At 36.1% G+C, this 69924-nt stretch overlaps 9 protein-coding genes and 2 long non-coding RNA genes across 21 annotated transcripts in view; 5 read left to right on the plus strand and 6 right to left on the minus strand.

Moving 5' to 3' along the window:
* The window catches only part of LOC18597587 (BAHD acyltransferase DCR), a 2587-nt gene extending 886 nt beyond the window's left edge, over nt 1-1701 (minus strand). The window contains exon 1 of the mRNA XM_007026713.2: nt 1-1701. This exon is cut by the window's left edge and continues 886 nt beyond it. Coding sequence (XP_007026775.2) covers nt 1-840 — 840 coding nt within the window. The 5' untranslated portion in view covers nt 841-1701.
* LOC18597588 lies at nt 1967-3516 on the plus strand. The gene is made up of 2 exons (XR_001927779.1): nt 1967-2299; nt 2467-3516. It is a non-coding gene; the product is annotated as an uncharacterized LOC18597588 (long non-coding RNA).
* On the plus strand, nt 12339-13088 carry LOC108662093. Its single transcript, XR_001927875.1, has 2 exons — nt 12339-12493; nt 12600-13088. It is a non-coding gene; the product is annotated as an uncharacterized LOC108662093 (long non-coding RNA).
* On the minus strand, nt 18445-21127 carry LOC18597591 (transcription factor DIVARICATA). Of its 2 annotated transcripts, XM_018121913.1 has the most exons (3): nt 20181-21125; nt 19829-20087; nt 18445-19439 (listed from the first exon to the last, which is right to left on the minus strand). In XM_018121913.1, the coding sequence occupies exons 1-3, from the start codon at nt 20257-20259 to the stop codon at nt 18941-18943; spliced, it is 837 nt and encodes a 278-aa protein (XP_017977402.1). In that variant the 5' UTR covers nt 20260-21125; the 3' UTR covers nt 18445-18940. The 2 variants fall into 2 exon arrangements, with proteins under 2 accessions (XP_017977402.1, XP_017977401.1); XM_018121912.1 differs by having other exon boundaries at nt 19829-21127.
* LOC18597593 (laccase-4) lies at nt 27817-30677 on the minus strand. Its single transcript, XM_018122272.1, has 6 exons — nt 30482-30677; nt 29906-30057; nt 29572-29816; nt 29315-29443; nt 28312-29238; nt 27817-28204 (listed from the first exon to the last, which is right to left on the minus strand). The coding sequence occupies exons 1-6, from the start codon at nt 30566-30568 to the stop codon at nt 28074-28076; spliced, it is 1671 nt and encodes a 556-aa protein (XP_017977761.1). The 5' UTR covers nt 30569-30677; the 3' UTR covers nt 27817-28073.
* LOC18597596 (protein NRT1/ PTR FAMILY 8.1) lies at nt 35277-42747 on the plus strand. Its single transcript, XM_018122145.1, is given in 7 exon segments — nt 35277-35671; nt 35674-35848; nt 35945-36703; nt 40266-40417; nt 40534-40751; nt 40927-41477; nt 41662-42747. Coding segments are annotated over 7 exon segments (3081 nt in total). The 5' UTR covers nt 35277; the 3' UTR covers nt 42494-42747.
* Nucleotides 43396-44541, plus strand: LOC18597598. The gene is made up of 2 exons (XM_007026727.2): nt 43396-43894; nt 43990-44541. The coding sequence occupies exons 1-2, from the start codon at nt 43463-43465 to the stop codon at nt 44422-44424; spliced, it is 867 nt and encodes a 288-aa protein (XP_007026789.2). The 5' UTR covers nt 43396-43462; the 3' UTR covers nt 44425-44541.
* On the minus strand, nt 44263-47308 carry LOC18597597 (pentatricopeptide repeat-containing protein At3g09060). Of its 5 annotated transcripts, none has more exons than XR_001928266.1 (3): nt 44905-47308; nt 44709-44775; nt 44263-44360 (listed from the first exon to the last, which is right to left on the minus strand). XR_001928266.1 is itself a non-coding variant. In XM_018122396.1 (1 exon), exon 1 carries the CDS (start codon nt 47201-47203, stop codon nt 45146-45148), a length of 2058 nt encoding a protein of 685 aa, XP_017977885.1. In that variant the 5' UTR covers nt 47204-47308; the 3' UTR covers nt 44794-45145. The 5 variants fall into 5 exon arrangements, 1 of the variants encoding a protein (XP_017977885.1); XR_001928267.1 differs by having other exon boundaries at nt 44881-47308; XR_001928269.1 differs by lacking the exon at nt 44263-44360 and adding an exon at nt 44524-44594.
* On the minus strand, nt 49004-52209 carry LOC18597599 (UPF0503 protein At3g09070, chloroplastic). The gene has a single exon (XM_018122094.1). The coding sequence runs from the start codon at nt 51205-51207 to the stop codon at nt 49198-49200; it is 2010 nt and encodes a 669-aa protein (XP_017977583.1). The 5' UTR covers nt 51208-52209; the 3' UTR covers nt 49004-49197.
* On the minus strand, nt 56374-66886 carry LOC18597601 (mitogen-activated protein kinase-binding protein 1). 6 transcript variants are annotated; one of them, XM_018120643.1, is made up of 24 exons: nt 66769-66886; nt 66457-66675; nt 66052-66160; nt 65572-65937; nt 65426-65481; nt 64692-64932; nt 64543-64598; nt 64188-64437; nt 63801-63931; nt 63519-63661; nt 63318-63419; nt 62901-63039; nt 62590-62676; nt 62344-62505; nt 61840-62196; nt 61197-61390; nt 60990-61108; nt 60706-60777; nt 60468-60562; nt 59931-60137; nt 59279-59751; nt 58983-59174; nt 58340-58391; nt 56374-56763 (listed from the first exon to the last, which is right to left on the minus strand). In XM_018120643.1, the coding sequence occupies exons 1-21, from the start codon at nt 66814-66816 to the stop codon at nt 59281-59283; spliced, it is 3624 nt and encodes a 1207-aa protein (XP_017976132.1). In that variant the 5' UTR covers nt 66817-66886; the 3' UTR covers nt 56374-56763; nt 58340-58391; nt 58983-59174; nt 59279-59280. The 6 variants fall into 6 exon arrangements, with proteins under 6 accessions (XP_017976132.1, XP_017976131.1, XP_017976130.1 ...); XM_018120642.1 differs by having other exon boundaries at nt 61197-61384; nt 63801-63964; XM_018120641.1 differs by having other exon boundaries at nt 60990-61105; nt 63801-63964.
* LOC18597602 (probable anion transporter 3, chloroplastic) overlaps nt 69517-69924 on the plus strand; it is a 3623-nt gene continuing 3215 nt past the window's right edge. Inside the window, exon 1 of the mRNA XM_018120710.1 lies at nt 69517-69924. This exon is cut by the window's right edge and continues 144 nt beyond it. Within this exon, the coding sequence (XP_017976199.1) occupies nt 69631-69924 (294 nt within the window). The 5' untranslated portion in view covers nt 69517-69630.

A 69924-nucleotide genomic window follows, 5' to 3' on the forward strand; every position in this document is an offset into this window, starting at 1 on the left:
GTTACTATTTTTCACCTTGCCGTTGGACAAACCGTTGGTTTCTCCGTTAACGGATTTCCAACTGTCGTTGCAGAGCTTGCCCAAAACTTCGGAATTCGTTTGTTTAGTTAAAAAGCGACCGTAATTAGCTCTGTATTTAAGTTTCAAAATGGCTTCTCTGGTGAAATGGAAAATCCTTTCCCTCAACGGCTCGTTGCCGGCAAAAGTAACTGTGGGTCCGCCGGGAGGGAATTTAAGCACGGCTTGAGAATTGAACACGGTGTTGCGGCTAAAATCAGGGGTTTTCGATATTTTTGAAGCTCCTTTGGTCATCTCAGCGAACGTGTTGAAAAAGTGCCAGAACGAAGTCCCATCGGTCACAGCGTGGTTCACCGTGCTCCCGATAAAAACCCCGTCGACTAACTCGGTCATCTGAACCGCAGCTAACGGCTTGAAATGGCCGGAGTAACTAAGCGTCTTATCGAAAGTGAAAAACTCCTTGACACAATTGGGGACATCGCCGGGGCACAAAATGTCGTGGATGGAAACTTTAGGAGATTTCACCACGAGGAACTCTATGCCGGCGTCGTTGCACGTGATGTGCACGTGCCCGTCGGGGTCGGTCATGAGACGACCGGCCAAAGGAGGGAAGTGAGAGAGAGTAGTTGAAATAGATTGTTTAAGGAAGACCACGAGGTCGTCAAAGGAGATAGGAGGAGCCGTCAGCAAAACTCCTTTCTGAATGTACTGACAGGAGAGCATGGGGATGTCCGAAACTGAGAGCTTTAAGGTTTTGACATTGGATTTCTGGTCTGGGAAAATCGTGCATTTGGAAATGAGAGTAGCTGAAGAAGAAGGCATGATGATTCTCGAAAAAGGGTATTCTTGGTTTCTATCTTTTTTTCCTTTGTCTTAAGCTCTCACTGGAGAAACAAGAGGGGTGTGGGAGTGAGGGACGAAGGAAGAGGGAAAGGGGGTTTATATAGAAGAAGGAAAGGTATTGGGTTCGTGAACTTAAAAGGAGCTTGGTAGTTTCGTGGTGGTTGTTTCTTGGCCTTCTTTCTTATTTGTCTGTCTTCTCATTATATCCATTTGTTTATGTTATGGATTTTTTATCAACAGTGTGAGAACGAGAGAGCTTGACGTGGCAAGGGAAGGTGGAACTTTGTAACAGTAAAGGGAATCATTTTCCTTTATTTTTTCTTTTATTTTGGGAAGTTAATGTTGAAGTTTGAGCTTCTACTGCTGAATCTGCATTCTTTTTCTGGTTTTCTTGTATGCCAGATTGTCAGGTAACTAAATGCGGAAGCTTTTTTCTAGGGAGGATTAGAAAATCATGGAAGCTATCAGTTCTGGGATGCCTAGGAATCCAACAAGTTCCATGCTTTTCCTGCGAAAAAATAGATTCAGATCCTGTTACAACAGCTGCTGATTCTCGTGACTTGCTGCAATTTCTTGCAAGATCCTAGCCATGTGCCCCAGATCTTTAGGATTCAGAGCAATTCTTTTGTTTATGTTTTTGGGGAGATCTTTGTATCGCAACCAGTTTACTAGGATGTACTTTCACAAAGATGATAATGTCTGCTGTCTTCCCTCAGTTGTCTAGTTGGTGCGTCAAAGCTGGCTAATGGCTTCAAACTCAATCTCTTAGATTCCTAATGTCTATGTAGTTTTCATCATAGTCTTAGCTTAGTTTATCCTCAATTAGCCTATATCTCTGGATTTAGATTGTCTTTGATCCCAACTTGTTGGATTTATAACTATAATATTATCTTATGTTTATTCTTACAAGTATATTAATTATATATTTTATTGACCGAAAGTATTTTAAACATATAAATATAATAAAGATTTCTCTATTTATTGTCAATTGACTTTAAATTAAGTATTTTTCTTAAAAATTCCATATGATATCAAAACAAACATTATTTTCATTCATTAACCCATTTTCTTGAAATTCATGCCATGTAATCAACAATAAATTTGTGAATCTTGATTTTATAACTCAAAAGATCCCGTTCGCGGTTCTGATTTCATCTTACTGTTAAAAAGAGAACATAAATGGGAAAACTTGGTTCTCTTGTCTAGCTGTTTTTCGTCATCTAAATTGTTTGAATAATTGACAAGAGCAATGAAAGAGATGGGAGGGACTAATGTGCTAATCCTGACATTTCTCTTTGTTGTCTGTGCAGCCACCCTGGTTTGGCAAATCATCATCTGTAAGTTGTAAGAAGAAAACATGTTTTATTAGTCTCAACAATGCATTCATTTTGTCCAAATCCAACCCATAATTGCCCAAGGATGGCATTTTTTCCACATGGTACGTGGAATACCAAACCTACTATTTTCTTTCCACAAAATGATTATGATTTCTTGCTGTCATCTTAACCCATCAAAACCAAATAATTGAAAATTTTTTTTCCTGTTTTTTTTTTTTACCATAACCCGTATCTGTCAAAAGCCTAACAATCTGGTCTCTCTGTTCAGATTAATCGAAACAAACTTGGGATTCTGCAAAAGATGTTGACATGCTGATTATGATAAAAGGAAAAGAGGGTCATCATTAAAGCAAAGACAAGTACAGAAAAAATGAGGTCATCCATGGAAATCATGAATCAGGAAAACAAAAATGTTACCGCTGAGGACCACAGAAAAAAGAAAATCGTTTTCCCCATGTGCTACAATTGCCGTTTTGCTTCTGGGAAAGCTCGAAATAAACCAGACAGATCCACGAAGCTGATGAGCTACAGAGCTTAGAATGCATGTTACTCTTTGCCAAGGAAATGCTCTCAGGCCTACTTGCTTTGACCAAAAAGAACAATTAACCACAGGATCATTTTAAACGTGAAGCAAATGTTAATTTGTAACTCACCATGAATTGACAACCTCGACTTTGTCCTGGCTCACCAAAGTTTTAACAGGAAGGTTCTTTGGACGGTGTAAGCTCAACTTGTAGCCGACCCTGTTCAGGTTTTCTTGCCTTCTTTGCTTCCTGTTTGATGGTTTCATCTGCCAGGCCGGCACATAGCTCCCCAAGTCTATCGGTTCAAGCTTCCTGCTGCAACCAACAGATAAAGGGGAAGACAAGTGGAAATTAATTTAGCTTGAGCATCCTTTTGCTGGTGGACTTGGCATGGACCCTGTTGAGAAATGGTGTGCTACTTGCTGAAAGTGGCACCAAGGCAGAGAGTCAATAAGGTGTCGTTTTGTATTTAAGACTTATGTTGTCCTTTGATGTTGTTCTGCTATCGTTTTGATCTCGAGTTTATTTACGTAGTGTTGTATTTCCTTTACTATTGAAATTTATTGTTTTTCCAATTGTTAGGGATTTTACTTTCCGTTCCTCCTTCAAAATATGTTGTTATGCTTGGTGTCTATTGTCTGTTATGTGGCAGGGTATCTATCACAGATCCCTATGCTTCTAGAATATAGGATATCAGCTCAAGTGGGTGTGTTCAACTGGTGCTGGTAAATTTGGTTATCCTCCATTGTATATATTGCTCTGTTACTTAATGAAAAATGAGCTTTTCTCTTCCAGATATTTTTTCTTCTGTTCTTTATTCATTGGAACCTTTGCTTATCTTCATTTTTCTTTCAAAAATGTTTAAGTTTCCAACATGGTATCAGAGCCTCACAACAGGTCTTAAGGGTCTATTTTTCATGTTATCATCTTCATTTAGCTTCTTGTTCATTCTTTTGCGTAGGTTTTTTTTTTCATAGCTATAGTCGAGTTCAACACATCAGCTCCACTAGTCTTTACTAGTGAAAACTATGCCACTTGGTCCTTGAAAATGAAATCTTACCTCAAAGCATACTATATCTAAGAGGTAGTGGAGACTAGAGAGGACCCTGTTCAACGACATGCTAACCCCACTTTTACTCAGATTCGATAGTTTGAAGAGGACAAAGCAAAAAGGTATAAGGCTCTGTCCTGTTTGTAGTCTATTGTTTATGATGAAATTTTCTTTAAGATTATGCATCTAAATAGTCCTAAAGAGGTATGAGATCACTTGAAAGATGAATTTTTTGGTAGTGATAGGACTAGATAGATTCAGTCTTTGAATTTGTTTAGACAGTTTAAGATGTTAAGGATGGAACATGATGAAACCATTAAGGAATTTTTTGGAAATATGATGGCCTTAGTGAATCAATTGAGATTGTTAGGAAAGGTCATGACAAAGAAAAGGTTAGTGCATAAGATGCTAGTGAGCCTTTCAGAGAAATATGAGTCCCAGGTTTCTTCATTAAAGAATTCCAAGGATATTGGACAGCTAAACAGGGAAGAGCATTTAGGCAAAAAAGTGTGGTGGATAGTGCTTTGGTTGCTCAAACTAGGAATCTTAAAGTTAGTGGTAATAGCACAACGAAGAATGAAGGTGAAAAGAAGGAGAAGGATAAGAAAACAGCAAATGGAAATTTTGGTAAATTGAAGTAGAAGTATCAGCCCTACCCTCATTGCAAGAAAACCACATATTTTGCAAAATTTTGTTGGTACAAACCCCATGTAAAATGTAAAGCTTGTAACCAACTAGGTCATGTTGGAAAGGTGTGTAAAACCAAAGGTTCCAAGTCTAATGAGAAGGCTACAGTAATTGAGCAAGTTGAGGAATTTGATGAAGTCTTATTTATGGCTCGAGAAATAGGTGAATTTATCAAGAAGAATTTATGGTTAATTGACAGTGCTTGCTCAAATCACCTAACTAGTGATAAGAGTTAGTTCGTTGCACTAGATAAGAGTTATAGGTCTAGAGTAGAGATAGGTAATGGAGCATTTTTGAAGATACTTGGTATAGGGATTGTCATGGTTGAAACTTAGTCAGGTAACAAGTATATCTCCAATGTCTTTTTTGTTTTTGAGGCTAACCAAAATCTGCTCAGTGTTGGACAACTTAGTCAAAGTCACTATGCTCTCTTATTCAAGGACAGGAGTTGCATTATATTTAATCCTAAGGGAGAGGAAGTTTTAACTGTTAAAATGAGAAACAAATGCTTTCCAATAGACTGTAAGCATGCTGAGCATAAAGCTTATTTCAATGCTATTAATGAATCAGAACTGTGGCATAGGAGGTTAAGCTATGTTGATAACAACTCTTTGCAAAATATGGCTTCTCATCAGCTGGTTGAAGGTTTACCAAAGATAACAAAGCCTAAATAGATATGTGGAACTTGTCAGTTTGGCAAGCAGAATAGGACTTCATTTCAAAAAAAAAAAGGAGGTGGAAAGCTACTGACAAGTTGCAGCTCATTCATTCTGACCTGGGAAAACCTATGAAGACTAAATCACTTCGCGGCAATAGGTACTACTTGTTGTTTATTGATGAAGTTACAAGATTTTGTTGGCTATTTTTTTGAATCCAAATCTGACACTTTTAAGAATTTTGTGAAGTTCAGAAAGTTGGTTGAGAATCAAGCATACACTTCTATAAAAACCCTTAGAACTAATAATGGAAAGAACTTATTATTGTTGAGTTCGAAGATTATCTAGTTCAGCTAGGGATTACTCATCAGTTAACTACTACCTACAACCCTCAACAAAATGGGGTATCCGATAGGAAAAATAGAACACTTATGGAGATGGCTAAGTGTCTTTTATTTTAGAAAAAGTTACCAAAAACATTTTGGGCAGAAGCTGTTAACACAGCTAACTACTTGTTAAATTTAAGCCCTACAATGCTTGTATCAAGTAAGACTCCTTATGAGAGTTGGTTTGGTTATAAACCATCAATTAATCATTTGAACATTTTTGGTAACATATGCTATGCAAAAGTCTCGAGTGGCAAAAGAACTAAACTAGATAAGAAGAGTATCGTAGCCATTCACATTGGATACAGTGAAATTACTAACGGTTACAAGTTATATAATGTAGAGACAAAAAAGATTTTTGTAAGTAGGGACACAAAGTTTGATGAAAGCTCAATGTGGGACTGGGAAAACTCTAGTGTTGTGAGTGCTGACAGATACAATGTTAGTCCTAATGATGTTCAGAATGAAGATGATTTAGAAGAGGATTTAGAAGATGAAAAACTAGCAGTGAAAGGTACAAAGTCCTGACAAGATATCTATGTTAAGTGTAATGTTGAGGTATGTGAACCTACTAATTATGCAAAAGCTGCAAAAGACAATAAGTGGGTGCAAGCTATGAAAAATTAAATGCTAATGATTGAGAAGAATAATACTTGGTTATTAGTAGACAAGCCAACTGATCAGCATGTAATTGGGACAAAGTGGATCTACAGGACAAAGTTTAATAATGATGGAACAATGAACAAGTTTAAAGCAAGGCTTGTAGTGAAAGGATATTCTCATAGTTATGGTGTGGATTACTGAGAGACTTTTGCTCTAGTAGCAAGACATGATACTATAAGGTTGTTAGCTACTTTAGCTGTTCGAGAAGGTTGGAAGATCTGGCATCTTGATGTGAAATTTGCTTTTTTGAATGGCTATCTTATTGAAGATATTTATGTTCATCAACCTAAAGGGTTCATCAAACCAGGGAGTGAAGTTAAAGTTTGTAAACTAATGAAAGCTTTGTATGGGTTAAAACAAGCTCCAAGGGCCTGGTATAACAGAATTGACTCATTTCTCATTGTTGAAGGTTTTCAAAAGAGTCAAAATGAGCCTACACTATATTTGTGCAATCATGCAAATTCTATTAAGGTAATCATCTCCTTGTATGTTGTTGATTTATTGCTTACTGGTTTAAATGTTAGCTTCTTAACTGATTTTAAGATCAAGTTAATGAAAGAGTTTGAAATGACTAATTTAGGAGAGATGCACTATTTTTTGGGGTTACAATTTATTTAAAACTCAACTTATATTTGTATTCATCAAAGTAAATATGCATATGAGCTATTAAGGAAATTTCAAATGAACAATTGTAAAGCTATTGAAACTCCAATTACCTCAAACTGTAAATTGAGTAAAAAAGATGGAGCCCTAGTAGTTGTTGGTTCAAGTTATAGAAGTATCATTGGAAGCTTATTGTACTTAACAACTTCCAAACCAGATTTGATGTATCCAGCAAGTTTACTTTCTAGATTTATGCAGAAACTTTCCCAGGATCATTATACTACTACAAAAAAGGTTCTAAGATACTTAAAAGGAATAGTGAATTATGGTCCCTTGTTTGAAAAGGAGAAGAGTGGTGACTTGGTTGGTTATTATGACAGCAACTAGGATGGTAACTTAGATGATGCCAAGAGTACATATGGTTATTGCCTTTTATTTAGAAATGCTACCTTTTTTTGGAGCTCCAAGAAATAGAAAGTGGTAGCCCAATCCTTTGCTGAAGCTGAATACATTTCAACTACAGTTGCTGCCAATCAGGTAATTTGGATCAAGAAAATTCTTGGAGATTTGGGATTCAAGCAAGAAGTAGGCATTCCTTTAGTGATTGATAATAAATTTGCAATCTCCATTGCCAAGAATCCTGTTCATCATGTTAGAACTAAGCATATGAAGGTAAAGTTTCATTTCATCCGAGAAGCAGTTAGAGATGGTGAGATCTTGGTACTTCATTGTGGAACTCATGAACAAATTACTAATATTTTCACTAAATGTTTGAACAAGGAAAAATTTTAATATCTGAGGATGCTATTGGGGTCAACAAGATGAACACCAAGGAGGTGTGTTGAAAAATGGTGTGTTACTTGCTAAAAGTGGCACTAAGGCAGAGAGTCAACAAGGTGTCATTTTATATTGAAACTTATGTTGTCATTTGATGTTGTTCTACTGTCATTTTGGTCTTAAGTTTATTTACATAGTGTTATATTTCCTTTACTGTTGAAATTTTTAGTTTTCATAATTGTTAGGGATTTTACTTTCCTTTCCTTCTTCAAGATATGTTGTTATGCTTGGTGTCTACTGTTTGTTATGTGGCAGGGTATCTATCACAGATCCCTATGCTCCTAGATGTAGGATATCAGCTCAGGTGGGTGTGTACAATTGGTGTTGGTAAATTTGGTTATCCTCCATTGTTTATATTGCTATGTTACTTAATGAAAAATGAGCTTTTCTCTTCTAGATATTTTTTCTTCTATTCTTTATTCATTGAAACCTTTGCTTATCTTCATTTTTCTTTCTGAAATTTCTGAGTTTCCAACAGACCCCTGGTCCATTTTATTTTTGATTAATAAATGTAAAGCAAGTGAGGGAAAAAAATATTGATCACATTTTAAGCTCCTCTTTTATGAAAAATTCCAAAGACTGTTGTATAGTCCAAAGTACAATAATTAAGGTCTTACCCACTCTTTATTTTTTAAATAAAGAAAATGGTATCCTTTTTCTTCAAAGTATATAGTTTTCAATTTTAAAGTGTTAATTATTCAAAAAATTGAAGAAAATATTTTATTCGAGGGTCAAAGGAAGAGGGTGTCGAGAGATAAGTCAAGGAAGGAAAGATGAAGGATCTGATTTTTCGAAATTGTCTTGTGCTTTAAAAATGTGTACGATAATTTTTCTAGATCATCAAAGTTTTTTACGTCTTTATCTTTTCACACATGAAGAAATATTGAAAAATTTTTACCCAAAGTGTTTTCATGTTTTCCAAACAAAGCGAGAGGAGAGTAACGAAAGATGTATAGACTTTTGAGCTTAAATTTTCAAAGATATTTGATCAAATTCAGATAGACTAACTGTTTGTTTAGCTTGATTTTTTTTTCAACTTTCCTATCTCTTAAAAGTAAAAGTCAAGCCAAATAGTTTTTTTTAAGAACAAAATTAAAAAAAAATCTTAAAAAAAAGCTCTAGAAAGAAGTTTTCTCTTTTATTTTTTAAAAAATACGTCATCTTTTCAGTAAATACTCCTCTCTTTCAATCTTTCTCCCTCCTTTTGTTAATCACCATTCTTCAACGCAAAATCTTGATCTCGCTTTCCTCTACCTCTCTCTAAAAATATTATTAAAAAAAAAACAAAAGACCTAGTAACAAAATAACAAAATCTAAAATTTTTTGTTCTTACAAAAATTAAGAGAAAAGAAGACTAAAAATTCAAAACTACATTCATATACTATTTAAAGGTTTTTTTTCTTTTTCACAAAAAAAAATCTAATAATATTACTATTATAAAAATTTAAGAGTTATTCCGTTTCTTTTTAGATTTTTTTTATTTTAATTATGAAATCGTATATAAATTCGAAAGAAACTTGTTCTATTTTAATTTATTAGATAATTAAAGATAGCATGAATACCTTTATAGTAATTTTAAAATTAAAATTTATATAATTTATTTTATTAAACAGTTTTAATTTAATTTTAAAAATTACTATTTTTCATAAAAGCTTCTTTTAAACTAAAAAAATTAAGCCAAAGATGCTCTAAATATAAAAAACAATGGGAGAATACAAGGTAGCAAACAGATGTCCAAGGAGCTCCCCTTGCAAACCAGCTCATTAACAACCAAGGGACTGAGGGCCCTTTTACTTATCTCATGAAATCAGGAGACTCAGGAAAGAAATACTCAACCAGATGTGTCTGAACTGTTTCAATCTTGTGCAAACTGACATGTACTCTCACTACAACCTTAATTTCAAAGAAAAAATCATGTTCACTTTTCCATAGCATATCTTCGATGTATCAAGGTAGGCCAGGCACTTGTAAACATAATCCAAGAGCTACCATAGCAAATAAAAAATTCCATGCGAGCAGCTAAAACCCACATCGCACGATGACACCGCTCCTGTTTCATTGTCAGGCTGAAGTGGCTTCTTTTGACTGGCAATTTTTTATCCAGCAATTTTCCTTTCATGATGTGAAAACTCTTGAGAAGAAAAAAGCTGGCTTCATTTGACTGAGATAACAATGAATTAAACAAATGAGAAAGGCTTTGATGCAGCAGACATATCCGAATGTGTGGTTCTTGTTATGAACTTATGAGGATATGATCTTAAAGAAACCAATGAAAGGATAAACACATCTGAACAATCTAAGGTGACAAATCCTGCCCCCCGAGTGTTACAGATAAGGACCCTGAGTTGAAACCGGACGATCCAAAGCTTGTCTGTTGGTTTGTTTAGCCAACCATTTGAGAAGGGGGTCCTACGAAATTTAATACAGTTTCCATCATTGATGGCATCTCCTCGTGCAGTTTCCCCCCTTTGCGGAAGAAGACAGACAGGGAAAAGATTTTTGATTTTGCAGTGTAACGATTATGTGATGTCGGTAAAAGCCATTCTACCTTCCAATATACTTCGAGCATATGAGCCAGTTGGTACGTGTCGAGAACCTCTTGGTGAGGGCCTGAGGGGATTGGCAAAACTTGAGCAGAACCAATGGAATTATGAAAGGATCTGGATATTTTTTGATGCCATCAAATGAAGACACCGGTCAAATGTACTTCTACATTCATGCATCAGAGAAGAAATTGTCAAATCAGCCGTTGACAATGTTCTTAAAGGAGAAAAAAGTGAGGAGGACCAGCCATTTTAGCAAAGGTTGGGTCCACCTGTAAACATTTTATATAATCATCAATCTAACCCTGCGCAGGTAATTAAAACCCAAGTCATTTCAGGTCAAAAAGCCAAGAATATTCACCCAATTATTGAACAAAATCTCTGTTTTTTTTTCCTTCTTTTTAACTGTGATTTTTGTTCTTTGTTCCCCCATTTTCTTCCTTGGATTTGAAACCTGGATAAGATTCCATGTTCTCTCATCACACCCAAAACCATTACTTTCTCTGAGAGTCTATGGATCATCCAATATGCCTGGTAGCTTTATGATGTGCTTCTAGACCTTTGGAAATTATGAGAGGCTCATATGAAATTGGAAAAACAACCTAAAGCAATATACCAGAAAAACATATTTGACCTTGTTCCAAGGATAATATACCCCATTGTTCTCAGGTCCCACGTCTGATGTTCTTCGAGAAAATTAAATAGTAGCAGCAATGGAGGTGGGAATTTTAAATACCGCAACCTCTTTTAAGTTGGCCTGAGAAGAGGAGACAAAACACAGTGCCAACAAGAAAAAGGCTAGTTGCTTTCCATTACTAATTGATGAATATGTGTTTGGTTGGTAGCTTTTGACATATGGTGCTAACTTGCCACTAATCCTGGTCTTGGATGATTTTATCTGATTTGGTAATGACAACTTAATTATTGGACTGCTAATGATTATTTGTCCATGGTGCATGTACGCAATGATGCTCTAACAGGTAGAAAAAAAAGAAAACAAGAAAAAGAAAACAAGAATCTGCTAGCTGGACCGTTGCATTGATACTAGTAGTTATCAAATTGGTCCATAAATAACAATATTTCGTTTGTTGGATTCACCCACACCTTCAACCATAAAGAGCGAAAGAATCAAGATGACAATCATCAGCACACATTGCAAAAGCTACTGTAGACTTGGAACATGAGTGAGGGTTTTGTTATAGGATTCGGGAGGACGCCAATGGAAGAGAAAACAGCATAGATTGTCATAGTGGACGTATAAATTTTTAGGTCAAGGAAATTAAACACGTTGATCTAAAAAAGGTAAGATAATTTTTCAGAATCAGACTTTCTACCTTTCGTGTTCCTTCCATGACCTGTCTATGGACCCTCCCCGCCCTCGGATTTCCTGAAAACAGGTTTTGAGCGTAAGAACCGTGTGTCATTGGAAGTCTAAGGATGGTATATATAGTGACAGTTTTCGGATGTTCATGTATTCTATGGTCAACTGTTACATGCTGGAAAATACATGTGTATATGGTTAAGATATTAACAATCAGAACATTCGTTGCTGTTTTTAGACCTTTTGCTGGAGTGTAACGGGTATTAATTGGCAGAATGTAGACAGGAGAGGACCGGCGGGACAAGGACGTCCTGGAAAACACAAAAACTCGAAAGAGAAACAACTATAGTTAACTGTCTCAGACATTATAAGGTTGTTACTTCTCTTACATCACCCCATCACTTTCCTAGCCCAACCTTGACGAGACCAGCTAGCCAGCCAGGTCCGTGGGGACCGTCATTAATGTTGCTTTCCATGGTCCATTGAGCATGACCACAAACTTGCACTTTCTGCCATTGTTAGGTTCAATGACTCGGAAAAGTTGGTCGGAAAGTTTGAAAATTCTGCGCCAGTTTTTCCATATCGGTGACTGATATGAAACAATGCTCTATGAGCGACAAGCTGGGTACATGTGCGTAGTCTCGCGCCCTCACTATCACTAGGTTCAATGACTTTGAATGCTGGCAAATGGGGCAGGTCAAAAACCTTCACTGTTTCTCACGAGTTTTCCTTGGCTCGAGGCTTGGCCACGTCTCGGATAATCACATTGGCAACATCGTTTCCTAGCAAACAGATTGGCCCATCCCCTCTGAAAGCAGGTTTACCGGGACCGACTGGATCAAAAGAACTTGATATTAACACTATATATTTGTCTAGGTGGTTCCAAGTGGGAGAAAGAAGTGGACATGAACAAATCCGACAGACCCAAATGGCATCACAGGAAAACTGAATATCCATGTAAAATAGTGTACTCTAATTTCGCTGCAGAGGACAAAACGAGCTTGTCGTTTTCCTCTCCACTACGGTACATCATCCAGATAAGCCCGTACCTCCCCCGATTTAATCTTTTTCTTCTTTTTCCACATTGCAAAAAGCCAATTTTTCTCATGTTTTTCTTGCTGGTACAAAAGTTTCGGTCAATCCTAGCGTGCTCGGTGACTAGTAAGAAAAGAAGTGAGTGGTGAACCAACATGCAAGGGGAGGGCCGGCGGCTAGTGATATGGTTCCCATTTGGTTGTTGCCGAAGTGGCCTGAACCTTGACTAGCGAACTCGTGCGACACAGTACCCCCAGCAGTACTGAGCATCACTTCAGTACGTAATTTCCTTCCATTTGCCATCGATTGATATGTTTTTTTTACTTACCTGGTCGTCTTCTAGTTCTAGCCAGGATCAACTTGAAGTGGAAAACGGATCCTTTCCAGGGAGTTATGATCAGTTTATGACTGAAACTTTTCAACCCATTTTTTGAGAGACTGCTTGTTTGCTTGGTTCGTGTTGTTTGCAATCAGGTCTTTGCAAGGCTTCCATGATCTTAATCAGCTCTACGATGGATAGAAATTGCTAGGTGTTTGCTAACAATACGTTGTTATCATGAATTGATTGCCTCCTTTTTACCTAATCTTCTAGATTGCATTCATATATAATATAGTATAGCATCGGCTCTTTAATTAATTAAAGGATGAGGCAATGGCGGCTCAATGCATCTCGAAACAACGCTGCAAATATAGATTTCTTTGTATTTGGAAGCTCGTTAACACCCTATTTATTTTTATTAAAAATAGAGATAAGCTGTACAAAGATCGTACATACAAATACAAAACAAAAACTATACTCTTAAACAAATTACCGACTAATTGATCACCAATATCATATGTTATTGGCATCGAACATCAATTATGATACAATCATCAGTCAACCCATTAGCAGCACGAGACATATATTGAAATTGCTATCTTCCCAACTAAAAATTTAAGATTTTTTCATCTCTTCGGAGTAGTTTGAAGATTTAAAACTTAATTGTTCATATTTGAAGAATCCCTTTTAATTGTTAAATGGAAAGCTTTACCATACATTTTCGGATAAGGGTTTTTTATATTCTTATATATAACAAAAGGAAATTAAAGATTGTGGACTGGTTATCAATGGACATTAATGAACCTCTCCTGTCCTTTTATCCACTTCATATTCTTGTCGAAAATTTGGAAAGTAGAGATATCATCAAATTACAAGTTGCAAAAGTTTATAATAAACACTTAGAGATAAGGTTGACACATGCTCTAATTGCCTCCTTTTATTTAAGAACGAACAAAACAAATGCAAAACAGGCCAAGACATATCTATCTTAACAAAGAAGATAAGGAAATCTAGTATATATATATATAATAACAAAAGAATTCTACATGAAGTGGATGACTAGTTTTATCACAACATAGAAAGCCCTGAATTGGTCACAGAAGACAGCTAATTAATGGAGGAATTGACTAACCCATGGATTAGAAAAAAAGAAATAGATGTGCCTAAGAAAAGAGCAGCTACCTGCCCTTCGACTGAATCAAGACACTAAAATAAATAACTAAGATTTAAGATATTTCAATGTGGCAATAAAAAAAAGTATTTTAATCTCACATCGGACAAACATAGAGAAAGATCTTAAAAAATTTATAAATATGAACACTATATACTTTATTAGGTTAATCTTTTGAATAAAGAATAATAATTTCGTAATACACGTGTAAAGATATATGCTATAGTCAACACTATACATTCCTATTAAAAGAATAGAATTGAATAAAATAAAGTTTGTCATTAGGGATGTTACATCACAGCCATTAGTAAATAATTTATGATCTAACCCAGGATAGTCATGTACATTGCATTTAGTATTAGGGACAATTACATGACTTTTCCTTTTGTTTTTATTAGTTTATTTTAATCTTTTTCTCATAATGGTAGGTTGTTATACAATTATAATTAGCACATATTTGAAAATATATGAAAGAAATAATTTTAATATTCATTATGAGGGAATCCTTCTCTTATCCTTATTACACTATATGAAAGAGACTCATTTAAAAATATTACCAAATAGTACTATAAAGGTGTTGACTTTTGGAATTTTATAGAGTCATAGTGTTTTTTATGAGCTATATATATATAATTAATTATTTTTTTGTGGATGTATATCAAAATTCTTTATAAAGATGGCAAACTCCCAAGTTTTGCACTTGATATTTCTAAATTAATGAAAATTTTAATTGTTATAATATCAAAAAATTGAAAGATGGAGTCGAGAATTTTTAAAATATTTAATATACGAATTTATATTTGATACATTGTTAATATGTAATATTTATATATATTATCACCTAACGATAGAGTGTCACTTCATAAATGTACCAAAATAGACATTCAAAAAAAATTCAAAATTTTACAATAATTTACTAACGAGATTACACATCTATATACTAACATTGCACAAAATATAAACATTTAATATTCTCGTTTGTCATGGTTTGGGCCTTAGTTTGTATAGACAATTGGGTCTACAGGTAACCCATGAAAACACTATTGGTCTTTTAAGAAACTGAAGTCCTCTACCCAATAGGCAGCCCAGACCACACTCAGCAATAAGGCGTCCCGTTTGCCTTCTCCAGGCTGAACCAGGGTTGGCTTCCAGCCTTCTGTTCTTAACACCTTCCATTAAGCATGCATGAAAGACAGCTTTCTCGTTTTCTGAAGTTTTGCCGGCCGATTTCAGAATCAAAGAGCAACCAAGATTCCACTGCAGAATTCGATTTGCATGTATCCAAGTGATTCTAAACAAACAAACAGGGTTTTATTGTTCCTTCACATTCAAGTACATTAGAACAGGTCACATCAAGATAGAGGTCCTTGTATGTCTACAACATAGAGCTACAAGCATAATTTGTAGCAGGACAACAACTTGGCGAACTCCATGATTTGCTGTTACCGTCAGTCTACTCCCCACTAATTTGCTTTGATTGATGTTGGGGAAAAAAACGACGTGACAGATGTTGTCATCACGATTTTCCCCACTCAGACCTGACAGTGTAGTCCATTTATGTCCTGAGCTGAAAATTCAACCGCTTGTCCTATGGATGGAAGGGTTCTTAGGGCAGGCGCTGGTTGCAATAATGAGGATTAGAACAGAAAGGCGACAGGTCATAGCTGGTTGTTCAACTGAATTATTTGTCGATTTCGATTTGTATGTCAGATATGCAAATTTTACCTTACGCTCTGCTGAATTCACTGGTTCAATTTGAGAACATTTTATCAGGATAATATAGTTGGTGGAAAACTAGGATGGGAAGGAGGTCATTTAGTCCTCGAATGTTTGTTTTGTTTTTCTCGAACCATTGTTGAAGAAAGAACCTTCAATTGTTACTGCATTGATGTTTGTTGTGTTTCAACTGATGCGTATTGTTTGTTTCTGGTATCTATTGATTCATTAGCCATACTGTTCAGACAGTTGCTGGTAGGGAAAGGACAAGATGGCGAAAACAATGAGATTTCAGCTCAACAGGCAGCAGACAGGGCCACGAAGTAGAAGGGCAGTTTTACTTTTTTTCCCCAAATTTTGTGAATAAAAGAAAGACATGACAAGGAACAGGAAGTGCACACTCACATCATCAAATAAAATCAAACAGATCACAGCTCATTGGCTCTGGTATGAAATTGAAATTTTTCTCTCAACAACCACTCATAATTGGAAATATAATTCAACAAAATTAAATGAATGAAAATGTCATAGCTGATGCAACATTCCAGGGTTCCTTGCATCTAATATCATCCTGCATACAGGCATGCGTGGCTAGAACCTGTATCACATTTTTGGACACAAAAAATGTGCAGCAAGCAATTTTTTTGTTCTTGGCCAGTAGTATTTTTTTTATCAGATGATTGGTTGGGGTCGATTTATTTTTTCGTTAAATAATTATCCCCTCTTTCTGTCTTCTTTTACTTCTCTTCTATCATTTGTATCAAAGGCAACCCACAAGGGATTATTCTCTGGTACCTTGGTCCTACAATGATGCACCCACGGTGAAGGGGGAGGGCAGATTCTTAGCAAGCTTTGTCAGTTTCTTCTTACAAACTTATTTCCTAGGAGGGGTCAATTAAAAAGCATACAGGAGAAGAATCAGAATGTGGAAAGGGGGGAAAAAGAAAAGAAATGGGGGTGTGAGACTGGGATCTGTGCGGTCTCAAAACAACCTAAGGACTCAATGGGGAGGGGAGGAGGAGGGGGTTGATTGAAAATTAGAATAAAGTGGCCAAAATGCTTTCCTATGCAACTTGCAGAAAAGCAAATCTTTTTCAAAAAAAAGAAAGTGGATAGTTTTGTCATTAATCAGAGAAAAAAAAAAGGTTATTGTACTTTATGTATTGCTCCATGTTGCCTTAAATTGTTTGTCTAGTGGGTGGGTCCGAAAATTATATGTGCATTGTGCAAGCAAAATGGTGGGCACCGGGCCTTTTCCATGAAGGTTGCTGGAGCAACAACAACAACAACAACTTAGTGACAGCTCCAGCAACCAGCAGCAAAGAACAACAAAAGAATGGAGCCAGATGGAACAGCAGCGCGAGGAAATTATTAGTTTTTTGTAAAGGAAAAGCTTTCATTTCCCTTTCCTCCTTCATGGGATTGCTTTCCTTTGATCAAGTTTTCTTTTACCTGAATAGTAACTAAACAAGTATGTTTTGCAGGAAAGCTGAGTTCAGATCAATGGAATCTCCTGCTTTGCTGTTCATTTTTCTACCACAGGAGTTCTTTGTTTGTCATTTTCATTTTCATTTTCATCAAGGAAAAGTAAAATTAAAAAGGGGGTTCCGGAACTTTTGCTTTTCCCTTTAGAATTCCCTGTCTCACAGTGATGATTTCTGACAACAGCAAGCTTATAATATTGGTTACAAGTCACATCAGGACTCCTCACTGCAGTAACCAGGGAGGAGATTCTTACAAATTTTAAGTGCTTTTACCAAATGAAAAAACCATGATACTCTTTGAGGTCCATCCTGAAAGCAAAGGACAATGGAGGCAAAGAAGTATCTGAAGGTGGTCACACGTATATATATGCTCTTCAGTTAAAATTCCAATCCCACAATAATAGCAGAAAGATGCCCCAGTTTGCAGAGGGTGGTGATGAAATCCACAGAATTTAGTCACCAGATAGAAGACTTTCAAAATACTTTCCTTTCCATCAGCTCGGCAGACTTCAGAATCATTAATCTAAGATTCCTTTAATGACCATGGAAAAAGGGGGTGTGAAGAATCAGAAGTCAAGTCAGTTTAGAAAGAAGAAGAGGAGAACAAAGGAGAAATAAAAAACACTCATGAAGAGAACAAAAGAAAGGTGGGATGAAGAATGAGATGCTTGAATTAGTGGTTCTTAGTCTAGACTGAGTCAAGGTTCTATTGCCAAAATCAGTCAACTGATTAAACTACCATTTGCTTTCTTTTTCTTTTTTGGCAATGAGGAAACTTCATTTATATTTGCCATTAAAATGTATCAAAGTGGTGGTAGCCTCTTCATCTATTATCAATTGGTTTTAAATTAGATGTCCGGCATAAGAATTTAACTAAATATAAACCCGAATTTGCCAAAAAGGCATCAGCATTAAGCACAGTCATGAAACCATATCATTAAAAAAGGCATGCATAATGACTCGGACTAAGCTACAGTTGACATGGCATATGTTGTCCAAATCAACTGCTTCTACTTTGCAGTCCCCTGTTGAAGCATAGAAGGTTTTCTGGATATTCCTTTACAGTATTTTTACATATGCCTTTACCCCTCCAGCCCTCCTTCAACCAGGAAGTAGATTGGTTTCATCTTTTAGACTTTTCTCTCCATATGATCTTTGCTTAGGACTGAATTTTGGTATATAGGTTTCAGAAATGGCTTATACATGCTTCACCACAATTCATAAGCAACAAGAAGATAAAGCCTGGTGGCTAAAAGACCAAAGAAAGATCCTTTTGATTTCTTCACTTTGTTCATGATGTGAACTTAATGTGAGGACAACATCACACTTGAAGCAAGTGAATCTGAATTATTGGAGTCCATTATCAAGTTTTAAGCCTTTAGTACAGGCTGTCATTTTGCAGAGGACTCTGACCCACATGGCGGCATTTATAGAACACACGCAATCAATCTGAGAATAAGTGGTGACAACCAGATGATGCAAACACACGAGGTAGAAGCAATAAAGGCCCAAGCTTTCATTGTAAATAAGCTTCCTTTTTTGGTTCAATGATCCAGAATTTTGAATGATAAAATCACAAAACGACCTAACTGATCTCTCTGTAGAGTGATAACTATGGACTAATTTGCATCATTCATCATATACACATGTGGCATGGACAAGGCTAGGTGACATCACTGTTAGGCTTGATCTTCATCTCTTTAATTAATATCCTTCAGAAATCTTCCACCACTTTCATCTATGAATTTACTGACGCTGCATTGACTGCATTTGGAAAAGAGTGTTGTAAGACCCAAATTGAGATCTGGGAAGAGTACCCCTTAGGAAATTTTGTTCATCCACCTTGGGTCCATATGAAGAAATCCCACAGAAAGGGGAAAGGAAGGCATTGCCACTCGTCTGGTTGAAAATCATAGCTGCTCCTTCGTTCTGTTGCTTCCACTCCAATAGCTCTTTAGTTACCCCGGCTACTTTTGGTTGCTGCTGTGCCTGCATGACTGCAGCAGAATTATTTGGAGACAATGGCTTGCTGTGATCTGGTGAGGAAGAAGGGGTATCGGGAACGTTAATTGTTGTGATATCATGGATACTGGACCTCCTCTTATCCTTCCCTCCAGTGAGCTGCCTGATGAAGTATTTTTGAGCATGACTCGCCACTTGAGTTGGCGTTCTAGTCGTCACGAAATTGCGTGATATGTTTCTCCAATCCCCTTTACCATACTTTTTAAGCCCCATTAGAAATTGCCTGTCATCAATCATCAAGTTGGAACATATCATGAGCTGCTAGAGGATGCTAAACCATTGAAAGTACAGAATCACACAGGCAAGAAAAGAGACATCCACAAACCAAACATGCATAGTGTCTACCAACTACATTGTCAACATTCACACAATTGCAAGGATCAATCAGAAACTGTCCATTCCTACCATAAATTTCAGATTGTTTATCTCTAAAACGTTTTACATCCATTGTCTTCCAGTCAACTAAAGCATACTCCGATTACAGGTTTAACTCTACAAATTTTACTTATACCAAACATAACTTGACATCCTAAAGACTGATTCATCCAATCATAATTAAAATGACATCCAAACTTGTCAGAGATATAATAATCAACAAATTGAAGCAATTACCTGTGCTCTTCTTCAGTCCATGGCACTCCTTTCTTCCTTTCTTGATCAGAAGGCCGAGTCCCCGCCCCTCTTTTTCCACCTGGAGTGTAATATTGTCTAAATCCATCAAAGCCCTGACTATCATTAACCCACTCCAATGTAAAAGAATCACTGCTATATCCAGGAATTGGTATTAACCCAGCTTCTATATCGCTAACATCCTCTTCCAATTCTCTGTACTGTTTGATCACATCCTCAACTGTTTTTCCAGGAATCATAGCTGCCACCATAAACCAGCGGTCAGGGGTGTCTTTATCATACAAAGCCAGAGCATTTTCAAAACACTTGTTCTCTTCAGGAGTCCATTTAGTACCTCTGCTCTCTTGAAACAACCAATTGGAAGTCTGTAAATAAGAGGCTGGAGATAAAACTTCAAGTCCCCGATTCATCATTTCTCTCTTTTTTTTATAGTTATGTAACTGCCAACAGTTGATTTGCCCGTACCAAAAAAAAGAAGAAGAAGACCTTTGCTTTTCTCCCTCTTTGAATGAAATGTTCAAAGAGAGAGAAAAACCAAGATAGAAAAATGCAGAGAAGTGGCTGTTTTAAATGGCCAAAGAAGTATCAAATCATGAAAGCATTGAAATGGAATCCGAGTACCCTTTTTTCACATAAGATTAAATTGAGGAATCTCCAAAAGATTAACTTTCCAAAACCCAAGGAAAATTCGAGAACTGAGTAGGAAAAATATAAAAGAAAAAAAGCAGATCTTGATGTATGTTGATGAAAAACCCTAGCAGATCCAAAATCACAAAAAACAACGAGAAAATCAATATACAGATCAAAATTCAAAAACCCAAATCATCGATTAAAAGACTTAAAGCTGAAAAAAAAAACACTAAAAATCAATGAAAGGAGGGGAAAAAAAACAAAAGAAAACAGAAGCAAAACAGAGAGCTTCCAGAGAATTGGAGTGTTAAAAAGTGGGGAAATGTTTCGCTTTTTCTTCTGTGCGTTTATATTCCCTTTGGAGGGTAAGCAAAAGCAAAGAGACTAAAGAGAGAGTGTGTGAAAGAAGTGTACAGAAATATGCCAACCCCATTGAGTTATATGTTGCAATGCTTACATCTATGAAACAGCGAATTTAGCAGAGTGTAAGGACAGAGAGAAACAGGAACGGGAGTGGTCAAAGCTGCTGAGTTGTGATTGGTGAAAACGGGGTTTTGTGGGCGCTGCTTCGGCCAAAGCAAAGCCCTTTTTCTATGCCAAAATGCTGTGTGGAAAGGGGTGGCCAATCGAAAGACGGAAAATGAAAGGGACAATGTGCAATTGGCTGGTTGGTGAATGGAAGTGGGTGCTGGGTTTTCTAGTCATTTTCTTTAAGAAGAGACCAGCCTTGGCCATGGTGCTCGGTGTTGACATTTAGCTGTAGCACGTGAGATGTTTGTCTCTTGTCATCGAAATTTGATAGTTGGTTTTATGTAAATTTTTTTGTTTTCAAAGCTTTGATTTGCACATACATTTTAGTATTTGCAAAGTTGGAAGGATATCGATCTTTCCCGCTCCTATACACACATATATTTATACATAAAACTCGAGATTTTATTTCATTAATATGATCAATTCTGCGCGTCCATACAAACACACAATTATATATTAAATTTAAGATTTCATTTAATATAATCAATCTTGTGCATCTATACATACACACATTTACATGTTAAATTCAAGATTTTAAATAAATTACAAAAATAGATAGCAAAATTGCTCTTCAAAAGATAATTTTGATTGCATTCCCACACACTTCTCTCTTTCTCTTACTTCCATCATCAATCATATATGTAAGAAGAGGCAGTTGATTGGAATTGTACATAGATCATTATCAGCACCAAACTTAGGTCTCCATCATTATTGGTGCTATAGATATCAATAAAGGAAGGAAGCAAAATCTTTAAGGTAAAAAATTCACATGCATAGGATTTGGTCAAGGCTTTTTTATTTGTTTATAGATTTTATTTACCTTTTTATACTTGTTTTTGTTTAAATGTTCATAATCAAATTGATAATCCATTACAACATATTATAACAGTCAAGTTAAGATTAGATTATATAAAAAATTAAATACAAAAAAAAGAGTTAATACTAGATATAGATGGAGTATATCTAGTAGGTGTAGTTAATTAATAGTCTTAATAGTCTATTAATTAATGGTTTTGTCCCCAAAACCATTATGAGTCTAGATATATAAAAAAAAAAGGTTTCATTATGAAAATGAGCCACAAAAATCATTGGTTTTGACCCCAGCTTGCAAATTTATATGATGTAAATTCTTTTTTGATTTCATTTAGTCAACTCATATTTAATGCTTTTTAGATCAGGGTAAGACCCTTTTTTGGGAAATTTTAGCATATGGTTTTATCTCTGCCACTGAGATTTTATATGTTAATCTTTCAATTTAATTATCCAAATAATGTATGATTAAGTATATGGTCTAAACTATAAGGATACTTACTTTTCATCTTTACTTAACAAAAAAAGATTATTATAATTATAAATGTGTATGAATATCGTGATCTAATCTTTCAAATTTATGTAGAGCTTAATGGCTTTATCTTTACCTAAATTGCCACATCTAAATGGCCAGACCTAAAAACCTAAAATAAATAGCATACAATAAATTATCAAATTAGCCATAATGTCAAAAATAGATTGAATAATTCGTCTACTCAAAGTTCAATTGGGAACAACACACCATCTTCCCATTGCCCCACTTATTTTTTATTTTTTTAATATAAAAATCGTATATATCTTCCATCCCTAAATGTTCGTTTTCTTATTTTGACCGAAATTAAAATAAAAAATATTGATTTTATATATTTTATATTAGAATTTTAAATTTTTTTATATAATATTGATGTTCTATAATTGTTTTAATATGAAAAAGAAAAACAAGTCATAAAAAATAAATTTATAATATAAAAAATAAGAGTATTACATGTCTAAATTAATTTTTTTTATTTTTTTGTTCGAAAATTATCAAATCCAACATAATTTATAAAGTTATTGGCTTAATGAACTTTGTAACTATTCAAAAAGCAAAAACAAGAAAAATCTTAGAATTATTAGGCCTCATTATTGAAAAGGAGCCTTTTCAAAAGAAAGGAAAAAAAAAAAGAAAGAAAGAGAAAAGGGACCAAAGAATCTGCTTGGAGAATGTTCCAAAGTTAATGGAGATGCTCTACCCTTGGCTTTGCTCAAGTAACAATTAGGGATGTTAATTTTTAAAATTACTCATAAATTAAATTAATTAATCACAGCAAGGATGGTTTAATAACCTCAAGCTAATGGAGAAAAAGAAAAATAAGGGAGATTTTCCCTTGTGCTAAAAAGCTATAAGTAAGATTAAGGTATTCTAAGATTGTCGTTACTTATACACAAAGTCCAAATCAAGACAATAGGTTAGGTAGCAAAACAATAATTAGAAAAGCAAGCAAAAAATCATTTCTTTTATCTACAAATATAAATTATTCTCGTCCGTCCCTTTTTCTTTATCCGTCTTTTCTTTTAATTTTTGAGATATTTCAAAGTAAAATCCGTTCTTTCCTTTTTAAACACTTAATATTTTAAATTTTCATAAAATATATCAAAATCAAAACTTTTATCTTAATTTCATAACATTTAGGGATGGTGGAAGTATTAGAAAAGGTGGGCATAAAGTTTGGTGATGATTTGTATTATATTTGTCTAATATTCCCCTTTTTTTTGGTATTCAATTAAGAAAAAAATGGGTTGCTTTCACTTGTTTTATATATATAATATATAAATGTCAAATTAGAGAGAAATATTGGTGCTTACATCAATTTACAGCCTGTTCAAGTGATTAATTTATTTACAAACTCACCAAAATAAAGTGTTGAAATATAATTTTTTTTAATTAAAAAACCCAAAATATCCCTATCATAAAAATATATATGCTTCCATCAACTTTGCTAGGTCCCATTTTGAGTGCAAAATACTAATTGGCAAGTCAATGACTTGGATAGGCTCCTCCCGCCATCCCTTAATTTATGATGATAGTCTCTTTCACATACACACCCAAATCCATCAGTTCTAGCCGTACAATTTGAAATACTAACATTTAATTTACAACTAAATAAATAAATCACTCAAACCGATATTATCGAATTTGGGTTTTGAAAAAAAATGAATTCGAACTTTAATTAGGCTTCATCGACCTTATTTTATATTACAAAAATTACAAATCACTGCATCAAATTTGATTTGATTTAGGACTGCATATTTTTTTATAATATTTTTATAAATTTGATTATATTATAAATATAAAGATTACATACACTAATGAAGATTACATTTTTAATATTACTATTAAATATGAAAGAAACTTACAACTCAAAATCTAAATAACTGTATTTTTTAAGATTTCATTGTATAAAAAGATATATTATTTTTAAAAATATGATTAAAATTCAAAATTATTAACTAATTCAATATAATTTTAACATTCGATTGTTATATTAATTTAAATGAAATTAATTTTCACTTGATCACAAAAGATGGGGGAAGGACACACATGCAGGATACTACCCTACAAATGAATTGTCATTTTTTTTATATAAATAAAAAATAATTTCCAAAGTTATTGTCTACCACTCAGCCCCTCTTCCCTCTTAAGGGTTTTTAATATGGAGCTGTTGGGAATGATAATGACTGCTTGAACGATTTAGGAGTCTTTCCATTTATGGAAAGATTCCTCTTCTTTATTATAGTAAGATTTGTACAAATTTGGTACGTGGCTAACCTTTTCTCTTTTCATTTTTTTTAATTTTTCTTTTGCTTTTTAAATATTTATATTTTTAATTTTTTTTTTATGTGCATTGCCTTAGCTCATGTGGTTGTCTGCGCAAAGCAAGGGAATTCAACAATGCCAGGTGGGGGGGAGCTCCCATCATTTGTACCTTTCATGCGGAAGAATTTAATAAGAAAGATTGGTAATTAGTGATTAAATTGTTAATCAAAGTTACTTTTCTCTTACATTAAATCCAAACGAAGCTATTGTTTAATTAAGTTTTTAGCACAAGAGATAAGCATTTGATTTTAAAAATTGGTATTAGAGTGAGACTGCAGGTTCAACCCCCAGGTTATTACTGGGGGAGACTATTGGTTATGGGACCAGCAATCATTCTTTGAGTTGATCATCGATCGTATGGGTGATTGAGGATGGAGAACGTGACTAGCCAACTCACGATGCTATACTGACGCAGTCTCTCACGTCCATCAGTCACTTAGTGCGAGGTTCTGCGCTGCTAATGCTTAAGAAAATTAAGTTACACTTCTGCCATAAGCTTATGCTTTTCAGCACAAGTGATAAGTGCTTGATCCTGAAGACTAGTGTGCAGTTTATGACATTTATATGATAAAATCTGAATCTTGTAAAGAAGTTTATAAAATGTTGGAAGGTAACTTAAAACGATAAAACGAGCCGAAAAGATAAATGAATGATCAGCAAGCCGAATTAATGATGAAACAGTGAAAGGAAAGAGTTTGAGAGATTTTCCAGGAAAATAAGATAAGGTTTCTAACTTAGGAATCCAAGATCAAAAAGAGGAATGGGGAATGGGGGAATTCGAGTTTACAATTATCACCTATTGTTTTTTAGGGTTTAAAGTTCTGAAAGGTCAAAATATTTATGGTGTGGGGGGGGGGAATCCAGGCTGATGTAGTGCAGGTAGATTGGTCCCCGGTCCTTTGGTAATTGGAAAACCACAGATTGGTCCCCATTTCCTCATCGGAATGAGGCTGGCTTTGGTTATTCTTTACTGCAGAAGCTCAATTATCCATGCCAAATGCTAGAATTTATGTCCAATTAAAGGTTGCCAACATAGCATATTGTTCAGAAAAAATATAAATACAAAGTAATGTGGGAAATCTCAATGGGTTTTGTTCTTATTCCAGACAGAAAACTCTTGTTTATATTTCCAGTGATTATAATTTTTCTGATGCTGTATTGTTTTTGGATAACTTTATACTGTTAAATTATAAAAATATTTTTAAAATTAAATAAATCAATTATCATTAAAGTAAAATAACTGAAAATTATTTATAAAACATCATAAATTTGTTTAAATTATTAATTTATTAAAACAACAAAAAGGCTTTTTCAATTAGAAATGACAGCTAAAAGTCCTAAGCTGAATAATTGAGCTGATGGGAGGTCAGCATCAAAAGTCCCATCCCATTTCCTCCCACTAAGGCACCATCCCAAGCAGTGACTTACTGATTTTTATTTTTTTTTATTTCCCCTGCTTCTTCTTGTTCTTTTGTTTGTGCTTTAACCAGGGGGAGATTGAGACAATGTTGTAGAAGATATTTGTAATGTAAAGTTCATGCGACATTTTTTTCAACTTTTTTTTTTGTCAATTCATATGAATTTTTTTCCCTATCATGTCATATATTTGATCATGTCTTTGACAATTGGGAGGTAGAATTCATGGCCTTGGTAGTGATTAAGGCATGTTTTCAATAATTGGAAGATATAAACAAAGTATTATTGTTCATAGACAATACTTTTAGGGTAGAATTTAATTCTTGTGGGAACTAAATTTGACTGTTTAACATGATTTAACTAATCACTTTGAAGATTGATTGAATATAGAAGAAGAATTATACATATTTTATAAATTATAAATTTTACTGCAGAATGTGGATATTGTTCTAATTATGAAATTAAGATTGTGTTTTTAGGTAAATATTAAATTATTTACTTTTGTTTTCAACAAAGTCGACCAATTGCATGACTAATTAGTTATTGAACCTAAGAAGCAAACAGAGTTTCGTGAATTTTTAGGTCTAAAATCCTCCAAGAATTTCCACAAACACAATGAAATAAACAGGCCATATCCGCCGTTTTTCCTACTTGGTTCTTGAATTGATGGTCGACTAATGGGCTTTTTCAGATGAAAATTTTAAGGGAAAGGTGCAGCCCAAGGCCGAGGCTATGCATAGCCATAGCCCACAGACAGGCCGAAGCTTCAATGCTATCAGAAACACCACTCACCCTGTAAAGTTGGCAACTTGATAAGATCATGTACAACCAATCCTGGGAACTGTTGGCTAACTTGTTAATTACAGATTGAGTAATTCTTCCGCAATTTCGTCTCCTGCATTAAAAAATTCCAGGGTCTCCATGTAATTATGAGCATCATGCACGGAAGGACTTCCCTTGATGAGAAGATTCTTAGTTCTCAGGGTTCCAGGATCGTACAGAAAACATTGGAATTCCGACCTGCCATGGTTTTATCATTGGTAAATAGTTTAGTCCAAGACTCGTAAACTCCATATTCACAAACAATGACAGAAAGTGATTCCCTTATCAGAGCAATTTCTCTGTCCTTTCCATGGTCTAATCCATTGAAATCAGGCAACTTTATCCTTTCAAACACCTCCTCACCCTTGTTGAATGAGACTATATATTGACGATTTAAATCTTCCATCCAGTGAAAGCCAAATGCCCTGGATGAATACTAGCTTATCGAACAGGGTACCTCGGGGTCAAAAGTTTTCTCCAGGAATTTGTACTTCGCTTGTAAACTTCAACTTGGGCTGTCAGTTTGCTTGGATCATCAAAAAAAAAAAAAACCAATGCTGAAACCAAATCCAAGACAAACATTAAGAACAGGATCGTTGCGTGTTCCATCTGATTGTGTGAATCATCTTAAGTTCATTCTTTGAGCCACAGGCTAAAGAAACCTGGGTGAGTTCTTCACCCAAGATGGGATGACCATTACTCTGCTTTCTCTGAAGGGCATTTGGCATCATCCATCGTTTGAATGAACCTTGCCATGGAGTCATATTAATGGATGGAAGGAATGCCATTGCGATACATGAAAGAGTACTGCGGCTCGCATACTTATTTTGGGTTGCATAAAAGATCTCAGACAGGAAGTTTCCATTGCATACTTGCTGTACCTTGTTTACGTTACTTGTTTAGATGTTTGAATTTGAGTAAGATTGTGATTTCATTCCCAAAAAAAAAAATGCATATACAAATGTTATTCAAGCACGCTTGAGTAAATTCTGTCAATTACCCAAGAAACAAATTCAATCTCAACTTTTGCTTTGCTTATTAAATAAAATAGCTCCAGTCTCATGGTGTCTTTCTTCTCCATGGGAGACTCTTTTTCCCCTTCTTTCCACGTCTCTTTTTCGATGTGGAAATCTTTGTGCTAGTGGAGATAGTCCCCCTGGTTTAACATTTTGGAAGATCACTTGGAGGAGGAAGAAGCGACTGATTAGGACCTTTTCCATTGTCCACCAAGAATGCCATCTTAAGCCCCCATGTTGTATGCACTTCCAAATGGCAGTGCAGGAACCAAACTCCTGAAAATTCGCAAAAGAAACAGGACCAAATAGAAGAAATTGAGATCAGACAGAAGTTCATGGATGAAGAGAAAGGGAAAACAACAAAAAGAACATTGTTAATGTACCTGGGTTATCAGCACGGAATCTGATAGCTACCCATCCACCAGATGGTACCCCAATTGTGTTCCTCTCTACAGGATCAACAAGATTAAAATTCTGAGGATCCGTTTTTGGATTATAGTTCCCAAGTCCTCTACCAACGGCGAAGAAATTGAATCCATGCAAGTGGATTGGGTGGTTCTCCGGGGCTATGATCCCAGTATCTTGCAAAACAAGTTGAACTGTAGAGTTATAAGCCAGTCTGAAAACCTTTGTCCCATTTGTTGTCTGCAAATTTGTTGGTGGCGTTCCAGAGTAATTAAACACGTTTGGTGGGTTTGCAGGGAAATCAGTGGTGAAAACCCCACTGATGTTGAAGAAATGTGCTTGAAGTAAGGCTGTGGTAGGCATGACAAATGTCACATTGTTAATTGAAGCTACCGCCCTGCTGCCATTACCTGCTTTGCAAGTAGGACAAGGGTTAATACCCAGTCCAACAGTGAAGAAAAGATTGTGATCAATACTTTGTGGGACTAAGGCAGGATATTGTTTGGAATTGAGGGCACGAAGGGAGTTTATAAAGTTGTTGGCAACTGGAGTGGCATTTTTTGGTGGTAGGCTAGTGAGAGTCGTAGGGGTATTGGCAAGTGTGCCTGAGTAGTGCAACGTTGCTGTTGCAGTCAGGTTATCCACTGCAATTGGAGCGTCCATAAAAGGTGACGCAGCAACCAGGTACTTGCCAGAACTTTTATCAGCAGAGACAAGGACGTTGGTGGTTTGCCCTGGGGCAATTATAACTGTTTTAGTTTTGAACGGTTTAACATACGTGGCGTCAACTTCCACAACAGTCAGCTTGTGCCCGGCAATTTTGAAGAAGAGCTCTTCATTGAGTGCAGCATTGATGAGGCGTAGCAGATAGGTCTTGCCGTTTTCAACTGGCAATGTGAAACCTCCTGCGTTTCATTGTAACAAATTCTACATCAAATATCTTTACACGACTTTGAGAGAAGAGAAAGGGGAGGGAAGTACCCTGCGAAGGACAACTCGAGACGGGTCCTGTATGGCCATTTATGGTGTGAGCGTCTGAGACATTTGGAGCCAATCCAGACTTGAGTGCTTCATTGATCACAGCTTCAGTGTCTGATTTCCACCACTCAGCTGGCAGTTAACCATTGAGTTAGATTAACTCCAACTTGTGCAAGTTTGAATAATTAAGCAGACCATAGAAATTAGGTGCTAATCACTGGCAGGAAGGCACACATCAATGAACTAAAATTTGAGCTCACCTAATATAACAATTACTTCTTTGTGGGGTTTTGGGAATGGATAAGGCACACCGCGCTTAGGCAAGATAACAATGGCGCCATGGACTGTGGACCTTAGCCAGAGAATATGGGCATGCCAAAGCAGTGTGCCTCTTTGGCCTGTGATGGTAAAGTTATATACATAGCTTTGACCTGTCGGGATTGGACACTGTGTAATGTATGCAGGCCCATCCGCCCAACCTGTTCGGAGCTGCCTGACACCATGCCTGCAAATTAAGTGAACAATCAAATGAAAACAAGGGTCCATTCTGTGCTCGATCTTTGCAGGGATAAAAACAGGGATTTGGGTTCTCACCAGTGTATGGAAACATTGTATTTGACATGGTTGACGACTTTGACAAGCACTGTATCGCCTTCCCTGGCGTATAAAGTTGGCCCTGGGAACTTACCATTGACGGTGACAATGGGCTTGCTTGAACATAATCTAGTTTTGTTCTTCAGTACCACCTGCGCATGTTACAATACCTCAAGCTCACTTACTAGGTAAATGAAATTTACCGTCAATGCACTCATGCATTTGTTTGTTTGTTTGAAGTGGGGGTTGATTCTAAATATCCTAGTTAGAAATGATTATTGCTTGCTCTAAAATTTTACAACAGAACCATAAAAAAGGAAGAAAATAGAAAGTTGCTACTGAAACTGAACCACTTATTTTAAGTTGGATATATGATTTTTCCTAGGCAAGCAAACATCAGATAATATGCATGTACGTATATACGTATGAAGAGATGGTTTATGTGGAAAATCAACCATGTCAAGAGAGAAAAAGGTTCTCATATTTTTACTGCTGCAGAGTGTAGACCACTGCTTTTCAGTCAAGGTGGCTCCAAACCAAAAACATGTGGTCAAAACAATTAAATAATGCACTTACATCAAACTTGTAGTTCCGGACAGTACAGTCGACAAGAACCGGAAAGAGGCATGCAACAAGAACTAAACCTCGAACCCAGGAGCCCATTTTCTCCCCTTTTCGATTTGTCTTTCTCCTTCTCTCTCTCTTTCCCTCTCTCTTTTATTATTGTTTGATCACTTAGCTCCCCCCAGCCTTGTTGCAGTCATGTATGACTCCCTACCCCACCCTTTTAAAGGGTGATGATCATGGAGCAATTGCTCCCAAGTCGTTTTTCCTTGGTTAGGTGGATTGAATGAATGTATCCTTTAGAAACAAGAATTATTGACGAATACCTAGGGGTTCTCCCATGATTTCTTGCATTACACATAAAGTTGTTTTTCAGGGACCAAATCATAATTAGAAGCGAAGTTACTAAACCTCTTAATACCATTTCCAGTTAATTACAAACTTAATCAGAAATTTGGTTTGGTTGGAATTTATGGTCCATGATTCACCTTTTGGACCACCTTTTAGCTATTCATCTCCAAGACACAATATTGTCTGATAAATCTTTTGTCCCACTTGAGTACTCTTTACTTGAATCATTTAACACGGAAAAGATTGAAATGGGAAGAACTAGGCCGATCTGGTCAAGTCAGAAGGAACAATTCTGAAGATTGATTCAACTTTAATTTATTACAAGGTACAAAGAAAAGCTTTCTGTAGCATAAGGATTGGAGACTATGGTGCAAGCTGCACAAGTAACACTTAAACATCAATACTTACTACTAGCATTTTCCTTAAAAAAACGAAAAGGTAGTAGAAAGACACATCACCATTTTCAAGCCGTCGTGGGACAAAGATCAGCCAGGAAAACCATCAGTTAGCAGAAAGGTGTGGTCCGTCACCATGTTCCTTCGAGGTTTTAGACAAAGATTAAGCTCCACGAAAATGAATTTGACGTTGCAACTCTCGGGGAAACACAGGAGTATTTTGGTCCAATGCTGCTGCTTTCTTTCCCAGTTGACCCCAACTTTTTCCACTGGTATCAATGTTAGGTTTGGGGGTTGGATCCTAAACAACATCAAACACAACGCCTGGTGATTGTGGCGTCGCAGCCTTTCCTTTAATTCTTCTTTTAACAAAAGCCTGAATGCATGTTTTCAATCCTAGACAGATTATTTGGTCTCACTCAAGAATTAAGACGTGCAATCTAATAATAAATGAGTTTTGAATGAGTTTAAATTGATATTATTAGAATTCGAACATTTAGCTCAATGATTGACGAAGTTTAAAAAGCAGGATTAAAAGGAAAACAAATCAAATTTGAGCTTAGTTACACTAATTTGTCAAGCAAGAGATTTCCGATTCAAATTTTTGACTATCAATGATTTAAGATTGCTTAATTACATGTTGTGTAGAAGGAAAGTAGGTGGAAGCTACGTAGGAAGAAGAATACAGGGCAGCTAGCATGGCAATCCGATGCTATCTTTTCAACCATAATAATAAATGGTTGAGAAATACCTTTCATGTTCTCCATCAGATGCCAACCCAACATAGAGTATAATTGCTTGATTGAAAGCTAAGACTAAACCAAACGAGAGCAAGTAACAAACTCCACCCCTCCTCCCCCTCCCACTCCTACTCCCACTCCCACACCATTGTATCCAAATCTGCCTTCCTCTCTCCTTCTAAATGTTTTCCAAAGCCAATTGGGTAATAGCTGTTAAATTGGTTGATTACTCATTTGAAGCCAAATAACCATTAAAGTCAAAGGTTAGCTGCCAGATTATGATGAACTCGTTTGGAAATGAGTCCAAATCACGCCTAGTCTAAGGTTGACGCCACGTGAAAAATCTTTAATCTTAGTCCAAAATTGAAAAAAAAAAAACAGTAAAACCAGTTTCCCATTTTGACTCTTAAGTCTTTCCTGGCCAAAAGGGTAGATTTTGTTTCACTCTCAGAGCTTGATTAAGCCTTGATCAGGATAGGTTTTTTTTCATAGCTTTGGCTAATTGTTTATGGACGCCATGAACATGCAAGACAGAGTTATCAGGCTTTATTTGCTTAGCATGTAAGAAATTAGAACATTTGTCTTGCGTGGTTGACCATGTTGGCAGCGACATTGTAAGTGAAGGTGGAGAGGAGCTGTCAGGAAGAACCCTTGGAGTTCACTTTGTCATTGTCAGGCGCCATTAACCGATTGATTTGAGATTTAATCTTTTTTAAAATCAAATTTCATTCCCAATTTGTATTATGGAAGAGAACTTATAAGGAAACATGCTTGGTGAGATATGAAAATTACAAAGAGGACTTTCAAGATTCATATAGCAAATTTAAATAAGAATTTGTATTACATACATAGTTAATGTGCAATATCACTAGATTATGCATAGAATCGACACACTGACAGTGTATTATTATATATAAATTCTTTAAACAAATAGGGAAAGTCATCTAACATAATAAAAGAAAATAGAAAAAGTCTGTACAACTAATTAGATTGGTTCAGGGAGTGGTTCCCAAGATTTGTAGCAAGAAAAGGTGAGAATGCTCATAATCAAAGCCATGTCTAGATGGGCTTTTTATGGGCATAAATATCTTTTGGACCCGTTCTAATGGACCTGAACCAAAAGCCAACCCACTATTTTCTATAGGCAAAACAACACTATTGGTAGGAAGATGATTTACATATTTTAATCTTATTTAGAAAAAAAGAAAAAGAAAGGAAAAGGAAGAGAAAGATAGGTTAAATAACATTAACCATAGAAGTTTATTTCTCCATCTGAAATGAGTAAAATTTTAACTTTTGAGTCTTCATACCATGGAGAAAGAAAGTTTGTTTTGTTTTTTTTTTTTTTTTTTTACTTTTTGATAGAAATGGAAAGAGAAAGTATTAATTGCAAATCAAAGGCATATAGATATCCAATGTGGAAATTGACTGTGAAGTACCAATTGCAAAAGAAACATGTTAGCTAGACCTGATAGGCCAAGTCCAATGATTGATTAATGGCTAGCAATATCATAAAGCAACTGGCACTGCCCAATCTGTGGGTAGTGAGTACACACTTGAACACAATGAATGCTAAGCATCAAATACCCTTTGCAATGGGCAGTAGCTAGCACTGACTCCCATTCCTATGGAGGTGTGCCACTGACGGGAAAAGATAGGGAAGGAGAATTGAATACGGCTAATATAAATCCAGCCTTCTCTGTTCTTGAAGTTATTGGTATTTATCTTTTATATCGAATATGTCTAGATGTGATAAAAATCCTCTACATTATTTACATTTTATTTTATAATTTTACATAACGTATTTAGTTTTATTTTATCAATTAAAATCTTACTCTCTAAATTCTTAAATTTTTTTTAATGTTAAATTCTAAACTTTGATTATAAACTCTAAATCTTATTAATGAAAATAAATAAATTAACGATGAGAGTAATACTGTTAAATACATACAAAATTACGAAAAAAATCCTGAACACGCATCAAATGGAAGTAGTATCACAATTCTATGACCACCCCAATCAAGAAAATGACACTGCTGATCGAATTGTGTGCCCAAACATGGCTCCAGAAGTATATGCATGAGCTTACAGCTTAGCTCGAAACACTTCCATTATGAGGGCTCTACTTAGGATTGGCTTTGTGAAGGACCAAGGAGCTGCTTTGGGTAAAACAGAAGGTAGCATAGCATTTAAAAACAGGTTAATAAGCAACAATAAAATGAATGAGAAAATGATTTTTGCTGAGGCTCATTTTATAATGCAGTAAAATCTTTTCTGGGCTGCTTATAAAGTGATAACTTGGCGCCAGGGGTATAAAATTGCTGGGGAGATGATTCACTTGAGCGCAAAGCCACCAAGTTAAAGTCAAACTTCTTAAACAAAGGTTTGAAATAAGGAGAAATTCTTCAAGAAACCAGGTGAGAAATCCAACCTTCATTGCTGCATTAATCTTTTTATGTGGAAATTCTATTTTCTCAAGTAATGCTACTTGGTTTTAGGAGCACTTTCCCTTGATAGAGCTTCAAAATTATATAGTTCATTCCACTGGAAATTCCATTGATTTACTAGTTTCTATGATCCAGATATCTGTTCTGTCTGAGGCAGTGAGACTTGTTTCTGACCACTTCGGCATGTCTGTGCTACTTGCATGACTTGTTTACTCCTGTAACTGTTCTTAAACTTAACTTTCATAAGGAGAGTAAAATTTTTTACCATTGAAATGGTTATCCACTTTTGTTTTGTTAATCATTTCGGATAATTGGCAGCAAAGCAGGAAAGGAGTCGGAGTCATTAAACTAATACACCAAAAAATAGTGAAATCTTGGGGTTTAAGAATTCTAAATGGCAGAAGAAGATATTTGTACCAAGTATGGAACAACTGACTTCCGCAACAAACTGGCCATCAAGAATACGACAGGGACATGGAAAGCATGTCCGTACATCCTAGGTATAATAAGTCCAATTGTGTATCATTTTCTGATTTTGGTTGTATATATGTTCGGTTGTCTTGTTCAATGACCTTGAGAAATATTCAATGCATACAAACAGGAAATGAATGCTGTGAAAGATTGGCATACTACGGGATTAACACAAACATGGTTAACTATCTCAAATTCCAACTCAACCAGCGAAATGTTGCAGCTGTTAGTACTGTCACGAATTGGTCAGGAACATGCTATGTCATGCCGCTAATTGGAGCATTTCCAGCTGATGCCTATTTGGGAAGATACTGGACAATTGCTAGTTTCTCCATCATCTATGTTTTTGTAAGTTCATCTGATGATTATGTATTGGTGTTTTCCTGGATCTTGAGACCGAGTTAATGTTGTGTAACTCGTTGCAGGGAATGACGATATTGACGATGTCAGCATCTATTCATGGTCTAAAACCAGCTTGCAAAAACAACGTTTGCCATCCGACGGGATTGCAAACTGGAGTGTTCTTTCTAGGACTGTACTTGATAGCCCTGGGAACCGGAGGGATTAAACCTTGTCTTTCATCCTTTGGTGCAGATCAGTTCGATGACTCTAATGGGGCGGTAAAGAAAAAGAAGAGCTCTTTCTTCAATTGGTTCTATTTTTCAGTCAATATTGGTGCCCTTGTTGCTGGCTCCGTCCTTGTCTGGATACAAACCAATGTAGGATGGGCTTGGGGGTTTGGCATTCCAGCTGTTGCTATGGCGATTGCAGTTGCAAGTTTCTTTTCAGGTACTAGGCTGTCAGAAACCAGAAACCAGGAGGGAGTCCCCTGACCCGCATCTTCCAGGTTCTAGTTGCTTCCTTCAGGAAAGTTCGGGTAGAAGTACCTGCTTACAAGTCTCTTCTATTTGAGACTGCGGATGAGGAATCTGCTGTCAAAGGAAGCCGCAAGCTTGATCACACAAAGCAGTTGAGGTATAGAAAATAATCATTAGGATTACAAATGAACATTTTCTTTTGTCTAATTGTGGATTGTGGCATCTACTAATTGCTTTTATCTATCTTCCTTAGTTTCTTTGACAAGGCAGCTGTGGAGACTTCGTCTGATCGAATCAAAGGATCCATAAATCCATGGAGACTGTGCACTGTAACCCAAGTAGAAGAGCTTAAATCCATCGTAAGATTACTTCCTGTATGGGCCACAGGTATAATCTTTTCTGCTGTATACAGTCAAATGGGCACATTATTCGTCCTGCAAGGCAACACTATGGACCTTCACATGGGAGGATCATTCGAGATCCCTTCAGCTTCACTTTCCCTCTTCGACACAATCAGTGTCATCTTCTGGGTTCCAGTTTATGACCGTTTCATTGTTCCACTCGCGAGAAAGTTCACCGGCCATAAAAATGGATTCACTCAACTTCAACGCATAGCAATTGGCCTTGTCATTTCCATCTTTGCCATGTTGGCTGCTGGCACTTTGGAGCTTGTCAGGCTCCGCCAAGTGAAGAAGCACAATTACTACGAGCTTAAGCACATGCCAAAGTCAATATTTTGGCAGGTTCCCCAGTACTTCATCATAGGCTGTGCTGAAGTTTTCACCTTTATTGGGCAATTGGAGTTCTTCTATGAGCAAGCCCCAGATGCCATGAGGAGGCTGTGCTCTGCTCTCTCACTTACAACAGCTGCCTTGGGAAACTATCTGAGCACATTGCTTGTCAATATCGTGACGGATTTCAGCACCAGGCACGGTAATCCTGGCTGGATACCAGACAACTTGAACTACGGTCATCTTCACTACTTTTTCTGGCTTCTGGCTGTGTTAAGCTTGCTCAAATTGGGAGTTTACCTTGTGGTTGCCAGGTCGTACACTTACAAGAAGCCAGTTCTATCCATCAACTAAATTTGCATGTTCTCATGAATTTTAAATTATGTCAGCCAAAAAAAAATCCCTCCTGATAAATCTCTGATTTATAAAATTACTATTGTACTTCTAGCACCAATACCATGGCAATTGTGGTATCCAATTTTGTAAGTTTCAACGTAAACAAGTTTGTTTGTTCATGATTTTTTCTCTATTAATTCATATCACGTGATAAGTTTACAACCAACCTGTGAATTTGGTTTTATCATAATTTGATCTTATTGCGTGGAATAGATGTAAGCATTACCCAATTATAAGGATAGGTATAACAGCATATAGCACAAACCCTTGTCAAAATCAGGAAAACTATGGTTATCAAGAAAAGCAACTTAAAAAAGGGAAATGGGGTCAAGCAGTGGATCAGTGCTACATCAGCCGACCTACTTTAAAATTTGAACAAGATACGCATGATAATGTGAACAACCTCCAAATCCAAGCTTGGGGGTCTTGTCCTCTCTAACTTTTTGCAATAAGAAATTCATGTTTACACTCTTACTTTCAAAAGATTATATAAAAGGACAAATAAATAAAAACAATATATAACAAGTTTGAGTATTTGACTCAAGAGACAATGAATGATTTACGTTTTAAAATGAATAAAATTAGAATTTATGAATCATTTATTTGGATGCTAGCAAGGTAGATAAAGTAATCCTACTAAAATATGGACCATAAAGCCAATTCTATTCCTACTATGTCTGCTAAAGTCAATTTCGTGATTATGGTTTCAACACTTTCAGTGATTCTTTCAAAGTTGACATCAACAGCCGTCTATGCTATGAGCATATTCTTAAACAAATAATAAAGAAATGCACTGGCACGGATGAATATAAACATGAACTGGAACTTTCCTTTTCTGGGTATCCAATCACAGGATTTCAAGCCAATTGTTTTGATTGAACAAAGAAACGTTTTCCAGGTTTACAGCCAAGTGCCAAGCTATGCCAGGAGATGTTCTCATGTCCAGCACAATGATTTCAGTAACCTCCCAAGATAGAAGAAGATCCCGTAGAAGATCAGAACACTGTCAAAACAAACAGATTCGTTTACCAAAACCCTTATCTTAGAGAATCCTGAATTTACTTTGATTTGGAAAATGTCATACCCAAATCAAAAAGCTAAAGATTATGGGAAAAAGGAAATATTTGGGGTCATCACACCTTATATGAAAGAATTATTGGCATTACTATCTTAATGTGAAGAGATCTCTGACCATTGGGTCCAAGTTAAACAGAAAAAACCAATGCAAATTTGACCAAAAAAAGGGGGTAGTTTTCCATTTTTGGTTCTAAATAAATACAAAGGTCAACCAAAATGGCAAGATTCTTCAGGCTTAGGAGGAAGCAATTTGTAGCTAATTAGTATTTATGATTTTTGACATTAGCCCCTGGTGAATTTGGCTATATTATCTGTTTAGTCCTCTAGTCCTTTTTTATTTACATTTACACACTATTTGGAGTAGTTTTTTTTAAAGCAATATATTATTATTTTATGCATTTATAATGTATAATATTTATCACTATTAATCAATCAAATGTTATCGTCTCGTTTATAAATAAGTTTAAAAATAGAGATGACTCATAGATATTTCATGCTAGATTATAGCATTTGAATTCAATATTTTTTTAAAAATAATGTGTAATTACTCTATCTGTCTTTTTTTTAAATTTTTTTAAGACATTTAATACTTTTATTTTTTTATCTTTATTCTTTAATTTATATTAAAAAAATTTTATTTCATTTATTGTACACACAAAAACACTTAATTTATAATAAAAAAATAATAATCGTCAAATTTAATATCAATTGGTATTTTTTGTATACACGTGATTTGATAATATATTCACATGATAGTTAAAGTAGATTTTGTGAATATAATAAAAAAATAAAGATCTCTTTGAATACAATAAAAATATAGAAGGTCAATTGCATAAACTCAAGTAATTCTGGGATTTTTAATTATTTTAATAAAAATAATATGACAAAAACAATTGTGCCAAAGTGCAAATACCAAATAGTTAGGGACTAGAATCGCAAAGAATCTCAACTTTTCGCTTTTTGCTTCTTATGAAAAGATTATTAAGGCAAATTATGGGGAAAGAAGAAAGCCAAATTGGTGACAGATTGGCTCTGACTTGAATTCCTAGACCTTGTTGCTGTGTGCACGAGTGGGAACCGGGCTTCCGTTCCCAGCCCTGGTTTCTCTCGTATAAACTACTGCTTACACTTTCCTCTTCTCTTGTCTCTCCTACATTTCTCTCTCAAAAGGGTGTGCACATCTTAACTCTCTCATCACTCTTCATCACATTCCCAACACTTGTTTTGTTTCTTTTATTTCGAAAACCTCCATTGTTTTCCTGGTTTGTGTTTTGCTTTTTGTTCTGCTCTTTGCATGCATGGCAAAAAACATGGCCTTCTGGGTTTTTCTTCTTGAACTATTCCCTGTTGAACGCTTCAATGAAGTTTTCATGGATCTGAGATAGACAACACCCAGATTTGTTATGGCTTGGGTTATTTTTATAATATCTCCGTTTCATCAAAGATGGTTTCGTTTTTCTTTCTTTTCCTTTTTCAGTATCTGCTTTTAAGCTTATATCAGTACTCAGCAGATTTTCTTTGGCTTGGCTGGAAACCATGCAGAAATATTGTCAGTTTTTAGGTTGCAGGTTTCCATCATCTTGTTCTTCATTAATGGAGTTTTAACCTTGGCAACTGTTCGCTCAGGCTTAAGGGTTCTCTTGTTTGTTTATGTGAATTTCAAATCATGGAATACTAATTTTTGGATTCTCTTGCCAGTAGATTATGGCCTATTTTGTCCTGCAGTGATTTTTTATTTTGTTCTATTTGAAGTTCCTTTGTGGGGTGTTGCTATTGACTATTTTCTTATACAATATTATATTAAACAACCGTAGCAATTGGTTCCCTTTCCCTCTTAGCCTCTCGCTGACTGTGATTCAAATTGATGCCCTTTCTTCTAGTAAATAGTATTTTCTTTCTGTTTTGCTGATTTAAAGACGTTTTTGAAGGCTTGAAGAGATTGCCATTCTTTTAATTCTATTTGTTTTATCTTATTTGGAGTTGAAGAGTGTGCCCTGCCTACTCGGCAATTGGCATTGGTTACTATAAGTTAATGAGTACAGGACTTTGATATGACCAGATTTTATGAGATTAGTTGGGAATTAGTTTAGTTGGCAAAGGCCATGTGCATAAGTGCTCTAATCTTTTATTTTAAAGGTTAATGATGTGAGCATTAAGTAAGATTATGCCCTGTTATTGCCAGTGATTGAATGCTGGAAAGAGAATGCTTTGCCAATTTTAAAATTCCAGTATTCCTTCATGTATCAGGATACTTGCTTAAGTTCTTAAGATGATGAAATATTAATTCTGTTTAGGTTTTTGTTGCTAGTGATTCTTTCATTAGTTTCATGATATGCCTGCTGACTTTGCTGATATTCCTTTTAAAGGCAGATTGATTCCAAGCCTTCAAGGGTAGAAAGGTTGCTCCATAGATAAGATGGGAGAAGATGATATCTATACAAATGATGGGACAGTGGATATCCATAAGAATCCTGCCAACAAGAGTAAAACTGGGAATTGGAAAGCCTGCCGATTCATTCTTGGTATGATTTCAAGCTTTTTTCATTTTCATCCTTGTTTAAATATATACATTATATATATTGCCTCATATTTGGCTTCTTATTTGCTTTGCATGTTTTGAACTCTAAAATTTTATCAGGAAATGAATGTTGTGAACGTTTGGCATACTATGGGATGGGGACCAATTTGGTGAACTATCTTGAACAGCGTCTCAATCAGGGAAATGTGACTGCATCAAACAATGTCACAAATTGGTCAGGGACCTGCTACATTACACCGTTGATTGGGGCTTTTCTAGCTGATGCATATTTGGGAAGATATTGGACAATTGCTGGTTTCTCAATCATCTATGTCCTTGTAAGTTTGGCTTAAACACAGAATTTTTCTTTCTTTTTTTCAATCTATGAGGTACTTAAAGGCTCAGAATGCTTATGCCCATGGCATCTTATAGAGGCTAGATTGCGGGAGTCCTCTAGTTTATTTAAAAATAACTTTACTCAATGTCTTGACTGATGATCTATTTTTCTTGAAGGGTATGACACTCTTAACATTGTCTGCTTCTGTCACTGGACTAAAGCCATCATGCAATGGGGATGTCTGCCACCCAACAGCATCACAATCTGCAGTCTTCTTTGTAGCCTTATACATGATTGCTCTTGGTACTGGTGGAATTAAGCCATGTGTCTCGTCGTTTGGTGCTGATCAGTTTGATGAAACTGACGACATTGAGAGGAAGAAGAAGAGCTCTTTCTTTAACTGGTTTTACTTCTCAATCAATATTGGAGCACTTGTCGCTTCCTCAGTTCTAGTATGGATACAAATGAATGTTGGTTGGGGCTGGGGTTTTGGAATCCCAGCAGCCGCAATGGCCATTGCGGTTGTATTCTTCTTTTCTGGGAGTCGAATGTATCGCCTCCAAAGACCTGGGGGGAGTCCACTTACAAGGATATTTCAGGTTATAGTTTCATCCTTTAGAAAACTTAATGTGAAAGTCCCTGCTGATGAATCCCTTCTTTATGAGACTGCTGACCAGGAATGCAGTATTCAAGGAAGCCGAAAACTAGAGCACACAGATAAGTTAAAGTATGTTGTTAAAGCTCGACACTTGTGGAATTTCATTGCTGAACATATTTTCTTTATCAGCATTATCCCCATCCCTGCTTATACTTTGTCTACATACTGTACCCTCGCTTTTTATTTGGTCTAATTTGATCTTTTAGTGGCAAATTTGATTGTTAATCTAGTCACTGATGATTTAAGATTACAGGTTCTTTGACAAGGCTGCTGTAGAGACCCAAACTGACTATGTTAAGGGCTCGGTAAATCCATGGAGACTATGCACGGTAACTGAAGTTGAGGAGCTCAAATCCATTATCAGGTTGCTTCCAATATGGGCATCCGGAATTGTGTTTGCTACTGTTTACAGTCAAATGAGCACTATGTTTGTTTTACAAGGCAACACAATGGATCAACACATGGGTCCGCACTTCAAGATCCCTTCTGCATCCCTCTCCCTCTTCGATACTCTTAGTGTTATCTTTTGGGCACCTGTCTATGACAGAATCATTGTCCCATGGGCAAGGAAATTCACAGGCAAGGAGCGAGGCTTCACTCAGCTCCAACGAATGGGGATTGGCCTTGTCATTTCTATCTTCTCAATGGTCACTGCAGGTATTTTGGAGGTGGTCCGGCTCAAGATTGTCAGGAAGAACAACTACTATGATCTTGAGTACATCCCCATGTCAATTTTCTGGCAAGTCCCACAATATTTCCTAATCGGATGTGCAGAAGTTTTCACATTCATCGGACAGCTGGAGTTTTTCTATGACCAGGCACCTGATGCTATGAGAAGCATGTGCTCAGCCCTCTCACTAACTACTGTTGCATTAGGCAATTATCTGAGCACTTTGCTCGTTACCATTGTGAGTAAAGTGACCACAAGGGATGGGAAGCTTGGATGGATCCCGGATAACCTGAACCGGGGTCATCTTGACTATTTCTACTGGCTCTTGGCTATCCTCAGCCTGGTTAACTTCTTGGTCTATCTATGGATTGCAAGGTGGTATACATACAAAAAGGCAACTGGACGCCCTTATTGACACTGTAAATCCTAGGAACGCCAAGAGCAAGATGCCCCCTTGAAATTACCTACTGCTTTGGAGATTTCAGTTTACTACAATACTATTTGTGGAATTTGCTGATTTTTTAAGATTTACTCTTAGTTTGCTTGATTGTTTTAAAGAAGATTTAGTACTTGTAAATATTGTTACATTAAATTTAATTCTCAATCTAGTGCAGGGATGACTGCTATTTTTAATTGGTTCAAATTAAATTGCAGATAGTTTCTGTTTGATGATTGTTTTGATTTGATTTGATTTCGTGTGCAATAATTCTTTTGGTGCTCTCTTGCTCCTATTTCCAAGGCATGCCCGGGAAGAGTTTCTCACTTTGAAAATGACTCCATAAGGTTGCTTTTCCAATTTTAACATTCCTAGCTTCAAAGCATCAATTTTCTCATCTCTAATTCCAAGCATCCATTTTCATTTATAATTTTTAAAACCCAATTTTTTGAATCCACAATCTTTTTAAAAAAAATTTAAATGAAAGTGCACGTGACATAAATCTCAATCATGTGAATGTTCATGTGACAAAAATAAATATTACCAAACATAAAAAAGATAAACCCGATTGATTTTTTTTCAATTAAAATTTATATTATGTAAGCATCTACGTGATGTTAAAGTGAAATATTTTGTTAATTATATCCGTAATTGATAAAATATGTTAATGAACTTAAAAATTAAATTTTAAAAATTACGAATGAAAAGAAAATATTATACAAAATCATGGGTAATTGGGGCAATTTTACTCTTTTACTAATTAATCTAACAGGACTAGGCTGACTAAATTTAAACTTAACTAGCTCCCATGCCTTTACACTTGTACCCATTGCCAACAAGTGGTGGTGGCTAGAATTAGAGAGCAGGAAATAAAATGGTAATTGCACACTGCTTGACAAATGGACTTTCTCTATAATTTATAGCCAAATAGTGGATAATGTAAACAAAATGAAAGGTTCAAAAGACCTTCCAACTCATATACAAGATACTGCGTTAAAGCATCCTGTCTCTCCTCGTCGGCTTGAGAAAAAATATAGGGAAAAGATGATTGCCCTGAAGGCCATCCAAGCCTCCTTTACCCCCAGTCAGCATGCCCTTTTCCACACAAGAAGATTTGCTTACAGTACGAAGAGTTCCATCCTGTGTCTCAGCAAGTCCAATGATTCTGAGCCTGATTCTGATCCCCAGTCCTCAGAAGGAGACACTCGTAAGCAAGAGCTGCTTGCCCAGATAGCAATGCTACAGGCTCAAAAAGTTCGTCTCACTGACTACTTAGATGAAAAATCTGCTTATCTCAACCAGTTTGGTGAAGAAGCCAATGCTGAGTTTGATAAAGTTGGAGAAGATGCTCTCAAAGGGCTTGAAGAAGCCGGTGAAAGGGTAGGGTCTATGTTAAGTAGAGGAAAGAAGACAGTTCTTGTTTGATATGCAATTTTGCATGATAACTCACTTCTTGTTTCATTTGCTATAAGCAGATAATGGAGAACATTGAGAGCCAGATGCACGCCTTTGAAGAATCCCAAGAAATGAATAGGCAGGAGATTGAGAAGAATGAAGGCCAGTTAGCGCAGTTCGAAGGCCAAATTGAGAAAGATAGGAATGAAGGGTTGTTCTTTAAGAACCTGACGGAGAAAAAGCCAGTAGACAAGGCAAAAGCAAAGCAAGAAGCGGAGAAGATTAAAGAGATTACAAAAGAAAAGGCGGGGTCAAAAGTGCGGAGGAACATTTACCTTGCTCTAATTGCACTGCTAGTCATTGAAATTGCAGACTCTTTCATCTCTTCATCTGATTGGAGAAAAGTTGCAGTTCTTGGAGCTATTTTAGTTGCTTTATTTTCTCAGTTCACCTATGAACAGACATTGTTATCCGAAGCAGAAAAATCAGAAAAGAAAGATGAAAACAAGAAGTAAAGGATTTTCTTATATCTAATCTAACAAACTTCTGCTGTAAAGCTGTAATCCATAATTATTTAGGCACATATGACTTGATCCAATAACCCCAAGTAATAACTTAATACTTGGGTTTGATACATCAAGCAACTTTATTTTTGCATCGTCAACATCTGATCTTAGTGATATAGCTGCAATCACCAAAACCGAAGTGAGTTACCAAATCTGATGCTTTATGAAGCTTCTCTCACTCATCCTATTGGAACACAACAAATCTAATAGCCAACTAGGATTGGAGGACTAACCTTTGGTCAAATAGGTAACTGTGGTTTCATGTCAAGATATCTAAACTCTAAAGAGCATAAATCCAGCCTGCAAGAATCCGCAATATCTTAAAAGGCAATTGGTTAACAGTTGGAGAGGGAAACAAATCACAAACAAGAAAGGAAGAACAAAAGCCACTTGAAGGAACATGACCTTTAGGCGCACATGCATCCATACCTCCAATCACTTTGAAAGAATTTTCCTGGCAAAAACCATCCTCACATGCACGTCTGGTGAATCCTTGGAATGATGAAGATAACAGTTCTTGATCCCAGAACTTAGGATCTCTCTCTTAAAGATACGTAGTTCAAAGACTGGTCTTCAAAATTCTTGAGGTGGCAAAGAGTTGCCTAATATTTTGAACCGCCAACTAGAGGAGTATGACTTTCACAAATAGGAACTTAACCGCAAGCAAATCCTAAAGCACTGCCCTGACAAGTATGTTCCATGTAATGACAGTAGGAAGAATTCCACGCTCTAAAGCATCTTCCAAGAAGCCAACTGCATCTTGTATGTTACCACAAGAACAAAGCCCCTTGAGAGTAATGTTATAAGAAATAATATCTGGCTGTAGTCCATCAGTTGAAATTCGGGTCCAGATCTCTGATGCCTTCTCATATTCTCCAGCTTTGTAAAGCCCTTCCATGATAGTATTATGGGTTACAAGATTCGGAGCACAGTTCCTTCGCCGCATCTTTGAGTAGAGCTGTAATGCATCCTCGACTTTGCCAACAGAGCAAAGGCCATGAATGATAATATTGTGCATAATTACATCAGGCTTGAAGGCCTTGTCAAGCACATGGTGCCATAAGCTGAGTGCCATGTCAACATTCTTTCCTTGGAAAAGACCTTTCATCAACGAGCTGTAGGTGATCATGTCAGGTTTCCACCCTTTCTCTAACATTTCCTTCAGAAAGCAGTACGCCTCTCGAAATCTTTCTGCTTTACACAAACCAGAAATGAGAATATTATATGAGGCAACAGTAGGAGAGTAACCCATTGAGTCCATTCCCTTGAAAAATTGAACTGCATCGTCTAGTCTGGATGCTTGGATAAAACCATGAATCATGGGATTGCAAATGTAAGGATTCAGTTTACAACCACACTTAACCATCTGACTGATTAAACCAGCTACTTCACCTAGTTTCCCTTGTTTGCAGAACCCGTCAATTATTGAGGAATATCCAAAGCTATCCAATTTACTTCCCCCAAGTTCAGCCTCTTTCAATATCTCTAAAGCTTTTTTTAAGTAGCCATTCTTACACAATCCATGAATCAAAACTGCGTAAGTTGAAGCTTCAGCATTGCAACCTCTCTCAGGCAAGATCCGCCATGTAGAAATCGCTTCATCCACCTTTCGATTCTCTAACAACCCTCTAATCAATATATCAAAACTAACAACATTTATACAACCGTCCTTTTCCATCTGCTTCCACAACTCAAAACACTCGTCAAATTTCCCAGCTTTACAATACCCACTAAGCATTGCATTATAAGTAACCACATCAACCAATGCCCCACTTTCAACCATCTCTTTATAGACTCTCTCAGCACCATCAACCTTCCCTGCCTCACACAATCCATGTATCATACTACTATAAGTAAACAAATCCTTCTCTCTTTCATTCTTCTTCATCCTCTCCCATAGCCTCAAACACTCATCAAACTTGCCACATTTACACAAACCATTAATCATAACATTATAAGTAACCGAATTCGGATAAGCAGAAGAATCTTCCAACAACCTCTCCCAAACCTCATTTGCCTTCACAAAATCTCTTTTTTTGAAAAAACCATCAATTAATAGATTATAACACATAACATCAGGGGTCACTTTTCTGTTAACCATTTCATCGAACACTTCCATTGCAACGACCAACTTCCCGCCTTTGACATGCCCATTAATCAAAGTCCCATAGCTTTGCACATTTGGATGAAAACCCATTTTCCAAATCCAATCCAATAACCGCTTCGCCTTCTCAAAATGCTCCTTTCTACACGCAATCTTAATTAAAATATTGTATGTTTGCAAATTTGGCTTTACGCCCACTGTTTCAAAGTACTTAAAAAACGACTCAGCTTGTTCCCAACGATTCGACTCAGCAAAAGCGTTAAGTAAAGTGTTGTAAGATCGAATCCCAGGTTCACAACCAAAAATTTGCTTCATTCGTTGAAAGGAATCTAATGCTTTCTCGGGCATTGAGTTTTTGGCATAGGCTTTTATCACCGTTAAAGCCACGTCTTCTGGGCAGTTACATTTCTGGGTTTCAATGACTTGGACGATCCTAGAAACGTGGGAAACGAGCCTGGAGTCGACTAGTCGACGTAGGATGTGGTGGAAAACGTCGGGTGAGTGGGTGTAACCCGGGTGGCGAGTTGCTGAGTCAAAGAGAGCAAGTGCAGACTGGACGTTTTTCTCTGATTTGAGGAGCTTGAGAACTCGCTTTGATGAGAGGGTTTTGGGGAACTCGGCCATGGAAAAGATGGTGGTGTTCGGGATTTCTTAGGCGCACCGTTGAGCCATTTCGCCGCTGAGAAATGCTTTCCCGCCGCCGCCAACCAGAAAATATGGGAAATTGAAAATTTTGAAGGGTAGGGCCTATGTGGGCTCACGTATGGGCTAGCCACCTTGAAAAATAGGTTAAGTTTGGGCCAGATTGGACCTAAAATGGGCTCAAGAACTGTCTAGTAACAGTCAATTGTAGACAACTGGCCATTCTTGGGCCAGATTGGATCTGAAGTGGGTTCATGAATGGGATCAATTGTTATTGGGCCAGGTCAACATTAGTGGGCTCATTATGGGAAAGTTTAGGCTTACAACTTACCGATCATGAAGTAAAACTCCATCTACATCTTTTGTAGTTTCGACTTTGTTCAGGTAGCAATTCTCAATTAACTCCCTGTGGATAAGTTCTGTCCCGACAAAAGTTACACCAACTCAAAACTCTTTGGGTTTAGTCATAGCTGGGTATCCAACAAACTGAATTAGTCCAAATAGGACAGAAAAGTTCAAACCCTTGTACTAATCCCCATGTTTCTCAATCCTGGAGGTCAGCCAGTAAGTGTACAAACGTTGACAAATAGGCTTCCAATTATCTCAAACAAATTATTGCAACCCACTTCGTGTTTTGGCTTAGTTTGCTAGTTTCTCAGACAAGCCAGCCATTGGGTTTTGAGCTTCTTTTTTTTTTTTCTTTCTTTCCTTTTCTTTACTCCTCCATGAAGGAACATGCTGGGATGTTTTCCTAGTCACCTTTTGACTTTAGAGGCAAAAAAACTTGGGTTGATGATGGAGCTTTTCTACATGTTTAGAGAAAAGGAGAAAGCATGATCTCAACACTCTTTGACTGAAAAAAATTTGTTGGTTCGGGTGAGATTCCTTTGGCATCCCGGTGAGAAGGGGGAAAGATTTAACCTTTGTTAATGGGGGGATAGATAATCATTGCTTAGCTTCGTTTCTGTTTTTTTTTTTTTTGGCCAATTGAGTAATGGAGCTGGAAAGTTTCTTGGGACAATTCATGCACTAATTTGTTGTTCTTCGTGACAGTTTATTTTGGAGTTTTAACCATGTTGGCTCTCTGCCTAACATTTATACTTTCTGTCATTGCATGTATTGGATAGAGAAAGCGAACCATTGAAGCTCTGAACTTTGTTCAAGCCACCTTGCAGATTGAAAGAAACTGGCCATGGAAGCTCCATGGCTGCTAAGTATGCAACTAGCAGAAGGGACCCAGATCGAGCATTTCAGAGAAACCATTAGGTTAGGTCAATCAAAGAAGTTGAACCACATCAAATTTGCAGTAGGATGATGATCCCGAAGCTAATATAAGGACCCAGATCGAGCAAGTTCTTATTCAGAGATTGCACTATTACAAGGCTTGCATGGAAGTTTTAGTTTATAATTAGTTGATACCGAAGAAGGGCATAAGTTGGCCATGTCTGTTGTCTTGTATGGATTGATTCGTGACAACTAGCAACTTCGAGGGGGGCATGAGCCCACACCCTCACCCACTTCCACAACGGTACACAACATGCCAAATGAATAAGAGTAACATACTCTTTTACAAAATGTTTGCAGCCTTCGCTACCTATCATCAGCCAACTCTAGGTGAGACAAAGATACAACAGAAACCAAACTGACTATAAGGGAAACACATCTCTAATTCATCTGCACATATATTCTGTATGTCCAAGCCTTTTAATGGCAAAAGAGATCAGAAGAACAGAGAGCGGAGGAATGGGGAAAGACTCAAAAACAACTAACAAAATGTGATTAGAAACAAGAAACACAGAAAATTTTGTTATTTGAATAGTGGAAAGAAGCATGCCACTCACAAGAAAGGCAACAATTTTAGGGTGCTTTTTTTATCCAACCAACCAGCAAGAATACATAGGCAATGTGTGGTTACACAACAAATGCAGCAAAATTAACAACATTAAACCAAAAGAAACACCTTGTGAATCTCAAATTCAGTACAACCTCAGTACGCTCCTCGCAATAGAATGTGCATGGCTTGCCCTGCTTTTGCCTGACCCACCTCTCCGGCTGCTCCTCAGCGGCGTCAAGTAGAACCTTAACAGTCCATTTTCAATGTTATTTGGTGAATATCTTGCACTCCTATTCCTCTCCAAGCCAAACTCATCTCTCTTCTTCTTACTATGCCCATTTGTGTCCGCATGGTTCTTCCTTGCACCACCAAACGACCCACCAAAACTGCTCGAATTCCTCCAGCTTACGCTGCTATTGCTCCTCAAAACCTTTGGATTGAAACCCCCCCTGACATCTCCATTCCGTTCCCCTCTCAACTCAGGCCAAGATTCTGAGTACGACCTCTCCACACCATTAGCTCTACTATACCTATCTTCATCCTCATCTTTGTTAACACTCCTCCTGTGAATAAAGCCCCAAATGTTCCATGCTTTACTCCACCTCCGTGACTTCTTAGACGACCCTTTCCGTTCCCCATTCCCAATCACAGACGCACTGTCTCTGAAGCCAATCTCAAAAGTCTCAGAATAATCATCCCTCAAAGAATTCGAGTTTGAATCCCTGGAATCCCTGTCCGGCACAAGTTTAGGTCCATGGATGTAATCAACAGTTGCAGGAGAAACCTTTGCATTGGAAACCGACTTCATTTCATCAATCTCAGCTACTACAGCTGCAGCAGTCTTCCTAATAGAATTGGACCTATCAAGACTCTTTCGTCTCCTTGAAGAAGAATCAGAATAATAATCCCTTGTCTGAGCTGACCCTCCAGGAACAGATTCATCCTCATTAATAGAATTCATAGCCGGCGGATCCTCCACAGGGATTTGTGTATCAGACCTCATGACATGATGAACTGGAGCATCTTCCACAACAGAAACCATTGTGGGCATTCTTGGAAAAGTTCTCCCAATCAAATACCCATCCCAAGAAGCTCTTGGTTCATCAAAGGAATATCTTGGATCATCAAACGATATCCTTGCTGCATCAAACGACATCCTCCCAGCATCAAGTGAAAACCTTGGATCCGTATCACAAGACCTTCTCCCGAACCCATAATCCGCAATTTCCGACTGGGTTTCTCTGTATTGCCTCCCAATCGGCTTCTCCACTGGCAATCTCGCTGAACCACCTCCATTACTCCTCTTTTTAAGCTTCTGCTTTTGCCTCCATTTTTGCAATTTCTTGCTGAAAACTGAAGCAGCTGACCAGAAACTCCCGGCAATCTCCTTAAAATCTCTTCCGGAAGCCTTCTTTGTTTGCGAATCAAGATCTATATGATCCTTCATGGGCTTCAGCTCCTCTTCTTGACGCAGTTCCTTTTCGTATTCTTCCACAATTTCTTCTACTTTCTCTTCGATTAAACTCCCAGTAGTAACAGCCACATTGGGTTGTTGTTCCTCTATGATCTCTATGTCGTCTTCGTGATCGGTTTCACTCTCAGTTTGGTCTTCTTCTTTGCTTTCAAAGACAGGGCCTTGTACGACACTTGAAGAAGAACCCAAATTTCGAGCTTCAACTTCAACAATTTCAGAAGACCTTCCGTTTCCAGCAGCTTCTTTCTTATATGGGTTCCTCTCGTCGTCTTGATAAAAGAGTGACCAAAGCGTGTTTCGAACCCTAACGTCACAAGATTTCCTCTGAGGCTCAAAAACCCCGGAGAAACCCTCGTTCTTGGAGGCCGAAAAGGACTTTGTCCGCCGAAGCTCGGGGAAAAACCCGGGTCGAGTACCACCTCCTCCGGAAGGCTTGAAAATGGCTTTAAGTGCAGCGGTGGCGGTGGAAGTAGTGGCGGCGATGGGGGGTTTCCGAGAAGAAGAAGAAGAAGAAGGCTCGAGAACAGCGAGACGCTCGCAGAGGCATGAGGGGCAAAAGCCAGTGAAATGCTCTTCAGGGTGTCGGTCACAGGACGTGGAAGGACGATGGGGTTGCGGCGGTTGTGGCGGCGGTGCTAATGCTGGTGGTGGTGGTGGTGGCTCCACGTTGGGATTCATAACCGGTAGTAGTATGAAATGAGCACTCTGCTCATATTATTAGCTTCAGTGAAAGCAAACAAAAAAAAAATGGAAAAATGAGAGAGAAAGAGAGTTTTTCTTTTCTTTTTTTGGGAGATTGGGCGTGTGAAAACTGTTTGGTTCCAACGGACAGTGCGAGGGAAGAAAGAGAAAGAGAATGATGGAGGGTGCAACGGCAAAAATCAGCAAAAAGAAAAAGGAAAAAGAAAATCTCGGCGCAGAATTACAATGACCCACACTTCCTCACACTCTCCTCAAACTCACTACCCTGCCTGTTCCTTTGATCCTTTCCTCTCTCTCTCTCTCTTTCTTTCTGTCTTTGCTTTCCCTTTCTTCTTTTTTCCGTTGAGCTTTGCTTGCTTGTTGGCTTACCCTGTTAACTAGTTTTTCCTAGGGGCACCCGCCTGTCCAATGACTGTTTTGGGCCTAGCTGTCTAGGAGGCCAACCCAGGATTTTTCTCAGATTTATTCTCTCTCTCTCTCACTCTCTCTCTCTCTCTCTCTCTCTCTCTAGGTAAACCCAAATCCTTGATCAATCTGTATTCTCAAGACTCTCATGGTCAGCTTACACTCAACCATTGTTAAAGCCTGGAACTTGGAAACACTGTCTCATCAAGCAGAAAATAATACCCAAATTTAGATTCTGAAGTTTGACATTTGGACATAGCTTTTAGACTCTAGTGCCACTCTAATGCATCAGAATCTCGAAAATCAATCAAACCCCTGTGCGAAACCAAAAGAACTGTGTCAAATCCGGGTTCTTTAGCTCATCCTGGCAAGGTATTGGCAAAAAACTTGGTGTTATCAGGGAAAATTAGTGAGGTATGCCCCTCTAAAGCATCAGAGAATCTCAATAATCAAACAAAAAACCCAAATCAAATCCGGGTGCATTGGCTCATCCTGGCAAAGGCAAATATTGGCAAAAACTTGGGTGTCATCAGGATAAATGTGGTAACCAAAATTGGTTAAGGAGGGGAGGGGTGCCCATATTACAAACCCTTTAATTTGCTTTTATAATAACGATTCTTTTTATTATTATTATTATTATTATTATTTCCCTTTCTGCTTTGTTAAATTTTTCTTTGTTTTGGGGATGCTTTGGATTTTCAAAGATTCCTGTCGAGAGAAAAAGCAAAAGCAAACCACGCCATCACTAGAGGGGAAGGGGAAGGGGAAGAGGGAGGGGAGGGGATTGGGGGATGGAAGTGGTGCCTGCTTCTCTGTTCTCTCTCTCTCTTTTCTCACATTTCGCTTTCTTTCCTTCCCCTTTTTTTTCACTTTTCCTTTTTCCTGTTTTGGGTTTCTTTTTGTTTTTCGGCCTTCTTTTTCTGTTTTTATTTTCTTGCTTTTTTCTCTCCCCTCTCGAATCAGTTCAATTCTTGTATATGGCTTTCCCATTTGGATTTATTTTCCCGTGGATTCAGACATTGTCTCACCAATTCATCAACACGTACCCATCAAAGGTCACTCTGATCCCAGACCAACTTTGTCAATAACAAAACGGGGTCGTTCAGCTTTTGCCCCGGTATATCTAAACTAGTGCTACATGAGTTCAGAATGACGTCGTTTTTCCGATTTTTTTTTTCTTTTATTCCATTCAAAGAACTAATGTTATATGAATCTAAATGATGTCGGTCTTTAAGGTTTCTTTGATGTTCTGATGATAATTTCGGATATTTTGTCGAATTTATTCTTCTGTTTTGGGAGGACAAAATGGAACTTAAATTTGGCTCTTGCTTTTGGCGCTGCCTTTTTATAATTAGTAAAGGGTACATGAATGATGGGAGTGCGTACAAAGATTCTGAATACACAGATATGGAATCCATCAAATGGCATGGCCAAAGCCCTTAGGTCCCCCTGGTCGACTCACCCATTTCTTCAAAAGGGAAACTTGCTTTCCATTCTTTCATCAAAACTTGTTTTCCTTTTACTAGACGATAACTTATCACTACTCAATACTTGTTTTTAAATGTACAATTCTCTAAATTAAAAAGGTTTCGCATATAAATTTCAATAGATCTTTTTGATTATTTACGGATAACGTTTTATAATTAATTAATAATATATAAGTATTATATATCGATACTGTATCAAATATAATAATTTTTTTAATTTTAATTATTTTCTTACCCATTTGGTTGATGAAACGTTTTATCCATACTAAGGGGAAAAAATAAAGTAAAAAAGGTTAAGAAAGAAAGATTAAAGAAAGGTAAAACCATATGTTTCTTTATGCTGGCAAATTGATTCTTTATAAAGGAGAAAGCGTGGGACAACCCCAAAACAAAGAAGAAAAAGAAAGACAATATTCTTGAATAAATTCTAACTTCCAAGCCAGCTTAACCCCTCTTTGGGTTTTGTGTTAAATTTGTAAATTCATTTATAAAGTTTAAATATTTTTTCATGCGTATATGATAAATATTTTTATACATTACAATAAATTTGATTTTCGGTTTTATTTTTCTAATAATGTTGTTAAAGATCTATTTTTTAATTGTACTCTATATACCTTTTAATTGTATTATTTTTATTTGACTGCACCAAATCAATTTTTAACGATATTTTGAATAAAATGTAATAGTAAAAATTACACACATTAATAATTATTACAATTAAAAATTTAAATAATAATGAAGAGATGCCATAAAGTGATTTTAATTATAGACAACAAAATTAACCGTTACATATGTGATTTAAATAAAAATAGATAAAATAAATATTAATTTATATTTAACTTTAACAATTAAAAATCTCTTAAAGAAAAGATGATAAAGTCATGATCATTTATGTGTATCTAATTATTTGATGAATTTTTTTATAATTATGGTTTTTCAATATCTTGTTAGTACGACTCTTTTAAAGAATACTCTTATGATAATATTTCAATTTTGTTAAGCAATATTAAAGAATTTTATTCTCATGCATTATTTTGATATAAACTTATTAATTTTATCTCTTTTTAAGTAAGTAGGATGTTAGTAAATAAAACTGAAAATGCATTCGAATTTTTAACTTATTGATTGGTGTATAATCTTCTTGCTTTAAAAGTAGAGTTCGAATCTTTTATTTTTTAATTATAAAAATAAAATAAAATTGGAAATAATTCGTACAAAGAAGAATAATATGAGAGAATGGTATACGTTTACACACGTACGGATAACGTAGGCTTACGTGCATCGTATGGTATCATACACAGGTATATACAGTAGGATATGTCAGCAATTGTCAAATCGAGATTAGATTGATTCGGGGGCGCGTGGAAGGCACGTTTGAATCTCCGAAGGCCGAAGGGGAGGAGCAGGGATGGGGCCCACGTGAGGAGGGGAAGGTCAGTCTAGTCTGTTTGATTTGATGATTTCATATCACCATCTGATCTGATCGAAAGCTGTAGTTGAATTGTAGTCCCACGTGTGCCTAAGAAGAAGAGGAATCTCACTCCTCATTCTCTCCCCAAATTTAGTATATTTTTATTTATATTTAACAAATATTTAAATATCTTTACCTATGTTTATTAAAACATTTTAATATTATTAAGTTTAGGGTGTTGTTAATATTTCATAATTTAATTTTATTTATTTTATAATTATTATTAAAAAATGAAATTTGAGTAGATTAAGATCTATTAGTCCAACAATTTTGATTAATTCAACTATGGATCGAATTAATTGATTAATCAATCAATACTTAATTTTCAATCGATTTGATTAATTTTTAAACAATAATTTTGATTATAAAGTTTTTTAATTGGATTAATCAAACCAATCGTTTTTAAACTTTTAAACAACGTATGCATGCATGAGAAATCTGGTACGTAGCATGGAATCTTTAGAAATATTCCATGAAGAAAAAAATGATACATTAAAGCAGAGGAAAAGGAGGAAGAAGATTCGATTGATGGGCATGCATGGGGAGCAAACGAGGGCATTGAGAGAGATCAGATAGATCACGACACCGCCGCTGTGTCACGAGAGAAATGACGCCCCCCGCCCCCCCCCCCCCCCCCCAACCCCCCCACCCCGCCGGCTTACAAACAACAGCTAGCCCTATACGCCACCTGTCCCTCTTCGGGGGTCCACCACCACCTCCTTCTTTCGGTTACCTTTCACGGGGGTCCCATAAACAAAACCACCCCCAAGCTCGCCCCCTCTCCCCGCACTCACCAGGCCACCACGGTCACATGCATGTGCCACGAACAATTAACACACGAGAATGAGAGACTGTGCTGGCCAATGTATAAGCGAGTGTATTCCTTTTTCTCTTTTTTGGCTTCATGAAATGAGGCGTAAAGGGATCCCCTGTCCTCTACCTTTACTTTTCTCTCTAATGCATGAAAAAGACCAAAGTTTAAGGGTTTGTCTCACTTTATTTATTATTCTCTCTCTCTTCCTCTCTATCGAGTCTCTTGGGTTTGTCTTTCTTGGGTTTTGTTTGTTTTGTGTGATTAGAAATTTTATTATATAATTTTCTCTTTGTATCCAAAGTGGATGTGTATGTGTATGGGGGAAGAGGGAAGAGGGAAAAAGGAAAAGAAAGAAAGAAAGAAAGATCTGGGACAAAAATTCTACTTGTGTGGGAAGTGGCCCCCCTTTCCATGATCCCAATTAAACAATTCCCCTACCTATATCTTTGTTCCACTATGGAAACATTCCACCCCATTGTTTTCAAATTAGCTTTTATATCCATTCGGGTATGTGAATTTATGTATGTTTTCTTGTTTGCTTCAATTTTTCTTTTCAAGACTGTGATAGTCCAAATTATTAGTCCCCATCCCCAAAGCTTACATGTACACACTATTACACTACTTGCCTATTTGTCTCTCTCCAATCAATCATTTTATTTGGTATATTTGTTTGTCCCCAACATGTTTATATCATTGACAACTACTTTTTTTTTTGTTGATATATGTTATTCTCTCTAAAATCTCTACTCTTTAGTTAATGAGCACTCCTATTGTGCCCCTTAGTTCATGCTTTTCCATCTACCTAATACTCTCTCAGTTTTTTTTTTTTTCCTTTAACGTTTACAGATATTAAAACAAAAATTTAAATATTGATGTTCAAATACTTTTTTATATGAAAAATAAATAAATTTCATTCGGGATATCTCAAAAAAGAAAGATGAAAAAAAAAAAAGAGACGGAGAGAGTAATATATCCATGAACTTTAGCATGCCTTGGATATATGCATGATGACTTTATATTTGGATAAAATAACACTTTATCCTATATTTATGTAGTCTAAACTATAAGCTGTGTATGTATCTAAAGCAATATTGATTAGTTTACTAATTATTGTTACTAATTTGTAGTTCTAAAGTAGAAAAGCATGAAAAATGAAGTTGGTTTTACCTTATATACACACACAAAGAACATACTAATTGGAAAGTAAAGAAGAATACAACATACCCATTTCAGGGTGAGAGCTACTGAACCTTGGAGTTGGTCAAGAAAACTGTGAACACAATACTAAAATCAAGCTGCACGCTCCTTTACTGTCTTTGGAGTGGGAGCCAAAGCTGTTGGAGGAGGGTTCACATCTGAAAATAAAAATAAAAGCAAATTAAACCAGTGTTTGTTTTTTTTCTTGTGCCATGTTTTCTTTCCTTGCTGATGACATGGAAAGGAACTGATCAGTACTGTACAGGCATGCAAACAAAGATTAGGAGTATAAGACTTTTGGATTTGGGGGGGGAGCAATTTTTTTAAGTTTGTTTTCTGTTCTTTAGTGAAGAAACTGAAGATTCGGTAGTCAGACTAGTAGTTTTGTCTCTCTGAATGCTTTATGCAGTGAGAATGAGCTTTCTTTTGTTTCTTTTAATTTATTTTTTTGTCATTTTCTCAAAAAAAAAAAAGAACAAACAGAAAATTCAGTCTCTCTCAGCATTAAACCCTTTAGAAAAATCCAGTTAATAATATAAAAAAATATAAATTTATATTTGATATACTATCAATAATAAATATTCATAATTTTAAACTTTTACATATTTACTAAATGATATTATATAATTAAGTGACAATGACAATACATCAAATATAAACTCCAAAATTTTACAATGATAACATGATCTACGACAAACATGGTAGGGCAATGTAACCTTAATGAAAATTTATCATGATTTTATTGTTCATGTTATGCAGCTTTCTTTTTTAACATCATTAATCTATAATCCCTTCTCTTACCCACTGATGATTCTGATATAAATGGGGAACAGATATTCAGATGACTAAAAATTGCAGAAGAAATGACAATCTTTTTGGGAGCTGTAAAGCTCACCCCTTTTTTTTTTTCTGCTAAAAAAAATAATAATCATGAAAGATTAATGAAGATAAAATTGATTTGGAAACAGTGAAGGGCAAAGATAAACATGCGCAGCAGCAGCAAAGAGATTCCACTAATTTCGCCTAAGCCATTATATCAAATTATGTTGTCTTATTATAAGCATATAAGAATCATTATTGTCCATAATTACAGAAGTCCAATTTCACAGGTAAAGTGATTCTCCTTCTGATATGGTTTTCTAGGAGGAATAAGCTGTAAAGAAAAAACACAGATATGCAAATACAGGTCTGACTGTAGATAAAAGAGAAAAAGGTAAGGCTCTCATCATTACCAAAGAATTATGAGAGGCAAAAGGACAATCTAATTGAGTCCATTGCCCCACACACATAGAAATCAGAGGCTTTTTATTTTCCCAATTAAAAGAAAAAAAAAAGAAAGAAAAACAATGTGTAGAAAAAGAATGAAAGATGATCCCACTTTAAAGAAATAAATATAAAAAAAGCCTCCAATTTGGACCCCAACATGCATATGCAAAACCCCATTTCACATTTCATCTTCTCATGGTAATGAGGTATATATTTTCATTTTGAAATCATAGGTAAGAAATCATAATTGTTTTTTATGTTAATCATACAGGGCAAAAAAGTGATCGGTGCATGTGTGTGACAAATAAAAAGGGAATGCAACCAAGTGCCCCATTTTTTCCCCCTCCATCAAGGGAAAAGATATGCTACCTAGCTAAGAGCTATGCTCCTGATCCGACCCTTTTGATCAAATTTTCTTAGTATTCTAGTCAAAAGCTTTTAATCAAAATAGTTGACAGAGAAATTTACCCCAAGTTTGAAATCTCCATGGTTTTTCTAGTACGTCAGGCCTTGGCAGAGCCTGAAATGGAAATGATTAGTCTAAATATATTAGCAATTTAGGTCATATGAACCAGGTGAATCATGAGGGGAGTCCCAAGTCATTGAGATTCCACGTGGAAATAAAAATGGCTACTCATTAGCTTTCAAAAAAAAAAAAAACCTAATGTACTTATAGATGTAAGAGTGAAGGAATCCCAAGAAAAGAATGGGAGTTTGGCATGTTAGTAAAGCAAAAGACAAAAGCATGGAGGCAACAACAGGCATTCAAGACCCAAAGAGGATAGTTTCTAGACAAAACCTTCCAAGGGGATTTACAGATATTCCAAACAGATCTTTAGTGTGGTTATTATAATGGGCTAAGAAAGAGCTACTCTACTGACTGACATGCCTTGAAATTTACAATAAAATAAAGAGCTTTTTACCCCTCTTATTGTTGTTATTATATTATAAGTACCGCATGAAAATCATCAGTAGATATGTTTTTCAAAGGTGGAAGGGGAGGGGTAGGGAAAAAGCAAAGATGAGTCTTTGGCTCTTTCCTTTTTTCTCATCCCTGCCTTTTTCTTTTTAATGTTAAAGACTTAAAGTTGAGAGGGCCGATGAATAATACTTGGAAAGGATGTGTGCATTCTTGCAAGAAAGATCCAAAATTTTTTCTCCCCTCTCTTTCTGCGAAATTTCTTTTAGGCGATGGAGCCCAGCCTGTTGATTTCAGTGCTGCACAAGGTCAGAGCTGCTCCTTTTCTCCACCTCAATTCTTGGAAACTTTTTAGGGCCTGTGAGGTTAAAAATGGGCCGAGTCCTGCATTTAAAACATGGGCTCAAGACCCAACTTCTCGATCCAGATTTCTGTGGGATGTAAAAAATTATTAAAGCAAGAAAATTGCATGGGAATGGATTACTTACAGTTAAACAGTGCTGAGATTCTTCTTTACTATTTCAACAACTCTTTGTGATAGGCTCTCAGCGAGTTTTCCTAACACAGGTTCGAATGCTGAGCCTTCAACTCGACTTGTGGATGAGCCGGTGCTGCTTCTATTGTTTTGCACCCATTCGGCCACCGCATTGACTTTTTCGGTAATCTTCGGTAGTAGCTCAATTGCTTCGTTACGTAATTGAGCTCCAGATCCACTCGAAAACTCTTCCAGGGAACATTCTGTTCCTAATTTCGCAAATAACTGGAAAACATTCTCTGCAGCAGTGTCTAGGCTGCGTAATGCTTCTCTACATGTAGTGATTTTCTCCCCTGGTTCACTTCCTCCATCAACGCATTGCTTCTGAGCCATGGCTTCTTCAATGGTTGATGAATCTTCTTTATCCTTCTCATCTCGAGAATGGGCACAGCTTGGGGTAAGCAAGCATTCCGTTGAGTTCAGGTCCTGTGAGAAAAGTCGAAACCTTAACTCGCAGATGTATTTTAGATTACTAAAGAAAACGTGAAACAAGCCAGGTAGATATAAGATCCTAACTCTATGACTATCTACACTTTGCTCAAAATATTAACTACAAGGGAAGGATATAAAACTATGTTGTTTCTACACAGAAGAGATAAACAAACCTGATTAATAAAGCCTAGCACTTGCTGTTCCTTGAACAAAGGATCCTCCTCTAATGTAACATTGGTGGCAGATTCTTTCTCCTGGTTAAACGCACCTACGTCTTGCATAGACGTGTCAAGAAGTTTTTTGCAGCCCACAAGATAATCCCGCCGTACAAAATATTGTGAAGAGTATCTTCTTTTAGTAGACGATTGCCTTTTCTTAACCTGTAAACAGATTGTATAGTAATAAATTCAGGTGCAAACTTGAAATGTTGAAGTATTTGGAGTCAACGAAATGATTTATGGTTCGTTATGTACTTTTTGCATGTAAAATATGTATTTTCTTAGTAAAAAACGCAAACTTTCCATGAAGAATTGAAATGCTAAAAATCTACTTCAGTTTTCACACTGCAGCTTATAGGTCTAAGGCAGAAGAAATATAGCCCGACCCAGCCCCAATTCTAGCCACCTTTCTGCACTTTTCTTCAAAAATTTTGAATGAAACCCTATTTGAGACTTTTAAGTTTATTTAATATAGCAGGCAGTAAAACTAACCTTGAGTATTGCAGACAGGTTGCCGAAATGCTCCTTGAACAGATCACTGTCTTCAGACTTCATATGGAAAGCATTAATAACCATAGCGTCGTGCTCTGTTTTGTCAGAAGACAATTGCTATATCACGTCAGAAACAGCCTTGTGGTGAACATTTCTACTCCCGTGCCAAGAAGACTATAATTCTTGTTCAGAAAATCAGAACTACTAAGACAAGTATGTTCTGAGGTAGCAGCCTTACCGTCGTCTACAAAATGGCCCCTATAACCCAAAGATTGTTCACTCTCACTTGGTATCTCAGCTAGGCCTTGCACTGCAAAAGATATACCAGAAAGGTCAACAACAATCCATCTTAGGCTAAGAGTAGCTTAATTACTTAGTCCCTTGTTTATAATAGTTCCCTTCTTGACATTGCAGTTTCTCTCAGAGTATTTAGTCCCTCAACACAAGTCGTAACCACTTTCTTCAACTATGCTGCCCTTGAATTTCAAAGAAATTTAATTTCAAGATAGAAGTTAGCCGTACCCAGCTTTGGCGATGACACTGGCATCTTTAAATGGTTCGGATTTTGCACCTCTGGGGAATTCAGCAGATCCAGACGTACATTATAGACAGTAAACCAATGATCTTCTGTGGCAGAGCTGCTGAAGTGAATATAAAAGACCATCAGGCATGAGGATAGAAACTAAAAGTAAGTGCGCCTAGATGTGATGGAAAATATTTAATCCTCACCTAGCAAATTCTTCTGGGGATTCAGAACTTTGGCTTTTACTAACATTTGAAGAACTTCTGCATAGGCTACTGAGGCACGAGTTGCGACCTCCTGACCCACGACCAAATGGAGTTTGATGTTCATGGCACAATGAAGCGTAAGCCCCACCATTGCTAATCAAAGGTGACAAAATTTTTGGTTCTACTTCCTTTTGCTTGGGAGGCATCAACAAGGACAATAAACCAAGATCAATCAAATACAAATCATTTCAGCAGAGGGAAAATAACTATTTTGGATCATGTATAAGAGAGAAATTATTCCCAACTAATTGAAGGGATAAAATGATCAGTTTATATCTAAGAACAAGTTCAGTGAAAAATGAAAGTAATCTGGCTGAAAAGAACTAAATTTAATAAAAATAACTGGTGTGCAAGTTCACATGGTTACAGAAACAAAAAGTACTATCGTGGTCATTACTCCAAAATTCTTATTGGTTTCATTTAGTATGTGGTCACATCAGAAACAAATGTTGGGAGAATGTTATTAATCCTGTAAATGAGGGGGGAAGGAACCACTTTGTTTATTTATTTTTTCTTTTCTTTGCATTTTCACCTTAGAAGTATGAATTCAAATCAACATGTCAGATTGTACCATCAAGGATACCTGGGGTGAAGTGAACTCAAGATTTCTCTGGACAAAATCAGAGCTTGTTACTTTGTCTTGCGCCCATTTTGGAAGTCTTGAAATGCTTAATTTAAATGCATAGGTTTCTTGGGTATCCAATCCACGATAATTCGCTCTTTGTTTAAGTTGACTTGAGCTCTCCGTTGGCAGTACATCTTTGAAATCAATTCTGCATGGTAGGTCTCCCTCTCCACAAATCATGGCTTCACTAAAACCTACTGGCAGGGCTGGGGTTCTTGGAGACAATGAAACAGAAGTTTCCTTCACTTTCTGTAACATCCTGAAAGCCAAGCGGGCAGGAAGTTTCCACACAAAAATACAACCATCACCTCCTACCTGAGCGCATCATAAATTTATGTTATAGGGAAGAGTAAAAAAAATTGAGATGAATTTAGTGAACGAACATAATATAGTTTGCATAAATTAGTTCAAATTCAGTTATATGATTTCAAAAATGATAATTAAGAAATGATAGAAACTCACAGAAACTATATGCTTGCAATCTGGTAAAAAAATGACTCCGGTCACAACTTCTCCATGTCCTACGGCTTTGGCAATCATCTCTCCGCTTAAAAAGTCGTACACACAGATAGACTTGTTTGAAAATGAACATACAAGATAGCTGCCGCTAGGGTCCATTGTAACCTATCAAACATATTTAACTGTCAGCAGCAGAATACATTGATGGTGCACATCCTACTGATCATTAACTCACAAGTCATAACTCACCTTTATCGGGTCACCAAAGTCTTTATTATGCTTGAATGATCTAATAAGCTTTCCACTAACAATGTCAAATGTGTTTATCTTCTTATCCTATGAATAAAAATAAGCAGAAAACAATTAAAAAAATTGGGATTTCAATGATGAGGCATCAGCAAATTATGTCAAACAGACAGTCAACTAAAGGTTATTTTCTAATGAGTAGCATTTACACTACAAATGGGGGCTGATTGCACAAAAACTTTTGAAGCAGCCCTTGAAGTTGCCTTTGGAATAGTGCTAATTGGTCCCTTATAACTAATAAGATGCTAACTTACCTGGCCAACAGTGACAACAACCTCCATTACTGGATCTACAGACATATCATAGACAGTTCCATGAGATGCCATTTGATGGTGGCGACGTGAAATCTTGCATCTGCTATCAGTTAAACTGACATCACGGAACACAAGGGACCTGTGGGGAGTAAACAAAAACATTAACTAAAATGAGCCATATGGGCGTCCATGGTGAGTAATCATTTGATAAAAATAAAAATTGCATGACACAAATATTAAATCAAAATCAAAATCATTTGGTTTGTTGAAAGATATTTAACAAATTAAAGCCATTTCAAATGCCATTGAAACAAAATTAAACTATCTAGAGTACAACCTAAATAACAGTGCTTGAAGGAGCATCCTAACAAAGATTTCCTTTTATCAGGTCTCATTACTATACATAAAGCAAAATACCTATCAGCACTGCAACTCAGAATCTTACATCCATTGGAAGCAAGTTTGACAGAAGTCACAGCAGCTGAGTGGTCATCTATACTTTCAATGAGATTAAAATTCCTGACATGAAAGGCATTAGATCAAGTAACATACAGATCCAACAAGCTCAAATAAATTTACAAAAAGAGAAAAAGAGATGCTAAAATACTCAATCAAAACCTTTTAACATCGTAGAGATGGATTATTCGATCCCGCCCCCCAGAAGCAAGCAAGTAATGATTGTCCATGTCTCCTCCAGAATCAGCATCCTTGGTGCTTGACAAGCTAAAACTCAATGAGAGAATCTCGGCATCATGGGAATCCTGTCACATTAAATATTGTAATTTACTGTAAAATGGACAGAATTTAGGAAACTAGTTACAAACATAGTTACTATAGTCACAGCACTCAATTCTTTTTCAAACTAATATCTTCATGTAATATGATGGTCACCAAGTTTACCTTAATGCATGTATAATCAGAATTGTGAAGATCATAGATATGAAGGTTTCCCTCACAATCACCAACAGCCATGAATTTTCCATCTGAACTAACTGCCATCGAGCGGAAACCTTGATTGCCAAAAGTTGTATCTGCAGTGGCGATTTCAAAACTTCCAGCACTCACTGCTTCAAAAAAAAAATTCCAGCAGTTGAGGGNGGGGGGGGGGGGGGAACACAAATAAGAATCAACTTATAAAAACACAATTTGAAAAAATTAACCAACTATAAATAAAAAGTTCATAATAACTCCAAAAATAGTTAAAGTACTGGGAATTAAAACTTGAAAAATCTGCACATTTTCACATGTTTCCAAAATGCTAGGACCTCTTACAAATGTGGCCTTTACCTATATTCATAGCCCCCACTGGTTCATTGATCAAAGAATTACTGTCAACAGTATCCCCTAACAAATTCGGTTGTAAGACAAGATCCCATAACCTAATTGTGCCATCAGCTGAACATGTTGCAAAGGAGACTCCTCCAGAACATCCCATAGCAGCACACATAAGAGATGGATCGTGCATGTTTTCACAACAGAGATTCTTGATATCCCATATACAAGCAGAATGAGAATTAAGAACAAAGGACCTGGTAGCCTGGAAGGATGACAATAAAAGTTTGCTTAATCAAGTTCTAATCTATTAATAAGCTCCAAAAACCAACTTAAGGAATAGTACTAATGTTATATGGAACACAATCACCTCATTCTGTTCATGGAAGTCCCATATATGGAGACTATGATCTCCATAGACAACGACTGCAAAGGAGAAAAATTGAAACTTGACCATTATAAGTTGCAAACAAGAAGAAATATCAAGAGTCGAGACAACTAACTGAGCTATAAGCTCACCAAGCTTTTCTGAGATGAACTGACAAGCAACTGCATCAGGAAGAGTAGGTGCTGATTGTAAATTTTTTTCACTGGATTTAGGGCAAAAATGATCAATTACCCCACGGCATGTTTTGGCCTTTGTATACAGTAAACTTCCAACGTATCTGAGATCCTCAACTTTAAAGAGTTGTACTAGTCCGTTACTGCATGCACAAGCAATTAACTTGCTGGATGCAGATAGTGCAAATCCTTTTTCAACCTGAAAGTTAATTTTTGAATGCATCAAACATGATCTCAATTGCAATAATTGAGATATAAAATTAAATGTAGTTTTAGACAGTCAAGACCACATGTTACTAACTGCTTTCATCAGTCTGATTCTCCAAGCATAAATTATGCATCTTATCAAAATCACATTCTGTAATTCAGAAGCCTCAGTGAAAGAAACTTTCCAGCTGTGTCAGCAAGCAATAATCAACTAACTCAGCTGCATCCAACCATCCTTACAGTACAATTAAAATCCTCATCACATCCAAAATTTGAAACTGTGGCAAATGATCATTACTTCAGCATTTTGTGAACAATGACTATGGCTCCAACATGGGCCTTCTTGAATCCATCTTGACAGCCTATTTAATATGTTAGACCTCAAAAAACATTCCCAGATTTCTTGGTGTGCTGATTCACTTATATCCAAAACAAACAACATAGGATTGGAAGTCAAACAACATAGGATTGGAAGTCAAACATACCTTTAAATCAACCGAATTTCTTAATGACAACTCAGAATCTATGAGGCATAGAACTCCTGTAAGTAAAAGGAAGGGGATGGCACTTATTGACTATGCTTTTGAAACTCTAAACAATTTCTTAAATAAACTATAAAGCAACATTCAACCTGCATCAGTCAGCGCGTATATAGGAAAAAGCTCATCAACCTGATCACAGTTCACAACTCTACCCTCGGTCCAGATGGCAGACGCGACAGATACAAATGAACTTCCTTTCTGAGGACCAAGATTAATAGGCTTCGCACGAATAGAAAGTGAAATTGTTCCTTTGTTCATGCGAGTCCTTGGAGATGCTCCAACTGCCCAGAATTTCAGGTGCTTCTTCCCGGCAGTAACAATGTATTTTGAATCTGAAGAGAAAGTGACAGACGTAACAGCAGAACAAGATGAACTTGCTTTAAGCTTTGTAACCAAAATCCCACTCCGCCAATCCCATAGGTAAATGTATCCCCCAACAGACACCAAATGTTCCCCTACAAAAACCAACGAAAATGGCTTAAAAAAAGAAGAAGAAGAATATACAAATTTTGCTGGTAACATAAACATGACCATGAGATAGATTCCCCAATCTATTGCTAGTGACTAACCATCAGATGAGAAAGCAATGCACTCTACTCCATATAGATGACCTTTCAGCTCAGATATGAAGGCAAGGGTCGCACAATCCCACACTAACACCGAAGGTTGATGCCCTGACTGCAAAACCACATTAGATGCATATACATAATAACAAAACACAAACATAAGTGATTTGCCATTGCAGTAGCTAACCAAATACATAAACATAAAATTAGCCAACGAAGGAAAAAAAAAAAAGGATAGTGAACCTGTGAATTATTCTCACAATTGAACAAAGTTCTCTTAAAATCATTGAAAAGTAAACTTTAATTACTAACTCAAACCTTCTAAAATCGAAATTAGCAAAAGAGAAGAGAATCCATGACCATGAACAGATTAAACGAAAATTCTTCGATTAAAAGCGTTTTCAGTACCTCACCAGCAGCTACGTAGCGGCCGTCACGCGACACGGCAACGCAGCTCAAAGGTTTAGGCATTCGATGAGAGAGCATGAGATGCGATTGCGTTCCCTTTTCCACATCGTAAACCACCGCAACGCAACCGGCCACGTAAACGCAGGTCGAGGCCGTTACGCTGGAAGCTAATCCGTTTTCATTTTTGGCTGTTAATCCTATAATCTCTTTCAAAACCAGCTGCGATTTCAACCACGCAAAACAGAGAAACATCAGAAAATCGATTAGATATTCTGCAATTTCTTTTGTTACAAATTAGGGATTGATATCTACCTTTGATGATGCTGGATCTGATTTCTTGAGCTTCCGATTCGTTTTCATCTTTGAAGGGGAAATGGATTGAAATTTTGAAAGAGAAGTTGTTTCTGGTTTTCTGGTAACGTTCGAATAAGAGAAAGAGGGAGGGGGCGGGAAATCTGTTGAAATCAAAGATTGAAAAGATATGCGTTATGAGACACGTGTAAGCTGGCTTCAGCCGTTGATGGGGTCCGCTTCTCTGATTGGTGTGAATAATAATGTGAATATTATATAATATATGTATAATTAAATGATTTAATCAACAAATATGAAAAAATATATTTATCAATAGGTAAATTAACTACAAAAATATTAAATATATAAATACTTTTGAATAAATTAGATAATGAAACTAAATCTCATAAAATGATGATGATTTGCTAAGGAAACAAAAAATACGATCACATTTAAAAAAAAAAAAGCAAAGAAAAGCATGTAATATACTTTTGAGTTTGGTAAAAGTATTATTTCCACAAAAGGAAAATATGTAATATATAAAGATAATCACAATTTTATGAAAGAAAACAAGCTTTTTATTCACAAATTAAATGAATAATATTGTCCATAATTAATTTTAATAAAAAAAAGTGTTATACCTTTGGATTCGATAAAAACAACAATTAATCACTAGAATCTTAAAACACATCATATTTTTATCAAATACAATAATTTAATATTTTTAATTGTAATAAATATAATAAAAAATAATAATTGATATACTCTTATATATATTATTTTGTACAATAATTTTAAAATTTTACTAGTGCAATTGAAAGATTATCATATATTTTAAGACATATTTAAAATATCAATAAATTAATATAAAAATAAATAAATAAAAATATGTATTAATATATCTTATGGACTCATACAATTTGCCAAGGACGAACCAATATGAATTTGTATGTTAATTCAGCCAAGGTGGAATTGTCGAAAGCCATTATTCATAATTCCCACCTACGTTTGACCACGACCATTTCTATATATATATAGCAGTGAGTGAGATCATGCTATGTCACGCAGCCTTTTGGGGATATGCCTATTTTCAATTACAAACCGTCAAGGACTCAAGGAGTCAAGGTCAAGGCTATTCCACCAAACTTATTGTTAAAGACCATTTGCTCTTTCGATGTCTCCTAATGCAATACGTTTGGAGGAACATAACCCAATATCAAGATCGAATTATGCAGGATTTATAATTCGTTATTAATATATTAAATTAAATTAAACTATTTATAATTGTAAATAAGATATAATTTTATTATTTAACATTTAAAGTTAATAATCATAATAATAATTATAACTAAACAATAATATCTAGAATAATCAATTATGATTAAGAAAATATATCTATATGGGTTTAAACAGATCATAAATATGTCAAGTAAACATGCTTATACCATTAATCAAACAAGTAATAAACGGATTATTAGTTATAGAGATTTATGATAAATATCATTAATTAAATATATTTTTAAACAAGTTAAACCAATTTAATAAGTTTGAGATTTGAATTTTTGTGTATAAATTGTGTATTAAAACAGTAAATATAATGATCAAAAACTTAAATTTATTTAACTCATATTTGTGTCATATACAAAATTGTTTGAATCTTAACAAATAAGATAAAGAGTTCAAAAAAAAAAATTGAGAACTTAGAAAAGAGAAGATAAATTTAAGGTGACGTTTGGTACTTTACACTGCAATGTGATTATAGGTAATGTGATTGCAAAGAAAATAACATTACAGTATTTGGTATACAAACAAAACAATAATTAAAATATAATATTACAACATTTGATTTACAAGTACTTTGCTGAGAATGTAATATTAATTTTTAAAATTACTCATAATTATTAAAATATAAATTTAATATACTTGTATTTTTATTATTAATTTTTATATAATATAATCTCTTAAATATATTTTTAATATCATATATTTTATTTTTATTTATTATTATCATTATATATATATATTTTTTTAATATAATCTTTTATATTATATATTTTATTTTAATTTCTTTTACCTATATTATATAAATTTTAATTTATTATATTCTATTTTATTTTAATTTTTAATTTTTATATTATATATTTTATTTTAATATTTTTTATTTTAATTATAATATTATAAAATATTTTAACAAAGTAAAAAAGTTAAATGGTAAAAATATCTTTAATAACATTATAAAGTGTAATGTAATGTAATTGCATTGATTTTATACTGTAATTACATTATATTTTTTAACTGTAATATGATTATATTGTAATTTTATATTAAAATAATTTATTATAAAATAAATATTATAATTTAATTTAATTAAATACGTTATAAAAAATATACTTTCAATTCTCGCGTGTCAAACGCTAAGAAGAACGGCGAATCCTAGTAACCCGGTAAAACCGAGGGTTGTTGGACCAATCGAGGTAGGTAAGCAAAACCGGGAGACTACCACGTGTTGCCAAGTAGGAGTCTTTCGGTCATGGACAACACACGGAAACATGAAATCTTTTAGTGACGAAAATACCCTTGTTTAAGTTACGTTATAACTAGTAGTAGACCGATTCTTTAGTTGTTTGCCTCCCCTGTTCCTCAACAACCCCCGTATCCAAACCATTTAAACTTAAATTAAACCTTATTTTCTTTTCCTGTTTGTTGTTTTAATGCATGGAAGGCGAATTTCCAGCAATTTTCCTGTTTTTTTAATGTTTAATATTATTATATAATTTCATTTAAAGAGTTCCATTTAGCAATTTTTTTTTACATTAATGATCTCTATTTTAAGGGTATTTGCACACTGATCATCTCAAGCTTGCTTCTGTTTCTGAGCCTACAATGGCTGCTGGATCATTGCTACTTCATTCTTCTTCTTCTTCTTCCACCAAGCCTTCTTGCTTCTTGAGCAGATACCAATCGAGTTTGATCGAATCGAGGACGACCCAGCTCGGGTTACGAGGTAGAGTCCTTGGAAAGCAGGTCAAATGGGAGAGCTTGAGCTTGTCATCGAGAGGGAGAGATCATGCTTTGAAGAAGAAGGAGAAAGGAGGAGGAGGTGGAGGGGTGGTGGTGAGGTGTACGGCGGAGGGGATAGAAAGAAGGGTGTTGATCGGGGAAACAGCGTCGTCCGTG

Source organism: Theobroma cacao, chromosome 5 (assembly GCF_000208745.1).
Source record: "Theobroma cacao cultivar B97-61/B2 chromosome 5, Criollo_cocoa_genome_V2, whole genome shotgun sequence".
NCBI lineage: Eukaryota > Viridiplantae > Streptophyta > Magnoliopsida > Malvales > Malvaceae > Theobroma > Theobroma cacao.

What these genes read in the sequence shown, in the direction of transcription:
- LOC18597597 (XM_018122396.1), bottom strand. Translation starts at nt 47,203, where the DNA reads ATGGCCGAGTTCCCCAAAACCCTCTCATCAAAGCGAGTTCTCAAGCTC.
- LOC18597593 (XM_018122272.1), bottom strand. Translation starts at nt 30,568, where the DNA reads ATGGGCTCCTGGGTTCGAGGTTTAGTTCTTGTTGCATGCCTCTTTCCG. An exon ending in TCCGGAACTACAAGTTTGAT is followed by an intron (nt 30,058 to 30,481) that starts GTAAGTGCATTA and finishes TAACATGCGCAG; the next exon opens with GTGGTACTGAAGAACAAAAC. An exon ending in TACAATGTTTCCATACACTG is followed by an intron (nt 29,817 to 29,905) that starts GTGAGAACCCAA and finishes CTTAATTTGCAG; the next exon opens with GCATGGTGTCAGGCAGCTCC.
- LOC18597601 (XM_018120639.1), bottom strand. Translation starts at nt 66,816, where the DNA reads ATGAAAACGAATCGGAAGCTCAAGAAATCAGATCCAGCATCATCAAAG. An exon ending in GTTCATCTCAGAAAAGCTTG is followed by an intron (nt 64,599 to 64,691) that starts GTGAGCTTATAG and finishes TCTCCTTTGCAG; the next exon opens with TCGTTGTCTATGGAGATCAT. An exon ending in CATCTCTACGATGTTAAAAG is followed by an intron (nt 63,420 to 63,518) that starts GTTTTGATTGAG and finishes CTTTCATGTCAG; the next exon opens with GAATTTTAATCTCATTGAAA.
- LOC18597591 (XM_018121912.1), bottom strand. Translation starts at nt 20,259, where the DNA reads ATGATGAATCGGGGACTTGAAGTTTTATCTCCAGCCTCTTATTTACAG. An exon ending in TGGACTGAAGAAGAGCACAG is followed by an intron (nt 19,440 to 19,828) that starts GTAATTGCTTCA and finishes GATTGATGACAG; the next exon opens with GCAATTTCTAATGGGGCTTA.
- LOC18597598 (XM_007026727.2), top strand. Translation starts at nt 43,463, where the DNA reads ATGAAAGGTTCAAAAGACCTTCCAACTCATATACAAGATACTGCGTTA. An exon ending in TTGAAGAAGCCGGTGAAAGG is followed by an intron (nt 43,895 to 43,989) that starts GTAGGGTCTATG and finishes TGCTATAAGCAG; the next exon opens with ATAATGGAGAACATTGAGAG.
- LOC18597599 (XM_018122094.1), bottom strand. Translation starts at nt 51,207, where the DNA reads ATGAATCCCAACGTGGAGCCACCACCACCACCACCAGCATTAGCACCG.